Source organism: Chiroxiphia lanceolata, chromosome 6, assembly GCF_009829145.1.
Source record: "Chiroxiphia lanceolata isolate bChiLan1 chromosome 6, bChiLan1.pri, whole genome shotgun sequence".
Lineage (NCBI taxonomy): Eukaryota > Metazoa > Chordata > Aves > Passeriformes > Pipridae > Chiroxiphia > Chiroxiphia lanceolata.
In genome coordinates, this window is record NC_045642.1 from 46860043 (window position 1) to 46932131 (window position 72089).

At 38.2% G+C, this 72089-nt stretch overlaps 2 protein-coding genes and 1 long non-coding RNA gene across 5 annotated transcripts; 2 read left to right on the forward strand and 1 right to left on the reverse strand.

The window, feature by feature from the left end:
• Window positions 1–11697: 11697 nt before the first annotated feature.
• GALC (galactosylceramidase) lies at window positions 11698–44889 on the reverse strand. Its single transcript, XM_032691110.1, is given in 18 exon segments — window positions 11698–14358; window positions 16122–16194; window positions 17794–17957; window positions 20654–20807; window positions 20810–20833; window positions 21397–21541; window positions 21885–21974; window positions 23176–23265; window positions 23706–23833; window positions 25035–25159; window positions 27255–27410; window positions 29617–29747; window positions 36230–36268; window positions 38478–38617; window positions 40022–40135; window positions 41754–41817; window positions 43695–43763; window positions 44667–44889. Coding segments are annotated over 18 exon segments (2022 nt in total). The 5' UTR covers window positions 44835–44889; the 3' UTR covers window positions 11698–14210.
• Window positions 44890–44938: 49 nt separating this feature from the next.
• On the forward strand, window positions 44939–47990 carry LOC116788344. The gene is made up of 2 exons (XR_004357603.1): window positions 44939–45162; window positions 45358–47990. It is a non-coding gene; the product is annotated as an uncharacterized LOC116788344 (long non-coding RNA).
• A 368-nt stretch (window positions 47991–48358) lies between these two features.
• GPR65 (G protein-coupled receptor 65) lies at window positions 48359–56524 on the forward strand. Of its 3 annotated transcripts, none has more exons than XM_032691106.1 (3): window positions 48379–48458; window positions 50112–50195; window positions 52738–56524. In XM_032691106.1, the coding sequence occupies exon 3, from the start codon at window positions 53167–53169 to the stop codon at window positions 54238–54240; it is 1074 nt and encodes a 357-aa protein (XP_032546997.1). In that variant the 5' UTR covers window positions 48379–48458; window positions 50112–50195; window positions 52738–53166; the 3' UTR covers window positions 54241–56524. The 3 variants fall into 3 exon arrangements, with proteins under 3 accessions (XP_032546998.1, XP_032546997.1, XP_032546999.1); XM_032691108.1 differs by having other exon boundaries at window positions 48400–48458; window positions 50117–50195; XM_032691107.1 differs by lacking the exon at window positions 50112–50195 and having other exon boundaries at window positions 48359–48458.
• Window positions 56525–72089: the final 15565 nt, after the last annotated feature.

Genomic DNA, 72089 nt, shown 5'->3' on the forward strand with positions numbered 1-72089 from the left:
TCTTCTTTCCTCTCTCTGAAAATCCTGATCTGCTCTGGAATGGTAATTTATGCTTTTAAAATCAGCATTAGAAAAAGCTGCCCATGTCTACCATGAAATACGTATAGGAAGCACTGAAGTCAAGCTTGCAGTCACCTGTTTTGATGCTTTTGGTTGAATCTTAAGACACATGCCAGATGCACCAAGTGGATTCAAGAAAGGACCACACTGAAAAAGTCTCCTCTTTTTAAGTTCTTATGTTCCTCAAGCAACAAATCCAGGAAAGTTATTAGTCCTGTTGTCTCACTTTTGCACATTTTTTTGTGAACATAGTGGATCTTTTTGGCTTCTTAATCTGAATTCTCCTACAGTTAAAATCCTGATCCTCACGCAAACAATAGGAGCTCAAAGAAAGAGGTCACTGAGGCCATGGTTTCACTGCAAATGATAACAATTATAATCATGATGAAAAATGTTACTGCCTTGATATCCTTTCCTCTCCCATTCCAACCACAGGCACAGGTGACAGGTACCCTGTATCATGCTCAAGAGGATGCTGCAGCAATGAGATGGCTTTGAAAGTTGCCTGTTGGTGGGTCTTCCAGAAGCTGCTGCAGAAGCAGTTGTGAAAACATCAAAAGGAATGCATTGCCATCCCTCTGCCACCCCATCAGGTACATGTTAAACACCATCATTAGTTTGTGAGAAGCTGACTCTGGTTTCCTCAGCCTCCTCATTTTTCCAGATACCTGACTGCCTTGAAAGAAGTTAGGAAGATGACAGCACCATGTGTCATTGTTATCTCCAAGTGGAATTTTTCCTCAGAATTTTCCAAGATTGAGTTCTTCCCCTACCAAAGACATCTTTTGTCACAGAATAGAAATTCCATTTCTCCATGACGGTTATAAAAAGATGAATAAATAAAATATGAAAAAGAAGCCTTATCATGAAATCCATTGAAATGAAGCTAAATATTTAGCCATATTTAACACAACAGACAAATGCCTCTTGGATTGCAGAATCACAGTTCTCTTCCTAAAGAAGTCCCAGCATGCAGAGCTCGGATTAAACCTTTTTTGTGTACATAACAACTGATCTTTCACGTCTCAGTTTTTGCATTGCCTTCACCAAACTATGGTCCAGGTTTTAGTATTCCGGTTCTCCAGAGCAAATTGCAATACACGATGCTGACTTTCTATAATGCAAGCTATTATTTCTGGGGAGGAAGGGAATTTTAAAAGGCAAGAGCTGTAATTCTTGTATTGGTTCTCTGATCTATAATAACATTTTTTCATTTTTTATAGAAATTTTATCAATAGATTTCAAGACTGGCATAATGTCACTGGCACACCATCTTACAGACAGGGAGTCTCAGATACAAGAAACTCACATCGGTGGCTTGACATAATTCTGACTTTAGGACTGGTGCAAAACTGGGTAATTCTTCAGTAACTCAAACATCTCAATTTCAGGTACACAAGGGTTTTTATAATTCAGTATTAGAACCCTACCAACAGGCTGACAATATAGGTGGTTTGGCCTATCACCCTACAGGAATATCAACAGTACTAAAAATTACTCACAGCTTAAGATGATATCGTTCCATCCCCTTGGTCTGAAGGTGAAATCCTACCTCCCAAACTTCCTTAATCAGCTGAGATACCTTTCCATCTCTTCACCAAGAGAGTTATAAGGACAGATTGCACGAGGACAGAAATCCAACCAGAAACCTCCACAGAACTACCTGCAGAAGGGCTAACTACCCTCAGCTCAAGCTGAAGGTCACCAAGTTCCCTGTCGTCACTCCCTCTGGGAGTTAGGTCCATTCCTTCACTTAGAACATCCTATAACTAGCAGAGGGTTGCTCCTCAGCCAGCTATTCCCTTGGTCCAGGGCCTGGCACAAGCCCTACCGCCTGATGCAGTGTTTTTCACATTACAGCTCTCAGCAGACTCTGCTCTGCCGAGCGTTATGTACGGCTCTCTGAGGCATCAGATTATAGCTCCTCTGTTACTAGAAGTCCTCCCTATTAACTTTACTGCTCTGTGCTATGTATTACAGCACGAGGCAGCCCAGGCACCCAGCAGCATTGCAGCACTGGGGCCAAACAGCTGGTTTGTCATTACTGATGGGGAAGCCAGAAACAGGAGTTCTCACCAGCGGCTGGCAAGCACAGATTTACAACAGCAATTCATCTGGCTCTTCCTTCTCTCTCAGGAGCTAAAGGTTCTGTCCTAAGTAAATTCACTCACTAAATAATGCAGAAGGAATGTTTCAAAACAACTCAAAACATTGCTAAGAGGCTGCCAAGCTGCATGCCTGCACTGGCTACACCAAGCTCAGTCATCCTGGTGTTATCCTGCTGGCTGAGACAGAGCCCTGTAACTCACCCGCTCCAAAGACATTTGCAAATAACCACTGTCCTCTACAGGCCATATGGTATCTTGGAATCTCTCTTCCATTTTCCTGTATATGCTTCGCACCCAAGCACATTTTTGGGTAAGTAATTTGCCTTCAAAGCATTGTAGGTTAAAGGGAAGACCTGTCAAGGTTCAGTGACCACATTTTAGTCCCCTAGCACCTCATGGAAAGGTTTCTTTCTCACTTTTGCACAAGAAGTTAAAGTTATAGCAAGGAAAGGCAAAATGAAAACCTGAGATGTTCCTGAAGATCACTTCCTGTCAGAGCAAACTACAAGGAAAAGAGTCATGACCCAGAAGCACAGAGCACCTAAAGGCCTGTAAAACAACCAACGCTCAGAGGAATTTCATAAAGAAAATGGACAAAAATACCCAGACAGTATTAAGGTTATAAATCAATAAGGAAAATTTCTGTAGTTTTTCAAATACGTTACCTCTTGTTAGGCAGGCGCATGACACTCCCACAGAAAACATTATCTTCCTCCTCTGCAAAACCTCGCATGAAATACTGTTCCTAAGAGCCACCTAAGACAAATAAGCATCACGTTCCTTGCCTTGTACCTTCTCCCCACCACACAAATGATGTATCCATCCTCTGGAGAAGAAAACCTCATGGACACCTTATGTAAAAGCAAGACTAAAGAACAGTCCCCACTTAAGTTTCAAACATCCTCTAGGTATTGTTATAAACTCCATCAAAATCAGAGCATTTCTCACTTTGCTTTCCAGAAGGCAAGGCATAATGATACATTTTCATGACAGGATCTTGTATATTTGTTTTAAATTACACAAAATCCTTCTACTTCCCAGTCCCTACACATATCCAGGTAGGTCCTTTCTGGGGCAATGCCAAAGGTACAGAAAGAAAACCAGGCAACCCATAAGTAAGGATTTCCTTGAGCAAGGTGCTGCCAGAGAGGCTGATCTGAGACAGCCCATATTTACGTCCAACACAGTGGGGGTCTGTAAGGGACAGAGAAGGACAGCATCTCGGGAAACCTGGGGCTTAATCCAAGGTGAAAGCAAATAGCTGGCTATTAACCTAAAGTGCATAAAGCTTTTGAAAACCTGGCATGAGGGAGTGAATTGCTTTCCCGGTAAATGCTGCTCATTTACCTCTCCCATATTTCTGATTATGCTGTTCTGCAATACTTGATAATGGTCAAACCCATCCTCCCTTTTTGCTTTCACACTGTTGACCTCTTCGTTTTCATAAGTTCTATAATCACCCCAAAGTCAGCCAGTTCCTGTTTCTGACGTGCTCTTTGTGACCTCCCTTCACACATGTTTACAGGGCTGCTGCCTTTCCTTGTCTCCAGAGCCCTTTGAGCAAAGAACCGCCTTGTTCAAGGGTAAGCTGGATGACAATTCCTCTGTCAGTGCAAATATGCTGCTTCTTTCTCACACAGTGAGCCTGTCCCTTGCAGCTGCCCAAGCTATCAATTTTATACTTTAAAACTTAAGCAGAAAAGATGAGCCCCACACCTCAGAAATCCTCAAAGTGATGAGAAATAACAATCTTGCAGCTGTACACTGTAAAAAGCTCCTATACACTGTTCTCATTTGCTGTCATATCGAGTCTGGGGTTTTGTCTTGTGATCCCACCTGTGCACAGCCCTCCCATACTGAGTCTCTGTAGAGTACATACAGCTGCATGCTCCTAGGGAGACCTTCCAGTATTGGGGCTGTGGCATGTCAAATGCTTTTAGGATATAGGTTGTAGCAACATAATCATCAGTGAAGAGCAAATTCATTGTGCTCTAAAGATAATTGCTGCAGATCATTTCTCAGCTTGAACACACAAGTTAAAGATTAATGAGACACACACACAAAAGCTATGTCACTGGTAGCAATTGGACATTTGGGGCTTTTTCTTGTTTTAATAGCTTTGATCCAGACAAGCCACTGTAGGTAACAGATGCGTTACAAAGCATTTGGGTTTTTATAAATTAATCTGCTTAAAGGAGATGTAAAATTATTAAAAGAAGAATTAGTATTCCTTATAAGGGAAGCCTTGGCTTTTGTGCACAGAAGGCTATCCATAGTCTCAACCTTATCTTTCTTCTCAAGTAAAGCCTCCCTCATTGCTTGTTTTTTATGGCTCAGAGAAGCAGGACAGCTATTTTCTTAGCCATACTTCCACTGCCATCTAGTGCCTCTAGCACAGACTGCAGGGCCTCTTGCTTTACGAACTTGTCACAGAAGATAAAAAGTCCTAAGGTTCATGTCAAACCTCAATTTTTCATTCCGAAACCAATCTTTGAGATACCACTGCAGATTTTTTTTTTTTTCTGAGTACAGATCAGACTTGCTGTAATGAGGTGGGTCTTTTTGCAGCCTGAAGTACAAGCTGCCCCTCCTGACTGTCTGGACTGAGTGGTGATTTCAAATACCGTGTCAGTCACACTCAGTGAACTGGAATAGCATTGCTGTTTATCTGGTTTTGGTTAGGACTGAGAGACTTTTCACAGGGAATTAGGTCTCCAGAGGAAAAGAAGTAGCTATAGTTAAGCAATAATGTGGGCAGTGTTCATTAGCTTCAGGAAAACAACACTGAGGAAAGGTAACTGCAGATAAAACAAGTAGACTTGGCCTTGTTTTCCTCTCGTATCATTCTGGTTTTTTGCTAGGTACAACTGACATCATTTTTTTTCAGTAAAAAGAAAGGAGAGAGCCTGAAGATGAGGATTTCTAAGGGCCTATTATGGACTCAAGCTTTTACAGATGCATTGACACAAATCCTCCTCCCTTGTTACATCAAGCTAAATACGCAGGGACTGATACATCTCGAGGGAGACACTATGTATGCTTTCCTTCATTCCACTATGTGTTGCTATACCAAACAAGGCCATTTCCAACCTATCCCACTCATCTCTATTCTACCAGTTCCACTAGAAAGGCACTGTGAAGCTTAACATGTTGCCTTACCATTTCCAGAAGATTTCTTTGCGGGTAGTGGCAGCTGTTGGTGATGTGCCTATGTTTCAGTTCACCAACTCCATTGCTTTTGCCTGTTTTCTCTCTGCCGTGAGACTGTTGGACTGGGAAACCACAGGACACCAATGTACACAGAATCAAGGGTGTCCTTTCCAAAACTGTGCGAAAAGACCTACACTCATAATGTGACTACCATTAGAGGCAGAGCATCATCACTATCCCATGCAGAGGTGAAGAATAAAAAGGGAAGAACATTCAGTGGTGGATTTAAAAGGAAATGAAGTCACACCTCCCAGTCTCCCACCATCACTAAGGCAGAGCTGACGATCACCAAACAGATGCACATCTGCAGTGGTTTGCTCTCAGGTCACTGTCATTTTCCCACTCACACTTCCAACAGAATGTGACGCTGAGCTTTTAATCAGTGTTGTCCCTGCTAACACTTTTAGTCTTTGTAGGAGGGAAGTTAAAGCAGCAGCTCTATTTCAGGTCTACTAAGGAAGACTGCTCAGTGCTATGATATCCCTGTGTTGCATCTGTTTTTAGTGAGGAAAGTGAGGCATAGAGTGAGGTCCAGGACACCATGTTAGGATGCAACTCCAGAACTCCATCTACCACTCATTTGTACATCTGGTAAGTGTAGTGAATTTAATGCTATATTATCCAGGACCGCACACAGTGCCCCATAATCATTTAAAACCAGAACTGTACGTTTTGAAATTCAGTACAGGTTCATATGTAAATTCATTATATTCTGATTTCAGAGCACTGTCAGAGATAAACCTAAACAGAAACTCTCTAGATCACCAGAAACATGCAGCATGCAACACACAGTTCTCTCAACTGCAGTAGAGGGCACTGGTAATATCAACATGGTGCTGAGTTCCTTGCAGATTAAACAAGTGAGATGAGGTCCACAGTCTTTTGAATTAGTAGAAACAGGAAGAAAAAAGAAATTTCAGTTAGAAAATGCAAAGCTAAAACATCACAGAGCAGAAAATAATCACCACCATACTTAGAATCAGCATATTACTTTAGCAGAAACTAGCAACTTTTCCAGAGAAACTGCCTTCTGAAATGACCTAGTACAGACAAGTACCCCCAGCAGAAGTCTTCAAAGGCATCTGAGGATGCAGTATATGCTCATCAGGGAGGTTGCTAAACTCAGAATTGCTGTAATCAGGTTTCGATGTAATAAAAGCAACCCAGCACCCCTTCTGCATCAAGGTTCTTGGGTAAAAATAAAAGAAAGAAATACGGTTCAAAGGAAAAGAAAAAAAATCCTTCAGACTATTAACATTCCAATGCCTGGTTGTATAATAAAACAGATCAAAAACATGCCTTAATTCCAGGAAGTTGAGTTCTACAAAGAAGGTACAGAAGATTGGCATCTATCATTCCCAATTCACTGTGTCACACACAAGAAAAACACTCACCTTTAATCCTTAATACTACCAGTGAGGATGTCACCCAGGTGGCTTCCCTATATGGCACTGGGGAGTGTGTGGGAGATGAAGGTAGGAAAGAAAAAATACAGTTAAGGTGACTTGTGGCTTGGGGGCTAAAACATCAGAAGAAAGTTGAGATGCCTACAGGGCCCTGCTTATGCCTCCTTGCAGAGCCTGGTTTACATTAATTCTATTTATTAAAAAAAATCAAGTGAAGTGACAATATTCAGATACAGCACAAGAAAAAAAAATTAGCTGCATACAGAGTTAAAAAGATCAAACTGTACAAAAATAAAGATTGTTGCATTTTCACTTGGCTAAGTATTTGAGAATTGATATCTCTAGTATTTACCATTTAAAAGTGCAAACACAAAAGGAGAATGAAACCAGGTACATAAGAATATAGTACATATGGGGAGGCTGGAATTTTGTTGCAGAGATCCACCAGAACTAACATTTAGAAAAATTATTTACATCTTCCTCAACATGGCATTTGAAATGAGTCTCCCACATGGATTCAGTAACACCGTAACAGAAACTCTCATAGTCCTGGGAAGTGGGTGCTCATAGTGAAGGTATCTCTATTCATCGAATCAAAGCATTTTGCCTCTCAAAGGTGAATCACGGGTGTTTCATGAAAGACTCAATTCATTCCACAAGCAAATACTAGAGCTCAATAAATACGAAATACTTTCTGCAGTATCAATCTTGATTTTATCATGATTTGGGAAGAAAAGCTGGTCAATCTCCCTGCACCCCTTACATAGATCATAAACAAAAGCATGATGCGTTCGTTTTAAAATCAATAGCAGAACAGTCACCCATAAAAGAGAATTGGAAGATCTCTCACCCTTTCGTCTCACCAATCAACTAAGGTAGGTCCTAAAAATGTGCAACAGAAAAAAACTCTTATTTAGCAAAGAGATGGCTGAACAATCAACAGGGTACTCTCGCCTTTCTCCTTCTGGTACAGGCTTGCCCAGCTGCATTTTTTCTATAATGCTGGCAAAACTATTTATTTAAGATAAAGCATCAGCTGAGCAGCAAGAAAAAAAATGAAGTTCAATCATTAAACAGCAATCTTAGACTGAACAGGAAATAGTCAGCTTATGCCAGAGACATTGTGCATCCCAGTGAAGCTTTACAGATCCTTGCACCAAGACATCAGCGTGGCACCTCAGTTCAGCACAAACCTGGCTGACTTCTTGCCAGTGAACACTATCATTTATTGCTCCCACTACAAGAGCAATCACATTAGAAGGGAATATGGACATCCTTAACAGGATATGCTGTTTTGTCATTGCCATCTGCTCTTTCAAATGACTCTGTTAGCGGTGTATAATCAAGCTAAGAGGCTATAGAGTTCCTCCTGTGTGACCTCAGACTGGTTGATGTACATGAAGCTTTCCAAAACCTTGGAAGGGGGGTGGCAGTAACAGAGAAACATTTCCCTTTTCATACAGCTCTGCTGCTATGCTCAAAGGGAAGAAATCTTCTGCAATCAGGAGCAGGACTGATTCACACACATCACAGATATGCCTTTCAGCTGCATAACCTGTGTTCACGTTTTCCAACCTTTTCTAATCCTAGAGCTCTTGGGAAATACAGTGTCTATAATTAGCTAAAATACTTTTGCTTTTTAGCAACAATGATATCCTGAATTCTCTGTAGGTATTTAACTAAAATATTGTGTCCTGGGATAAAAAGTGTTTTCCCCTGGAGTTAGAAAAGTGGTTAACTCCGGGGAGTGGTGTTCCTGGTGTGCCAGGGCCAATCAGAAGCTACATTTCGCTACTGTAAAAATCAACATATGGCACAGGTTGGGAGAGAAGGAAGTTGAGGTAGTTGAAAAAGCTGTAGCCACGTTGTGAAGCCACGAGGACGGAGGGCCAGCAGCCCCTCCCCTCCAGCCTCTGGCTGGGGGGCCTGGAGCAGCACAGTAGCTGAGTGGAGACCCCCGGGGCTGGTGATCGAGGGGACTGCAAAAGAATTGGAGTCCCCTGGATCACACCTTCTTTCCCCTCTTCTGTGAGGGGGAAAGAAGATGGCTGTGTGCAGAGTTGAACAGAGACAGCGGTGGTTGAAAGCCAAAAAGATAGCCAGCAGCAGTGAGATGGAGTGGAACCAGGCTCAAAGACACAGAGAGATGTCCTGCAAGGAGGGAGCTGGCAACAGAACAGAGAAAACTCAATGAAGTACTGTTTTGGGGTAAGACTGAATTAAATCTCCCCAACAACCCTTAGAGACCCTCTTTTGGAAAGAGGGTGGACTTCCTTTGAAGGGAGTTCCGAAATGCAGCAGAATCGAGAGGGCGGAGTGAAAGTCTCTAAGGAAGGCCCCGAAGGCTTGGGCTTGAGGGACTGGATTTCACAAAGTAAGAATAAAAAATTCTGACTGCATACTCAATCTGCTACCTTAAAAATAAAGGACACTAACTAATACCACAGAAACTAATTTTGAAGGAACTGTGACCTGAAAAGTGAACAAAGGACTTCTTCTTTTCTTCCTGGACTCTTGTTGAAGAAGAAGAGAAAATTATCTAATGTAAATATATTATTTCATCGTAAAAAAGATAGGTTTGTTACCTATATATATGTATGTAAATAAAACCTTGTAAGTATTTCCCCTTCCCCAATGCTGAGTAGCTGTTGTTTGTCTGAAACTCTGTCACACTGAAGCAAATTGTGGTCGGGGCTTGAACTTGGAAAGTGGATTTTTGAGGGTCTCAAACTGCGACATATTGTTAACAGAAAACAGTAAGGAAGATGGCTGTATTTTGCAGCAGGAACTGAACAAAGGAACAAGCTAAACCTAGACCTGTTCTTGCTTTTCCCTGTACTATTTGGGAACATGTGTGCAGTTTGTTTGGAGGGGTTTTTTTTTTAGTGATTGTGTGTTTAGGCCTTTTTTAATAGTGATTTGGTGTTATGTCCTCTGTCTTAGACCATGAGGATCCCCAGATCATGTAACATTATGCACTAGGTTCAGTCTCCTCTTACAAAACCTACTGAGCCACCTCTAGTACTTTGAATCTATGAGCACAGAAAAAACAAAAAAATCACTGTTTTCCTGCCCTAAGTGAAGTTTAAACTTAGTCACTTGACACAAACAGAAAAGGGATTAAAAGAAAACAGTCAACACTCCAACTCCAAATACTTTAGGATACTTCATCCCTGCTTTCCAGAGATATGTCTAAGTTCAGCTAGGGTGTACAAAGTAAAAGTCAGGTTTAATGCACTAGTTGCAAAGTTACTAGGAGCCCCTGAAAAAACTTATGTTTGAGTTCTGTGTCTGTTTCTAACCTTATCCAAATAAAATTCCTTCGGGCCAATAACCACATGGAAGTATTCTGGCACACAGTGAAAGCTTGGCAACACTGCTGCAAACACATATTTCCTCTGCTCAATTACTAGTTGTTTGGTTCTTTTTAGAACACAAGTTCTAGAAACATCACCTTTATGATTTCAGTGACACTTGAGAATAAATGGAAGGAACATAACTCGTGGCAGGAGGAACTTGCTCATGCTAATTTTTTCATGCATTACCTATATGATCAGGATGATTTCTAAGGTTCCAGCCACACACAAAAAAGCAATACCTTTACCTACGATATATTCGTTAAGAAAATGGATAATCATTTGCATTTTCTGTTTCAGCAAACCCTGACATCATTTGGCCATATTTTGTCTCATCAAGTATCAAAGTATAATATTCTCAAAACTAAAAAGGTTACCTGATGATTCCACTACAAGCGTAACAAGTCTTCAAAATTAGGGTGTTTTTTTTACGATCTCCCTGCCTAACACTTCCAGCATATGCTAGACTCATATGACTGTAGTAGTTCACAAGGGGTTACAAAACAAACCAAACAAAAAACACCTCGAAAAACCAAACCATCAGAGTGAGAATAATAAGTCTAAGCACTGTCCTCTCTTTGGCCATACCACTGAAATCATCAAGGCAGCAACAATTATTGTGCTTATTTTCAAAACATGCACAACCCTCCAGCAAGCGATGAAAATGTATTAAGTGGAAAACAACCAACTTGCTGCTACGATGCAATAAAACGATTCAGTAAGGAAAGAGCAAGGCCACTATCAGTCCAAATCAATCTGAAAATAGAAATCTATTTTGATACAGTGATACAAGGAGGTGCTGCAAAAGGACCCATCACCAGTAGCCTAAAGTAAGAGAGTTTCCCGCAAAGGAGTCACAGTGTTTTGCAGGGTTGAGAATCCCAAGAACTGCTTGTGTGTAACCTCAAAGGTGGGGTGGTAGAGAAGGGACAGAACCGATCTTGATTGCAGTGTTTGCGCAGTGGTAGCACATATCTGGTTACTGGAAGGCAGTATTTCCAGGGTGATTCATATCTGCATTTCCAGTATGATGGCCTGGAAAACACAACTAGCTCTATGGAATTTCTCCCCTCTTTGTAAAGTTGAACACTTAAGTTAGCTGGAAAAAAAAAGTGGATTTGAAGATAGATCCAAAAGGATACTCAAAGTAAAGAAGCCTCCTTTAAACTTCAAAGTACATCTGTACAACACCGTCTGTTTCCATATGTAAAACTGACTTTCAGCTAAATCTCGTAAGACCTTAGTACTCAGCAGTTCTGCTCCACTGGTCCTCAAATACAATTTAATTCCCTTCACTAAACACAAAAAAAACCACCCAGAAAGATGAAAAATGTATATTAAGCACTACAAGAAAATCATTTATCAACAGCACAAGTCTAATGCATATGGATTTTAAGATATTTTTTAATGAGGACTGGTTGGCTATTCAGAGTGTCAGAAAAACTCTTCTAACACAATAAGCTAATGCCAAGCATATTTATCAGAATCCACAATGAAAAACTGTCACTTCTTCCTGAAAAAAAAAAGGACCACATTTACAGAAGCATTCTACACAAATAAGGGGGCTTAAGTGTTTTATTTGTCCATTTGGAATGATTAGTGTTATAATCAACAACATAAATCCACCTCTCAGTGAAAAACTTGACAGCTTGTTATTGCCAAACATATTACAATCTGCTGAAGGGTGAAGAATTACAGACATATGAAGATGAATAACATTATATCACCATTAAATCACATACTTTGTTCATCGCACTTTAATCCTTTAACATTGTAACTAAGATTAGGGAAAAAAATCACTTGTCCAGTGACAAAATACATTGTGTTTAATACACCAATATAACAGTACAGTTTAATACACTAGTGCGTTGAAAGGTAAAAAAAATGGACAGCTTCTTTGGAATAACTGCATCATTGCTGATCTCACTCTTGCACAAACACTGCTTGCAGATGCAGAAGCTACCAGGAAGTCTTCAGAAGTATCCTACTAGGAAAATCCATCACAGCTAAAATAAATTATTCTGAGATATTATACTCATATTACTTGAATATGAGGACCCAAAATTAAATTCCTTCACATTTGGAGTAACCAGTGACATCCCTTATGAAATCAAACAAGTAATGAACAGATCTGCATCCATACTTCAACCATCAAATGAAAATGATGTGGAAAACAGGCTTTCATTTTTTACCCCGTTAAGTAAACAGTTACTTCATATTTGGAAGCTTCTAAGAATTTTAAAGTTTAGTGGTCTGAAACCATTTTTCAAGGTTACTAGCAGTACAAAATTAAGCAGTATCAGTATAACAGCTAAAAGACAAAGCATTTTCAGTTATTAGAGATGGAACATTCTCTTCTCCAAAACCTAATTCGGAAAGTAAAATTTCATAAAAAATTTCCAGGAATGATTGTATTACATTAACTCTACATGAGATGACAACTTCAAAGACTGAAGTTAACACTTACTGGAATCAGCCTTCAAAGTAAAATGGATCAGAAGAATAATGTCTATAATGCAAGTATACTGCTAATCTTTTTCTCAAGATGTTGCCTGGTACAAATGGCCTCATACAGCTACTACTGCCCTATCAAGTCTGCAGACTACTCACTTGTCAGTTATTTATGATGTGAATGTGAAAAATAGATGGACACAGGAGGCATGTTTCATTATGGCAACAGACGTCTTCTGACCAACAGCAAACAAGAAAAATAAGAAGCCAATTGAAGTTGGAATGTGTGTGAGGAAAATCCCATTCAGTACCTCTTTATATTCTCAATGATTTGCTTTCTTATAACACAGTAACTTGGGGGGAAAAAAAAATAAAATGAAGCAACAGCAAAACAGAATCCCTCCTTTCTCAAGGATCTGAAGTTCCCTCTGAATTTCACCCCACGATACATAGGAAAAGTTGAAAAACAGACACTACTGTGTCAGTGCCACTGGCTGGCTTACTATACAATTCTGTCTCTGCCCACCTGCTGTCACTTACCTTATGAACAGACTGCAGGTTCTTAAGGGCAAAGACTATTTTTTTTTAATTTTCTTTTATACTAGGAAGTGATAGTATCCATATCTCCTCTGTGCCACAGTAATATGGTAAGCTAAATAACATGTTATGCTTTAATTATTTTATGTTCTAAGCTTTAGATCCATCAAAAGTGAGAGATGGTTGCCTAAGTTTCTAGAAAACAAAGGCCAGTTTACACACGTGACCTGACGCAAAATAAGTACTCTGCTTGCCAGCATCCATAATGCAAAGTTTTTATTCTTTGCACCATGCAAAAAACCCACAAGGTTATCATCAACAAACTGTAAGTTATGGTATCTTTTCATCTATTTCAACCCTTTCATTGGAAAGAGGAGGTAGATTAGAAGTAAGGCACATCCTGCACTGCCTGATCAGCCATAAGGCGTATTTACATTCCACTGAAAATAGGATCTATTTTAGGGCTGGCAATGCAAGTTGGAAGAAGTAATCAGGAAGAACTAATCAAATGCACTTGGAGTACCATAATGTCTAGTCACAGGACTGTAGCAAAGAAACAGACAAAACATCTTTTTTTTACTATTGAAAATCTAGGTACTTTATCCAAATGAAACTTGAAAATGATAGACCTACAAAAGTACAGGGCCACTGGCTCATAAGGCTTACTGGCACTTAATTCTTTCTTTCACAGTGAAAGGAACGGACATAATCATGGAAGTGTTAAATAATGCAGCTTAAGATGCACCTGTCTTCGGTTAACTTCTAAAGTTATCTTAAAAGTGAGCTGGTAAGTTAAGATGTTGTTATTAAAAGATATTTAAATCCATGAACTTGTTTTCATCATTACCTTGAACTAAAATTTACCCCAAAAAATCAAAGGGCAAAAATCCCATAGCAACTGGGGATAAAGTTACAGTCATGTTGACATCTACTCAAGTAAACCTTTAACAAATAATAAGGACAGAATACAGATTCTTTGCCAACAGATCAATCACAGCATAGCATTAAGTTCTCCTCCAAGTTTGAACTGGCTCTTATTCAAAGTAATATGAGAACTGGGTTCTCCAAACATGAAAGGCACCTCAGCTGGCTTCAACGTGAAAGTTGTCAAACTGTGCAAACTCAAACGAGCGAGTTCCAAGAGCAGCCCAGCCATTGCTTGGTTTAGAAACAGTGACATTCTCCCAGAGCGGATAACCATTTAACAGTCCTGAGGCAGAATTGCCCTGTCAAAAAAAGGAAAATGTTAGCTTTGTAAAATCTAGCATCTGTGTTGACATTGAGCCTACTCACATGGGAGACAAGACAAAGCAGAGAGATGTCAAGTCAACTTTCAACTACGTTTCACACATTTTTCATGCAGAGGTGCTTCTAAATATTGCACAGAATCCTCCAGTGTCTATCAGCTCTGTGAAACAGATCTAATGCCTTTACGGGGAATATATAAAAGGCTCATCTTCCCTAACTCACAGCTTTACTAACTCAGTGTAAAATCTGAAAGGTAAACTGGTTTTCCTCTTCCACTTTTACTAGGCTCCCTCAAACAGCTCTACTGTCTTAAGATATCTGGCCCCTACTTATGATATACATGGCACTAATTCTGCAGAATTAGGCAGAAAGTAAAGATAGATTAAGCTGAGAGGAAGAGGAGACAGCAGAACTTTCAAGTATCACTCAAGCTACTTCAAGCCATTGAAATTAAAAACAGTTTCAGGAAAAATTACAGTTTATCTTGCCAGTGTTCCACTAAACAGTATTTAGAAAAAAGTACTTCAGTTTAATTGTATTTCTTAATCTGAAAGACAATTATAGACACAGGTAAAAGCAAGGAATGCCTTGCAAGAAGGAGTTAATGTAAGAATTCTTTAAAGCGGGTTCTGCTCTTCTGTTATTACATCAAAAATATATTTGGTACAAAAAACTTGAACAGCCAGATGGAAGTTTGAAGCACCGTAATTTTAAAGTTACCGTGAATGTCTTGTGTTTTAAGTTATTTATGTTCAGTAAACTTTCAGGTTAACAAATGTCTTGGCCTGTTTTACAGATGGCAATCACTGTTATAAATGTAGGTTGTACCACAGCCAAAGTAAACTACATCCATTCCAGGAATGACTCAGGTACAAGTGTCCCTTTGTCTCCATATGTGATAGCACAAGAGAAAAAAAACCAGCTCCTAATACTCAATGACATTTTAGCATGAGGGACTCAGTGCATCATTTTAGAAGAGTTATCTTCAGTAGCAGATCTCCCCAGCTAGGATTCAAGCTTCCCCACATTCCAGACCCACTGCAGTTACAAACATTATATTAGACAATGGGATTAGGCATTCAGAAGAAGGAATTAAGGCCTTTTAGTTAATTGCACCAATGCCACACTCAGGTGAGTGCACAGGTATATTTAAAGTAGAGTTTGGGAGTACTTTCCTCACCAAGTGACTATGGTCAAAAGGGGGGGAGGGGGAGGGGAAGAAAAAAAATGTGGGCAGGCTTCTCATTAACCGTAGCCATTTATACAGCAACATTATGCCCATGCTTATTATTACAGTAGAGAAGGTTGGCAGCTCATCTGAGTTTCCTAGTCCTTTACTAGCTGCACATACAAGGTCTTAGCCTGCAAAGGGAACTGGTAAGAGACAGATTTGTAAACAGGCCAGTTTTGTAGTTTACGGACTGCCTTCAGAAAAAGGAAATCAGATCTTTTTGTTAGCTTAAACAAGAGATTTGCCTCTCTGACCCTCCTACCTCCATCTTCCAATTCATCTTTCCAGTTATTTTCTATACCCTCTACGGTTTCTCAAGATCCTTTTAAAAATACAGGCAGCAGAACTTGGTATGGCATTTTAATATTGGTTAAAATAACAGATATTATTTATGTTTTAGATAGGGTAAACTAATACAAGTAGACCATCAATAGTATAGCATTGTTTTGTCTAAACCATTTAGGACTGAAGTTTCATAACTGTTTTTCTGGCTTTTTGCCGGTGTCCTTACCTGAATGTTAGAGTAAGTGTGTGCCATGCATTATCCCGGACACCAGAAAGTCCTTTCATTAATATTTCTTCTCCAGCTGCAAAACATGCTTAAGTTAACAAACTGTTACTTCAGCCTTTTGCTGATACTGATAGATACCAAGCCAGCAAAACAAAATAATATCTATTTTTCAGAAGTGCTCAGGACTGACATTTTAACCAATTTCAATCACAGTATGGAAGGCTTAACATGCAAACCGGGCTCTACATTATCAGTGCATTCTCCTGCTTTGCCAGGACTGTTTTCCCACTAAAATCTCTAATGCTCTTTGCCATTTGGCATGAGATGAGGATTCGCTCTATTGAGAGTAGGAGTTCATGAAGTGTGACAGTAGCTATAGTATCTATAGACCTCCTTCTTTGTGTATTGTTTGGAACTATTTAAATCACAGGGTTGGAGTTGCCACATCATCATGTTGCTCAGTTCTACTCAAAATTAAGCTAAGCAAAAACTGGGTGTGCCTGACACCTGGATGAAGACCTGAAAAAAAAAATTAAGTGTTACAAGTCTTCAATTATTCAGTAGACAGTTTTAGCTGCAAGGTAATTTAACATTCAGGCTCCCTTCTACAAATCTATAAAGATGACCAAAAATCTCTGTACAGAAAAAAATTATCATATTGTGTAACAAGCATCTCAGCCTGAAATAATGAGGTGGTTAATCATTTCATCTAGGAAAAATGAGTTTTGACAGCCTGAGAAACTAATTGGGTAATGTTGTGATGTCTTATTAAAAATAAATACTGGAGTTGATTCTAAACACAAGTATATTTTACGTACAGCTGAAATTTAAGTTTTTATGGAGTTAGACATTGCAAGAAGCACCAGTGTGCTAAGGGAAGATATGTAAAACCTTCTTTATGCTACTTGTCCATGGTTAAAAGGAAAGGAACACACACACAAACACACAACAATATATCTTATCAGATATTATTGTATTTGTATTGTACTTTTGTAGATCTAGAAGCTGCATTTGACTCATCAGAAATTACTGCAAATTTTAACTCATGAAGTGAGAGGAAATGCATTTAAACAACATAAGCTGCCACTATTTGAAAGAAAAGAACTTTTAGCTACTGATGAAGTTTTATGACACACTCTTTTATGTGCCTGTCAAATGCTCTACAGATGGAATGTTAGCATCACAAGTAGAATATGCTCTCACTCCACTGAGCTAGACTAACAGCAGGATGCATAATTTGAGGAAAAAGTAGGCCACTCATCATCATCACCTAAGCCAGATGTATGTACAGTGACTTGCACTGCTCTTCAAGACAAGTCCCTGCATGTCACTCAGGATTTTTTTCAATGTGTAGTTTAAGAAGACAGACCAAATCTTTCTGTAATTAATACTGTATCAGAGTATGTATGAAAAGCAAAATAGTTTATATTTTCTAGTGTAAAATAGGTTTTGTCAGTGGAAAAAGAAAAAATCCAGAAAGCTAAGCCTAAGTAGCCAGCCAGTAGCCTCAAGATGCTTTCTCCACCTACAAAAAGGGGCCATTATTAGAGCACAATAGCTTAAATTCATAGTGATGACAACTGAACTACAGAATCTGAATGTTAGTTATTTTTATCAAGGTTGTCAAAACAACATGTTCATATGCCAGCATCCTCTTTAGCAAAGAGCTGCTTACCTATATCACGAGTCACTCTGTAAGTGCCATCTGCAAAAACCCAGAAGAAAACTCCCTTGGTACGTCGAACATATATCCCACCATTGTCAACTCTTCCTGCAATAAATACACCCCCATCATGTTGCTTTTCTATGTAGATGTCACAGGTGACTGTCATGTTTACCCTGTAAGAGAAGTTCAGTGTTTTTAGAAGGAAGGAATCAATTTTTTTAAGTAGGCAGTAGGTAGAAGAATATTCCTTATTCAGTAGAGCAACCTCCTTAAGGAAAGATTTAGCAATCTTAATGTGGGAGAAACACAGAACTTGTTTAGACTCATTCCCACATGTGAGTTCATAGATTTTCGTAAGTATGGCAATTCTCAGAAACCAACACCAAAACAAAGTGTATTGTCAGCAAGTTTCAATTAATTATTAAAATAAAATTTAAAAAAACCAACCCACACAAACAAAAATCTACCCAACAGTAGTTTTGCATGTCCACAGAAAAGCTGTCAGGTCTGCAAAATAAAAGCTGCTTCTAGACAAATCAAATCCAAGATTCAAGGTCATAGCACCAGATCTGCTAAAATTTGCCATTTCTCTAGGATTTTTAATACAGGACAGGTCTTAAATAATCCAGACTGCTTGCCCCAAAGCCAAAACAAATGTTTTTAAACAAAATGTTCAAATAGGTTGAAATTATTCGATTTTCCTGAGGTGATACTCCAGCTCAACAGTAAGACACTATATTATACACATAATGACAGCTGTGAAGGAGAATAAAGCAAAGTGATACCAGAACCATCAAATACCACCTAGTAAATTTACACTTCTTCCTCCCCAAAGTTGCATTACAAGCCTCTCAATCATAAAAATTAAAAGCATTCTTTACCTCTATTAATGTATATTCAAATTAAAAATCTATATCCCATATCTGAAAACGTTTGCAACATGGATACAGCTGCAAGGTCACATATTTAGGAGGTTTATAATTATCCATGATTATTTACAGAATGTGAAAAGACTCTGTGACACCAGCTCAGTTGATAACTGAATCAAAGAATATCTATTTTAGATATCTTTTCTCCTCACCTCTAACACACTAGTAATGTTATTAGAAGTATTAGATTCTTGGATATATATTCATTACACAAACCAGATTACTTTCTTGACTCCCTATGTATTAAACAAGAGAACACCCACATCCTCCTTAAGTCATTATTAAGAGACTGGAAGCAATGAATAATTAATTAAATAGTAATGTTTCAGAATATAGCTAGGTTCAATAAAACAATCAGAGCAAAACACTAACAAATTCAGAAGGGAAAAAAAGGCTTTCACATGCACAAGTTTAAAATGCAAACTAAAAACAACTAAATAATCCTGAAAGTGAATCATAATAAATTGCCACTAACGACTGAAGTCAAATATGATTCCACAGAGAAATTTAGTGCAAGATTGGTTCTGAATTTTAATGGCATACACTAATTATTGAAAACATCTGCCAGAGACAAGATTAGCTTTAAACTGAGGATGAAGCAAACAAATCTGAGGGCCTGAAATTGAAGACCAGCATTACAAAAAGTTACTGATCAGTAAAACTTGAAGAATCAGCTGAATATTCAGGACACAAGCATGGTTCTGAAAATAAAACAAAGATTAAGAAAGAACTGGATCAAAAATGAAATAATAGGAAGTGTTTAGGAATGTTAGTACAGTACTTTAAGAATACAGCCTGCGTAGAATCACTGAATATGATTTACTCAATGAGGAAAGTTGATTATAGGGGAATATGAGATTTTTTCTTAACAGAGGGCTGTAAGAGAAAATATCAGATAACTGAAGAACAAGCTCCAGTTACAGGATTATGACATTCTTCCAGGTTTCAGATCAAAGTGATTCAATCACTTCTCCAGGCCTGAAATTAGAAGTGTGAAGCAAGTCCTTAAAAAGCATTTGGGACATCAATGATCTAATCAAAGCGAAAAAAATGTGACAGAATGGCTACTTTAAAGACCATATCAAAAGAATTTAAGCTAGACTTCTTAGCAGAAGAAAAAGTTTTAAGCATGAAGTTTATCCTTACTATAAAAGCACAATTAGTTAACAGGCTCTTTCCCAGATGCTTCTTAATTCTAAATAAACATTATTCTAAAATATGCTGCTTGATTCCAAATTACCATTACAGTTCCTAGAAAGAATTGTAATTGTAACCATACTCTTATCAAAGCAGTAAACCTCAGTTACATTCACCCAGAAATATAACTGGTTGAAGTAGCAGTTGAATCACATCCACACAATTCTAGGAACTGCTCAGAAGATGGCAGTCTGCAACAAATACAACTGAATTATCAATCAAATAGTCTGGAAATTATGAGACTGATCAAATTATTAACAATTAATCCAGATAACTCAAAATTATGTAATTTAAAAGTAATCAATTTTTTTTGTCCCATTTAAAAATATTGAAACTCAGGGCATATTTTGAATTAGGATCTTGACTTGGTCTTTCTAGTACGTCAACTCAGATCCATTATTCTGAAAAAATACCTTGAAAAAAATATGCCCAGCAAGACAGAAGTTAAAAAAAAAAAATCCAAGACAGTGTAGCAGTGGGCCAAATAACCAAAAGATGCGGTGGACTTCCCATCCTTTAAGAGTCATTTAGACAGACACAGTTGATCTTTGGCCCTGAGCAGCACTCAATGACTTTTGGAGGTCCCTATGACATCATTCCTACATATGTACAGAGAATTTGAATACAAAAGCACAAGCCCTCTGTCCAAGAGAAATGAGGCTTGAGACAGATTTACTGATCCTAACTCACACTGGTAAGGAGGACATTTCCCCAGACGTCACTAGAAAATAGTATTTACATACCACTGAAAATTTCCTATGATACTGATGGTCTGGTCTGCATCAGAAACCCAAGTGATGGGCCGCTGAACCACCACCTGGCGGAGTGTGAACACATGATCTCCTGGGTCAGAAGCATTTACAAAGTATTCAAAGACACCTGTCTGATCTGCAAATTTGGGGCTTCACTGAAAGGTGGATTACCTGTTCAGAAAATAAAATACATATCAACTCTGAAACATTATTTTTCTTCTAAATACTCGTGTTTTCAGAAATTTCCCCTGAAAATTTTCTTCAGAATTTTGACCTGCTGTATGAAAGCATAGTCTCCAAAACTGAAGTTTTTAAGTAGACATCAGTTTTCGCCAACACACTAACAAAGTAAATTGCCTTCTTCCCTACCTCCCTTCCAAAAAAAAAGTTCACTACAATTATGAGCTATACCATTTGCATCAAGAATTTCAAAACTGCTACTGAACATCCAGTTAAAGACACAGTAAAACACACCTGATTTCAAGTGATGTGTACAGGTGTAAGTTGTTGGAGAAACAGATATAAATAAAAAATAAAATTAGAAAAAAAAAAAACACAAAAAAACCCACCAAAAAAACACAAACAATCCCCCCCCCAAAAAAAAAAAAACCACAACAAAACAGACCTCAGACTACTTCATGTAGAGGATTCAAATAGCATAACTTACTACCTTTCTACATTATGGTTATACCTATGTGTGAATAAAACTTTTGGATAACAGAATTCTGACTTACGTATATTAAAATCATCTTTGTAATTTGAAGGAAAGGGATGAGGTGGAGGCGGCTCTGGGTAAATGCATTTATGTCCTGTCTTGAGTGTGGTTAAAGTGTAGACTTCATCCACATCTAGATCTAAAGAAAATCTTCCCCTCCACACCTAGAATTGAAGAAAGCTCAAGCTGCAAAAATTAAACAACTAAATGACTAAATACTCAAGTTCTCGAATTAAAGAAGATCCTCTAAAGTCCTGCTTTAAGGCAAACGTCCTGTCTTCTTGCCTCAGCATTTAATATCTCCAGGCTATTTTGAAAACTCCTTTCCCCCAAATTCTTTATTACCTCCAAGAAAGCTTGTATATAACTGGTAAAATTGTAATCAAAAGGCCTTAATGAAATGTGCCCTAAATATGCATCTTAAGCATAAAAGTCAAGGAGTTTCAGCAAAGGGGGAAGACGCACCTGAAATTGAAGAGAGACTGTAATTATAACTGATCAACTCACCTTTACAGGGTGGAGTCGCTGAAAAAGACTCGAGTTTCCAGATTCAAAACCAAGTCTAGAATGCCACACTTGAAGGGTTTCCACCATAAACTACAACGAAACATAATATACAATTTAATACAACAGCAGCAAAATAAACAACCTTGAATATTCACCTTGAGAAGCATCAGTCCTCTATGGGTGTCTAATTTTTGTTATTTTAAAGCTGTTAAATGATCACATTAGAGGACGTGACTCTGCTCAGCTAGTCATTACATATGCCTTATATTTTTATCGATTATACATCAATAATGTCCTAACATGCAGCAATCTTGTTTTTAAAGACAGAAAGCATTGCAATCACACAACATAATCTTTAGCTTCTCTTTACCAACAATGGTACCCCTTTGATACAAGCTCTGTGCCTAGGAGTAACTAGACTGAAATAATCTGCTAATTTCACTTTAACTAAACTTTCACTTTAGTTTAGTTGCTGGTCCTTTGATATCCATTTTTGAGCAAAGTATTTTGCTTACAGACCTCCGAAATTCTGCAATACTATGACATATCAATAACATTAGCTACAAATTTTAATCATACCTAATCCCTAAAATTAGGGATATAAGCAAGCAACCTAGAGCTTGCTTTTCCTAAGCAAATCATTTTATTGCCAAAAGTATTGTCCAAGCTGTCTCCTCGTAAAGGAAACCAATGTCGTCAAAAATCAAATTCTGAATAAGTAAACACTGTCAACTTCTGAGAAGGAATCATCCAAATCAATTAACAAAGATTCACTCCAGTTTATAGTGAAAGTATTGTTCACATTTCAGAGTGAAATTTAGTTTAACAAGATTAAAAAAGGAGAATAAACAAACAACAACTGGGAGATTCTCAGAATTTTCACAGGATGCAACAACATAACCTACAGCATAAAATCAACCGGTTATTCCCCTGGAAAGGAGTTGATGGCCCTGCTGGTCAGATAAACTCCATCAGCATAGTCAGAGCACCCAGCATTGGAATAAATTCTAAAGAAAAATCCAACTGCATGTCTCTTCTGGTGAATTTCTTCTTCAATATACAGATGATAAGGAGGTAAGATGGAAGGTAACAATTCTACAATTTCAGTCATGACATTGCATCTCCTGGTAAAAGCAGAATTAGAATGCTTAAAACTTTGCCAGGTGTGTACAGTCTCTGGTATTGGAGGCTGTTAATTTCTTGCTAACCCGTGGTACTGTCTTGCATGTATTTGATTATGAATAGTAGTTCATTTTACAAGATTGTTCAAGTGTATTCAAGATCTACTTACAAATGACCCTTTGAGGTAGAAAGTTGCTCTCTGAGGTGTGACACTGAAATTAGGCAGTGGAGGCCTGATACATTGAGAGTGATTATGAGTCTGAAGAAAAAAATAAATTTAACAGAAGGAACATTCATTACTGGAATGCATCACAAGGCAACCCATATGAAAAACATGCAGCATAGAATTGAAATTAAAAAGCACTCATTTATTTCACTGTTAACATAATAACTACAATTACACTACTTAATAATTTTATTGTTAAAACTGATTTTAAAAAAGCACATGATTAAACTTCCTCCCAGAGTGTGTAATCAAATTAAAGCTAATTTGTGATAAAACGATAATGAAGACATATATATTGGTCTTCAGGAAGACTATTCAAAACTTCACATAGAAAAAAGGACCTCTAGTGGACTCACTAACAAAGCTACCAGTATCAAAGGACATTCACAGATACTGAACTACATAAATCAAGACAGGTCCTTCATAACAAAACATTATCTTTCCTAGTTCGTTGGAATTGCTGATGCACATACCATAGTTTCAATGATGATGGTAAGGTTCCCTAGACCATCTGTCAGAGCTACAAAACTGCCACCACCTTCTAAGTGTCCATCCACTTGCAAGTATGACCAGCCTGGCTGAGTAAATTGTGTTGTGTGTGCTGAGACAATATGAATAAAAATCAGAATACAGTAAGACTTAATAAAAAATAGTACCATTTTCAGTCTTAATTAAATTTCTCTCATACATGCTTACACAACAAAAACCTGATTTGGGGAAGAAAGTAATAGAACTTCCAAAATAAATTCTACCTATACAAGAAGAAAGATTAAAGAATTATATTAAGGCACAATTTAAAACACCAACTCTCTGGCAGAAAAAACAGTTAAAATGATAGAGGTTATTTAGACAGGAAGAACAAGCTATTACACCGCTATATAAGGTACTCACATACATGCAATTTGAAAATTCATCATAGTTTAGATTTTCACAAATCTTTTTTTTTTTCTTTAAATAAAGTAAACATTTGAGCCGGAGAAAGCATAGATGGGCATCTCCATAAGAGATAAATAAGGTTTTCAGCATAAAGGAGAAAATATGACCCAGATCCTGAAAATCCTGAGCAACATGGACAAAGGAACAACCGCTCAGCTGTTCCCAACTGTTCATGGGACAGTTCGGCCATTTTTGGTTTAATGCTTTTACATATATAGGTAACCAGTATAAGAACAAAAATTAAAGTATTTGTTTTGTACCTCACTCAGAGCACCGCAAATCCTACTTGCTCTAGTGAACAAACATTACATACAGACTGGACTACATACATACAGACTGGACTACAGAGTAGCCAGTGAATCCATGTGTCCATAGATAGACACTACGTGAACATACTTCCTTTTCCCCAAGCTTAAGGAAATGCTGATTTACACAAGCCAAGAATCTCAAGCATGGCAAGAATACAGAGGTTCATTGTTCCATTTTCTCAAACTGAGAAGTATCAAATGAAATTGATACTCCTCAAAGATTAAAAATAGAAGAGGGGAAGAAAACATGAAAGCACACTAACCCTTACAGGCACTTTGGATCAAAATATTGTAATAGTAATGGCTATAAAGGCAGTAGCTTATTTATTTCTGCTACATCTAAAGGTAAACTATTAAGATATTAGATCTTTTTGCTTTCTATTGAAAAGAGCATTTTTTTCTCCTTTTTTAAAGTATTCGCAAAACTTTTCCCAAATCTGCCTTAATTTGGTACAAAAAAAAAATAATACACATAAAAACACTAAAGAAATTAAAGCCTCGGAAAATACAGTGATGCTCGGTGTCAGATCATTGAAATTTTAACTGCAAAGTTTTTACCTGTAATCCAGATAGGAGCTTCAACTTTATAGTGGCCACTCCATGGCTCTTGTGCTGTCATTAGCCCACACCGACCAAAGGGCAACTCTTCATAATAACTAGCCACTAAGTTCCACGCGATTGTCCTGGAAGAAAAACAGCTGTTGGCTGTGCAGTTGGCTCCATTCATATGGATAGTATTATATTCAGTTAGTACCAGAATCCATTCCTCTTTTTTCTCCAGCATACAATGAAAATAATTTGGGGGATGGGGGTAGGGAGAATATCTTTCCAGTTAAAGGGAAAAAAAAAAACCACAGGAGAGAAGAATAAAGCAAATCAGCTTGCACTGTTGAGAGCTTCTTCCAAAACTTGTGATGCATTCCCTGGCTATATCATCATAAAAAATTGCATATTAAACAAAATGTGTATTGAGGGTTAAAGACTCCATTTGTTTGCACTTTTCTCCTGTTTTGAAGGCAAGAAATTTTGTTAGGAAAATTTATATCTTTTTGTTGGGGTGTTATTTGGTTGGAGTTTTTTTGATTAATTGTTTATTGTTGTGCATGGTGTTAAGTTTTTTTGGGAAGAGTTTTTTGGGGGAGCAGTTAAGTACCACTAAAAAAAAATTATCCTTTCTTTATCCATATAAATAAAAAACAGAAAACAACTTTAACCAGACATTCTCCATGAGCTGTTGCTATTTCAACAGGTTACTGTCAGGATACTGAGGTTAATCACTTCAGGTACTTTGATTTGGTCTTCACTGAAAATGTTTTGCAAGGATTGTAAACTTTAGACCTCTGGGTCATAAGTATGGAAATACAGCTTAATAGAGCAGTTATGTAGAAAGGAAAAGCTGGCAAGCTGTTCTGCTGATGTATATGGGTGACTGCAAAGGCCTCATCCTGAAGTCACTGCCATAGATTAATCACACTACACAAGCATATGAAGAGACCCTGGAATTCTACAAAAACATGCTCATAAAATAAATAACTCTTGATTTGTAAACTCAACATGCTCACATCAAACTTGTTCTGCTGATTTCAAACTTACAAAGAGATGTAGGAAACTCAAGTTCAAAGGAAACAAGCTCAGAGAAAGATAAGCTGCCTTTCATCAAGAAGATTCTGTTTTTAATATAAAAGCCAATATAATTTCACTGTTGGATATACAAACTTAAAACTATTCTAAAATAATTTATAAATACAATACATATGCCTGGTAGTCAGGCTGCAAAACAAATGGGACATATATAACTAGAAAGGGCTTGTAAAAACAGAAAAACATTGGGAAAAGACCGATCCCAAATTAAGACATTAAAGTATATGAAAGTTAAGAGGCAATCAGAATTACGAGGAATGTACATAGGAAATATTAATCTGTAAGAAAGCTTCAGTTTGCAGAAAAGCCAAAAAGTTTGTAAAAACCAGGTGACTCAAGAAACTTTCCTTTACAAGTATCTAAGTGATTTGTATTGGGTCCCACTTCAAACATTTCAGACAAAACCAATCCTCTTTATTGTTCCAAAATGAAGTTACATAAAAACTAAAAGCTTTGAACAATATTGATTACATCTTGATGCCGTATTTTCTTTAACCAGACTTTTTCTTTCAAATTAGTAGGTTTGGCACTAAAAACATCAAACTATATTTACTATTCTCTTCTAAAACTGGAAGATATGTGATTTCCCAGTAAAGAGAACAGCTTTCTTCCAGTTTTCAGTTTGGAACGAAAATGTGCAGAACAGTAAATTAATGACTACAGTGTGTTTTAGAATGGATTCTGAGGAAGAAATTGAATGGCAAAATTAGATAATTACATCCATACATATTACTTTTGACCAAAGACAAATAACTTGATAAAGACCTTAAGAAAAATACAGACAAATTAACATTATGGATATTTTTCTCCAAAGTTTTTCATGTGGATAGTTCTTCTTAAAAACATTCTCTTTTTAATAATTATTATCAGTCTCAAAGGCATCTGAAATTAGCTGCATAAACCATTGGATGTTGTGGAACAGTAACTCAAGAATACACTAAAACCTGTGGAACTTCTACCCCAGAAAGAATTAAGGACAGCAGACTTCATATGTTACTGCATTTGAATGCAGGCTGACAGCAGAGTGAGTTTCAGTTTACCTGCTTTCTTACCATAGCAGATAGACATCTTATATAGTACTTTAAATAATTCTTACACACCAAATTGTGAAAGTGAGCAACAGTGCACAACACTTACGAGGTCATGTTTCCATTGACATAGTTTTGGTTCAGGATCCGAGCCCAGCATCCTGCACCTACTTCATCATTGAAAGTACTATAATCTTCTGAAGACCATAGTTTCTTCTCAGTTAATATGGCATTTTGCACTGTTTTTGTCCCAGGATAGTGAGCCCTACATAACATTTTAAAAAGAAAGAGTACTTAGCACAAAGAAAAAAGTCAATGTTTAGAAGTACATATAGCAGCAATGATTCATCTCCTTCAAACTGAAAATGAGAAACAAAACATCTTTGGAATATTACAAGTGGAATAGAAGAAAATGGACCAAGGTGGAGTCATAACATTCCAGAGCTTATTGTATTTGCATCAGTAAAAGATTATTTCTTCTGATATATGACAGCATAAAAGTAAACTTCAATTTAAAGATGCTGTACAATTTCTACAGCTTGTTAAAGCAAAGCTCTATCCTGAAACTGAGCTTGAAGATTTTCCTAACTAGTCTGCTAAACAGAGAAAAGACATGTTAACTCATAGGATCTTAAACAAAACCATAAATAATTGTAAAATCAACAATAAGATACAGTACTAGGCATTATTCTAAGAACTTAACTGTATGAATGTCTTCGGACCTAAAAATGAACTTAGCTAATTTTTTTAATAAACTCAGGTTTCAAAAAAGCATGCTAGTCGGACTACAGAAGTTACAGAGGTGCAAATTGAAAGTAGTTGAAACATATAATGAAAGCTAATTTTCTTTTTAAGATCTTCCTTAGTATGAGGAGAGATGCTTTCTCCTAATGGAGACTATTGATTACATTCAATCACAACACTGATTCACTGTGCAAGATTTGTCTGACTGAAGTAAAACCTTTTTAAATCACTTGCAAAGGTACCTAGCATATTCATTGAAGACACTAAGTACATACACTAAAATGAAATTATCAGCAGCGGAAAGGAAAGTATAAATACTTCCTTTACTATTAGCCTGAAACTTGACAAATTGATACATTCATGGCAGGGACACAAGAACACCACTTTTTCTAGGCTGACTGTTAAGGGTTTTTTTCCATTTTTTTCCCTCTACTGGACAATGGGCCAGTGTAGTTCTTCATACCTAGCTTCACTAATGGGAATGTAACCAACAGTAGAGACCTTAGCTCCATTCTTCTCTGCTCTACAAATTACTGTATATTTCCCCTTTGGCTTGGAAACATAAGTATTACCTCAGTACCAAGCAAAGGTTTTTGTAGTGGCATAAAGTGCAGAGCTTGCAAAAACAATGCAGAGGTTTTCACACTCCATATCCTGAAAAGGTGTTTAATATTATGTGTTAACAACCCTGCCAAATAAAAGCTGAAATACGTAAGAGATTATTTAATCTACCTGTTAAGACTGAATCAGAGTAGGGATGTAAAACTTAACACTTGTAAAGAGTTAAGCAATTACAGTTTACTTAGACAGTAAGTAATCCATACATGATCCACGATTCCACCTGCAAAAAACTGCCAGGATACTGTTCATGTTCAGAATGGGGGGAAGGATTGATTGCAGAGGTAAATGACACTGACTGCCTATCTGTATCTGGAGAAAAGGTCTTCATTTCTACACCTCCTATGGGTCAGATATATAAAGAAGGATGAAAAAAACCCACTTGAAGCAAGGAACTGCCACATTTGAAGTACTTGATTGGGTCAGGCACATTTATGGCACCTAGTAATTAAAATTTATAGCTATTGTAAATTGAAAAGTTAATGAGCAAGTCTTACACACATTTCCATTCAGCCATCAAGTCAGAAATCAGTGTCAAATTTAGTCTACTAGCACGATATTAGCATCATATGACAAAGTCCAGAACTAGTAAAACAAGTCAGCCGGTTGCATGCTTTCCAAAAACAACTTTCTCATCAAAACAAAATGGAAACTAAGAATCAAGACATTACCGTAACTCAAAGAAGAATCACAGCCCAAATCCACTTCTGGATCACAGCCATTTGAGTAACAGACCAGTGAAGTCAGTAATACAAGGCTGTATACAAAGCTGTAAAGCTAAAGCACTTTTTGCATACCAACTAAATTACCAAAAAACTCCCCAGAATAAACAGGGTTGTCCAAAACACCTTCAGTTCATCAAAAGTACATTCACAGCCAATAGGAATCTTCAATATAATAGAGGACTCACGACTCAACGAAAGAGTTGAGGCTGTTGCCAGGACAACAGCCGTGTGATTTGATGTGGGTTAGTAAGAAAGATTATACAATCAATCCTTTCCTTGCAGGTAAGAGTACAGAGAATTAAAGGTTTGACTGTGTTTGTTATAAACAAGATGAAGACAGACTATAAACAAACCACCAAGAAAGAAAAAGAGAGAACCCCCTACCCAATCACATCGACCACTCCATGGAGCTCAGAGTCAATCAGCAAGACAAAGGAAATGGGCTCCCACAGTCTATCGCTGGCTATGATCCTCACCTGCTCCAGACCACGCTTATCCAATGTGTACCTCAACAGCTTGGAAAAAAAAAAAAGGAGAGCAAAGAACAGAGAGAAGGGACAAATAAAAAAAATGTTTTTCAAATTGTTAACACCTTATATTGGGAAAGGCAGCATCTTCTTCAGCACTATTTGAACACAGCTAAAAAAAAAAATTATGTTTCAATTCTTGTTTTTGTAACCTGGACAACTGTTACAAGAAACAAAATGTACTAGACTGTCAAGTACAAAGTGCCTTCAAAGCACCTTCTTCCTCTACCATACCAAACCCTAAAGTACATGAAAACAGGAAAAATTAAAAACATTTGGTTGTTCTTTTCTTACAGACACAAAACTACAGATAAATACAAATTATATCACATTTCATGCAAGATACTCTATTGGCAGATCAGGCACTTAGATGTTACAATGCTGATTGTTAAGCTACATACGAGGCAAGGACAACTGAATTATAATGTATAAACCTTGCAAAAGCACAGTAAACATTCAATTAAGAACAGGAGTTGATTCCCCCTATTTTTCCTGCTAATCAGCTATATCAATTTAACAGTGAAATAACAGAATTTAGCTGAGCTCTTCCTAAACACAAACAGCGAAAGAAACAAGAAAAACCCCAGACATGTACACACCTTATTACTCAACTGTGTTGTATGTCAAGCTTTAAAATTGCAACTACTTCACACTTCCCTAGAGACATTTTAAGACCTTGAAAGTCAACGAAACAAATCTAAAATGCCACATAACACCAAGTCTAATGATGTACTAATGACGCAGAGGTCCTCTAAATAGCATTTGCTGTACTTGTAAATTCATGTAACATCAAATGCCCAACTATCTTCAAATAATTCTGTATATTTCTACCAGATACAATCTTCTCTTACAGGGCACACTATCTGCAGAAAGAAGTGCTGCAAGATTTTTTTCCACAGATCAGAATATGAGCTAGGTTATGTGCAGTCTGAGTAGCCTGAAACATCAAGATTTCCTCCCCCAAAGTTTTAATAACTTCAGCTAAACACAAGGTTACTACTAATAACATTACCAACAGTATACTTATGTGTAGTACTTTTCATTACATCTTGCTTTAGAATAAGGCAGTATTTGGTTTTCAGACTTATACATAAAAAGGCTAACCTATTAAGTAATTAGAGAAGGTTCCTGATGACTAGAGACAAACAGTTTTAATGTCCATCTTCAAGAAGAAGGATCTGGAAAACTACAGTGCCATCAATCTAGCCACAGTCTCCAGGAAGGTCACAGAGCAAGTCTTCCTGGAAGCCATGTCAAAGCACTAGAAGGGTAGGAGGACAACTGGGAACAGCAGCATGGATTTACCAAGGGCAAATCATGTCTGACAAAGATGTTTGCTTCCTACAACAAGACGATCACCTGTGTGGGCAAAGTGAAATCAGTGGATGTCATATACCTTGACTTCAGCAAAACCTTCCAACTAGGTAGATAGAAAAGTGCAGTCAGGGAGCAGATTACTGGCTTACATTAGGAACAATCCCGTTTGACGTCTTCAATAAAATTCTGGAAGTTTACATTTTGCTTTGCTTGCAAACACAGCTTTCACTTTTTCTGTTAAGCTGTCTAATTTCACTCACGAATTCTCACTTCCAGCCTTCTGATTCTCCCCACATCCCATTTACCTTAAAATTTACCTTAGATATCCATCAGACTACAAATTAAAGGAAACACAAAGAGAGGGAAAGGGTAGTTACTTTTTGTGGATGGATGCCAAAGCAATCACTTCAATTATGTTGATAATTTCTAAATAAGACAATATAGAAATTTAAACCCAGGTCTCCATTCCACACTAAAAAGAACTAAGAAAAAGTCACCGAGAGGTTATACCTGGAAAGAGATTACAGAAGAATATACAGAAAAGGATTTCTGAGGAAAGAATTTAAGGCTATTTAGGAAAACAGACTGAATAGCAGATTTTGCAAACAACTAGACATGGTTATCTAAGAGACATACAGACACAGCTGACTTCTAGCATCTTCATGAACCTTAGCATTTGAAGGACCGATGCCTAAATACTATTATCTTTTACTAGGTCAGCAAGAACTCTGATAGCTGGTATCTTAAAATCAGCACTGTCTGAGAAACATGGTGTTCTCGTTTTGTACTACCCTTAGTTTCTTGACAGATAACACCACCGCACAGGAAAACCTAACTGTTCCTTTTCTGTGATCAGCAGTGGCAGGGGGAGTTGGGGAAAAAATCTCTGTGACATTCAAGAAAAACCTCTTACAAAAAGAACTTTCATCTTAAAGAACAACTAAAACACATCTGTGGTTCTAAAGGCACAAGCAAAAACAGGTACTCCTAGCCTTGATTCTGTCAAGCTCTTAAAGACATAAGAACCATACACACTCAGTGCATTCATTCTGCAGGTTGTACTGGCATGGAAATCATTAGTAAAACATTTCCTAATGGACTATAACTTGCTGAGGTGCAAGTCTTGCCTAACCTGGGAAAGTTCTAAATTTTTAAAACAAAGGAGTTACTCAATGCTGACACTATAATTTGTATTTCTCTGGCAGCAACTTCCAGGTGATCTGTGTTTACAAGCTCAACACATATGAAAGTAGTTCCTTTATAAAATCCCTGCTTAACTGACTATAACCCTTGAATCATGCATTAATTTAAACAAAGATGAGCATATCACACTTCCTTACATATAGAGGATAACTGGTACACTAGTGACCACAAAAATGGTTTTATCACAGTAAGGTTAACAACATAGATAAGTTAACAAATGTAACACAAGTGAGCAATTTACGCAGATATAGCTCATTTCCACTTGGGACATGCTGTAATTTTTAAAAAAATATTTATAGTTTTGGGAAAACAGAGATTACAAAGAAAGTAGGAGCAGCAGAATAAGTATCAAGCCAGTTGACAGAAGCAAGGTAGTAAGAAACTGTATTATGGAACCAGAGTGAAGGCAAACAATCGAGTTGGTATTTGCCAAAACTGCAACAGTGGGCATTCCTAGCTGCCAAAATTGAGATAGGTTGTATTAGTTTACAAAGTTTGGATGTTTGTTTTTACTTCTATTTTACTGTCTGTGTGTGCACTTTTAATACTATCTGTTATCAGATACAAGCAACAAAACAGAAAATTCTAGATTTAAGATATGACCAGAAAAATCACAAGCATGTACCAGGGAATACCACAAGCACAGCAAGTCCCAGGGTGATAAGTTCCACTGTGAAAGTTCAAGTTTACCTGAAATTAAAACCAATTGAAGACCAAGAATTCAGCCTGAAGTTTTTCTGGCTTTGAAGATGCACATGCAGGTTAGTTAGAAGTTTCCTGTCATTCACTATTGCTAAGAAGCCTAAAACACAGCTCCTAAATGGATACTTGAAAGAAATAATGGAAGCTTACACATGCACTAAACTGAAAAGAGAAGAAGACAAGAAAGAATAATCCATCACCACTGTACATGATGATGAAAAAAATGGGAACGGCTAGGAAGTATGCAGTAAGAATATATGACTCTTGAAAATGGAGATGAAAACTTACTTAAAGAGAGGAAGCAATAATCCATGTTTAAAATGCCTCCCTTCTCCCACACTTACCCGACTACCTCAATAGCATCATTAAGATAGGGATCAACTATCATCTCCTTTGAAATGTTCCAATCTCCATCCGCAGCGATGATGCCAACGTTCCTTAGACCCAGTCTGTCCAAAGAATGTCGAAGCACCTTAGTAACAGACAACACCACTTAAAGTACAGCCTTCATCAGTAAGGCAACATGAAAATTTAAGACTGAAAACAATTTAAGAACTGTAGGAGTCATCAGCATTTATCTTCAGACCAAGATGGATAAGAAAAGTTCTCACTTCTCAAATGACAACTAAGACGAAGTTAATGGTAAGTATTTTTAAAGCTGAAGGGTTATTTATGATATTCAGACAGTCATTACACAAAAAGGGGTTTCTTATCACTTGGATTACTTTTGACACCCATATATACTCCACTTGGACACTCTCAACATACTGACTCCATGCATGTATGCAATTTATTACACGTAAGTAATGGATTTATCATAAAGTCAGTCATATTAAGTTGATCTAAAAATAACGACTGGCTGGATGCGGCAGTGGACATACCTCCACAAGTGAAAGAAGTGAAAGTTAACCTGATCCCCAAAAAAGTATATTGAGAGAATGGGGACTGAAGTTTTAAAACAGAAAAGACCTTGTAACCATGCAGTTCTCTATAGGAACAGAAATCTTTGCCTAAGACCTGTCCTGTTCAAGTGAAGAGCACCTAAACACTCTTCTCACAGCCCATTTTATTGAAGAAAAAAAAGAAAATTTTTCCAACCACTCAAAGATCAATAAGTATGAATCCTTAAATAATTTCTCATAATAGCCCTCTAGCAATAGAAGAAGAAGAATAGGGAGAATCTCCATTTTTCATATAGTCAAATAAGGACAGAAATCAAAGTCCAAGTGTTGATGACAATAAAAGCCTAGATCTAAAGGACATAAAACTTACTAAGGAGAAGAGAAGTAGCAATGAAGTTCTGTTCAGCTGTTTGAAGCCTTTGAAACACAAAGTTTACCAGAAGAAAAATTCATAATGCTAGAAAGTCACCACAATTTAAAGCTTTCTAGATAGCTAGACACTGGGAAATATTGCCTAACCATAGAAATAATTCAGAAGAACAAAATGACTGGAACAGTTGCAGAAATTCCAAGCTGAAAGATAAGTACCAAGGACATAGAACTGCAGACACTCAAAATGCATTCCACAATGACATATGCAGAATGGCTCCCCCACACAAAGTACTCATGTTTATGTACAGATACTCCTTAAATTCTAGCATTAAAATGGCAGTATTTAAAAATATAATTGGAGGAACAGGATCTTCTTGAACAAGAATTTATAAGCATTAGAATCCTCATTTCTTTTTTCTTTTTTTTTCTACTTAATAAGAAACATAACTAATGCCTTAGTGGATGAACTAACTAAAATAACCTCTTACAATTAAGATAAATACATAACAGATAAGCTCTTAGTTAACAGACATTACAGAAAACGTTTGATGTGCAGCAGCACACTTCAGTAAATTGACCTTTTTCAAAATGACAAATTGCAAACACAATTATCATGCTGATTAGAGAATAGGTGACATGTGACACTAAAAGAATGAATGGTAAAACAGGTGTTAAAAAAACCCCAACTTTTATCAGTTAACATAAAGTGAAGAACAGGCCAAAATTTTTCAGTAAATATTTGGGTGATTTTAAGAATAAATGTTAAACTAAATATTAAGCTCTACAAGCCAAAAGCTCAATTCAACAGCAATTCCAAATGAATGCTGCACCTAGACTTGACAGCTTGTTCTCCACATTCCTTCTCCCCACACTAGGAAGTCAAGACAGTGGAAAAAGCCTCCAGGTGACATGACACAGAGTTGAGATTGTTCAGCCTGGAAAAGAGAAGACTTCAGGGCAACCTAACTGCAGCCTCCAGTACCTGAAGGGAGCCTACAGGAAAGATGGAGAGGGACTTTTCTACAAGAGCCTGTAGTGATAGAACAAGGGGGAATGGCTTCAAACTGAAAGAGGGTAGGTTTAGATCAGTATAAGGAATAAATTCTTTACTGTAAGTGTGGTTAGGCACTGGAACAGGTTTCCCAGAGAAATGGTGGATGCCCCATCCCTGGAAGCGTTCAAGGCCAGGCTGGATGGGGTTTTGAGCAACATGGTCTAGTGCAAGGTGTCCCTCCCCATGGCAGGGGCATCAGAACCAGATGATCTTAAAGGTCCTTTCCAAATCAAGCCATTCTGTAAGTCTTATCTGCTTTTAAGAAGAGGTAACTCTATTGCTTCTTAGCCTCGAAGCACCATCAAGGAAAGGAAGAAACCAGAAGCTTGTACTTAAGATTTCACTGCAAGATAATGTAACAAACAGAAGAGAGTTTTCAAAGCATGGCAGGGGGTAGCAGGGGCATTCAGCAGTGAGAAATATTAGAGCCTCGAGGCTGGTTATGTGAAATATTGTGTTCCTCCAACCTTTTAGAACAAAAGGTACTGAATTTTGCACAGCTAAAAACACAGAGCATCTACTATGTTTTCCATAAAATAAGAACCTGGAGGTTTATAGCAATATTTAAGGTACTATAACCTCAGAACTTTGCTACAGAATTTTAAGTAATTCTAGATCTTGGACTTCTAGCTATATCCAAGCCAGTATGAAGATGATACAAATTTGTATGATTTCAGACACATTGACTGAAGTGTCCATTAAAATGTGAAAGTCCTAAACACTTAGCATACGCTGACTTGCTTTACAGCCTAGAGATCTGATCATTTTAGCATTCCATGCGTGCAACTACAAGAAACAGAGTTCAGTAAGTGAAGTAGTTGCAGAATTAGGGTCTCTACTGGGCAAATTCAGAAAAGCTAATTGTTTGCATATGATAAGACAAGCATTTCACTTTACAAAAATAAGAAAAAAATACATACCTTAATGTATTTGCTACTAAATGCCCTTTCATTCCATATCTATAAAGGAAAAGTAAAAATCCATTTAGAAAAATCAGGATATGTTAATGCATAATGGAAGATTTTATTTATATATATGTGAGATTATACAATCCATTAATCAACTCCATGTTTTCGGTGTGCTAGAGGAAAGTGCTCTGGTTGGTTTTGTTATCAGATTTTCAGGGGAAAACTCTGTATGGAAGTTCATAATAGCTGGGTTTTTATCTTTCTGTAAGGTCTCCTGATTGCCTTCTTGCTGAAGAGTGCTAGAGCTGCTTGAGCTCTACAATGGCAGTAGTGTTACACATGACTGTTACCACTTGGTCTACAGTTTTTTGGGAATCATAGAGAAACACACTGTGGCTTCAAAGTGTGACCTAATGAATGGGCCCTGTTGCAGTACAATGACATAGGAGAGTAAGAATAACTCACATATTGAAAAATTCAATGAAGATTACAGTTCTTTCTAATTTACACAGGACTACATCCAAACTCAAACACAAAAGATATCTAGCATAGTTTAAGTAAACAGACACAAAATGAGCTCATTTCTAAATTTTCCAACTTTTATGGAAAGAGTGTTTAAGCTAAACACAGCTCAAAATTCAAAAGCAGCAATACATTCCTGCCTTTGAATTTTGGAAAGGAAAGGAATCCTTTCTAGCAAATCACCTAGCCTATAAAATGTATAAGCAGAAACCTTGTTTCTTATGTTGTTTTTTTTTAACCACAACATGAACACCGACTCACATTCACCAATAAAGGTGAAAGTATCCCCCATAGGATTAGATTACACGACCATGTACAAGCAGACAGTTTCCTGCAGATGAGATAAGCCCTACTGATTTTGGTATTTCCAGATCTTTCAATAAATGCTAACATGTGACTTTTGAAATGAGCCAGTAAAAAAGTTAATTACTGAAAGGCTCATGTCATCATAAACAGCAATACAGAACAAGTGCTATAAACAAAGAGAATGGTAAAGGCTAACAATGAAGAATCATAACAGCATTAAAATTGTTCTGACAGTTTCTGAGCCTTCACAGACCTCACTGATTTCATGTATTTCAGGTTATACCCACAAAGAAATTGAACAATATGCAATGTCACCACACTTCCTATAGAAGCAGAAACTCCATTTTCTTAGAAGGAAAGAATTCTGAAGGCCAAGTACCATGAAGTAACAAAACAGAAGTCGAGCATTACTCAAATATATGAAGCGCAGAACTTACCTTCTAGTCCAAGAGCATAGGACAGAGAAAAAAGTAACAGTAGTTTGTTCTCCCTGTCTCCACAACTGAATTGCTGAAGCCTCACTGTGTTACCCACAGTGCAAGACTGACCCAGCTGAAATAAGTGAGGAACATCAAAGGGGATGCACTCCAGAGGACATATACATGAGGTACATCTTCCCACGTTACAGCAGAAAGGTCAGATCTCTTTTGAGGGATGGGAACAGTTTTAGAAGCTTTGTTCTGGACTGCCAAAGTGATTTTCAGCTTTTCTGCTGTTAAACTATCTCAGATAAAAACACTTTAAAGTCCAAAATAAGTGTTCAAAAAGTACAGGACTGATTTTAGAGGAATCTTAGCCACACACTTTCTTGGTCAAATAATGACTTGAAAAATGTTTTTCCAGATTGTCTGCTTCTCCTTCTCATTTCCAAATTATGACATTTTTTCTCAAACATTCATTTACTATCTTCCATATATTGCACTGTAGCACAATATAGCAGTTACAATGTACTGTAAGATATGCATCTTTAACTACAATAAATAATGCAGGTAAAAATGGAAGAAGTTGTAGAGGATTGCTCTTCTGCAAAATATCAACCATATTGTATGCTAAGAAGTCATGTTAGTTGACTTTCACAAACTGTCTTAACTAATGCTTTTCATTAGCTGGTAACTGCTAAAACCCAAGCAGAAAAAGCAAGGGACAAAAGGAAAAGATTTCAGAACATTCAGATTCTCTGGTAACTTTGTTCTACAATTGGGAAGGCAGGAGCCATTTGACACGGGTTCTGCTTTAACAGCCATCACTGCAGAAAGACTGTAAACTAACATAACTTCTGCCTTTCCCTAGCAACAGAACAAGATAAAACTGTAATTTAAAAAAAAAAAAATTCTCTTTCCATCCTCCTCCTCCAATAATCAACAAATAGAGAGACAAGACCAAGACCTTAGGAATGAAGATAGATAAAATATACAGATTTTGCATTACTGACCCCAATATAATCAATGTCCAAATCGTGATACTGTTTTGCTCCTAATATCCAAGAAACAATATAGTAAGCAGTGACATCTGGATAGTCATAGGGCCAGTTTTCACCCTTCCCTATCCATCTTGGAAATGTCCAAGGTAATCCTGGAAAGAGAAAAAAACCAAATTAATAAGGTGAGTGGTTGGTCTACATTACTCAGAAAGTTTCAATAGCAAGGTGTAATTTACCTAAAATGAAGAAGCAGACACGCACTTCAAATTCACTTAGTTCCAGTGAAGAATTGGAACATAACTTATTTAATGAATAAAACATAACTTATTTAACTGGAGAGTATGCTCTAATAGCTGTTTGGGTTTTTTTTGAGCTAGAAAGCCTTCATTACTAAAGAACAACTAGACTGACTACATAAAATCCTTCAATTGTATGGTATTAGCTCTAATAGGTTTAAAAATCCAAAGATTTTAGGATAAAAATTTACAAAGTTAAAGACAAGGAATCAATACTGAACATAAAAAGCTGTTAATCTCCTGAATATGAATTTCAGAAGTGATGATTGGATCATAACAGAGGAAGGAAGATTAGGATCATGAAAAAGAATTTTGAAGTCTCAGCTGTTTAGTAGATCTTGTAGTAAGGAAGAAAAACAAATTAACCTAACCAGATGCTGCTAAGTTTTCAGCTGACTTGTACAAGATACCATAGACTAATTTAAAGGCAAACCCTCCTTCCTTTGTTGAGAGCTTGATCTGAGGGAAGAGGGTTGTTATCAATAGTCATAATTAGTCATAGATAGTAAGCTTAACAGAACCTGACTGACAAATCCTGCACCAAGTCATGCTCTGTGGCTGGATATGGTAAAGCCTGACCCCTGGAAGACCGGGGGCATTAGACACCTTTTAACTGACACATTTCTTACCTGTTCTTACATTGTTTTGTGTGAAATACATTTTGTATTTCGAAAATACAATCTAGGGTTCCACACCTGTGTTGTCACAGCACATACACAACTCACGATCAAAACAGGAAGACAAGAAGCTCCTCTTACAACTCAACTACATACGTAACACAAAGCAACAGACCAGAACCACTAGAGTGGGGAGGGAGTGATCAGTTTGTAATAAGAACATATAATTGAATGAAGTGTGTGTAAGATTTACAGATTTATATTTCCAGTAGCTTTATTTTATCCCTTCCAATTTTTCTACTCTATTATTCAGAAATTCATCTCTCACGATAAATCATTCATGTTCATTGCTGTGATACACTCTAAGCATTAATGTTACTTGATACGAGCAAATTATTAGACATTTTTGCCCTATGCTTCTTGTTACAGTAGTGCAACATAAGGATATTGTGCTACTGTAACAAAGTAAAACATGGTAAGTAAGCGAAGCATCAAGGCAAGCTTAATAAATTAGAGATTCTACTTTGCTGCAACATCAAAATATCTGCCCATTAAAATTAATACGTTAATTAAGTGTGAGAGATAGGTAATTTAGTCAGAGGAATAAAAAAGCATTTAAATCTTAAAGCTTGAAGCAATTTACCAATCAGTTTAATGTCAGGGTTCCTCTTTTTAGCTTCTTTCATCAGCCACCATTCATAGCCCCGGAAGTAGTTCTCATCATTTTCATAGTGCATATGGGAGGGTTCAGTACCATCTAGGAAGGAAAGAGACAGGTAGCTCACAATTATCCTCTGTGTCATAAGCTGTTACACACAGCAAAGTTTGCTGTATTGCTCACTGCCATAGTATGCAAGTACATATCTCTGACATGGTTCACAAGTTCCTTGGTATGTATTTCAGAGCAAAATGAAGAGTGGGAGGGAAAATGCAAGACTTGCCACCCTCTGTTCTTAGCATATTAACTTAGCATAAATTCAATATTTTTGATTTTTAAGGGACTCTGCCTGCTTTTAACATCAGACGGGATTAAAAAAAATTAAACAAGCAGCTTATTTCTAAACCAAAAAAACAAACAAAAGAAGGTTATACTTTGTTTATTTTGTGCAAGGTAAGTCCAGGGAGAAAAAAGAAAGGAACTACAATGAGATGTTTCAATCACAGGAAATAGAGAGTTTTTATTTTTACAGTAAAAGATGCAGTTTATAATTTCTATGGTGTTCAGTGACTGCAGGAAGAGTTTTTGGAATTGAATACTATATACTGATTTTCCTCAGGCAAAGGTAAACAAACTAGAAAGGTACAAAAGAATCAGTGTTGCAAGGGAAGCCATTATACACAAAAGTCAAGTTATAACTTGCGTACACAACTGCACCAATTATTTATGCTAAAATATATGCAGAGACCTCTTTCAATGAGACTTTTTTTCTAATGAAGCCTGCTTAAACAGGACATTTCATTACAGAAAATAGGATTGATATTTTTACCTTAGTAACACAGAATAATTAGATTCCAAATTTCGACTTCTGCCAGAAGATGACTCCTTTCTCCTCTCACCAGCAACTCATTAACAAATACTGAGCTTTTAAATCCAGTATAGTACTTCTCATCATGTTAATTTTTGTAAAAGAAAGTAAACCAAAGAACAAAAAACAGTATCTAATTTTACAGACACAGGTATTACAAATAAATGTACATATAATGTCACAAAACCAAATTCTTTACTTTCTGTTTATCAACTGTGTGTGGTTTAAGTCTGTTCTTGATGTGGCCAGACTTACTTCGGGGAAAGATAAAATAAAGGCAAAGAAAAGAAAGATAAGAACCGTCATCACTGCTTCTCAGCTTCTGATTACAAGCAGTTACTAAACAGTTTCTCCTATATGTGAATGTAGTCAGCTAGGCAAATTTCACCAAGACATTTTCATTTGCAATTCCGCTCAGGTAAAAAAAAAAGAAAAAAAACCAGTAGCGACTGTCAGCCAATGCCACTCCAGTGAAATGTAGCAGCTCATTAAACCAAAAAAATGTCATTGCTTCTGACCAGCTGTCTTTGCATTTTCATGCTTCTCAGTATTGCAAAACTGGTGTTTGAGAAATGCACTGCAATGCAGAAAGCTACTAGAGGGGGAGGAAAAAAAAAGAACTCACTTGCTCTAGAATGCAACACATTAACCATATGATAGTGAGAACTGTCTCCACAAGGTTAGTATAAATCTCTCTTTACAAGTTAGCAGATACATTTTTTTTTTTTGCAACTTCAGTACAACTACAGACTGCATTTCCATGCCTCAGCTAAACTGATGTGTGCAGGACATGTTACTTACAGCAACACTGAAACAAGAAGTTAAACGTTGCTCACGCAAAATCCATACCTGTTGACTGCCCATCACCTCCAATCTCTACTTTGAGAATGTGTAAAGAAGCACCAAAATTAGGCTAGAAAAAAAGAGACAAAACCAAAGAGAATGCTGCTGTTAAGAAGAATGTGTTAAGTAAGGATACAATTTTGAGTATGCTAAAAATGTAACACTTTTTTTTTTTAAACATCCATTATAAAAGCAATGAGAGATACACAGAGTTCTGCTTCAAAAGAAAATCGAGCAATGTAAACAGTACACTGGTCTTTAACAGGTTTCATTGACTCTTGCACTGTTAACAATACACCCCCAAAACTGTGCAGATTTTAAATTGGTTTTGCTCAAGCACATACTGAACCACTCTTAAAGTAGGACGCGGGCTACATGAGGAACACAACAGTATTTCAATGTTATTAGAAGTCAAATTTGTTTCCTTTTAAAATCAAATTATTGAAGTCAATGTCTCTGTAAATAATTTATTCTTTGGTGTAAAGGATTATCCTGCTTATGTGACAGAACATACATACAGGTCAGAAATAATCTGCTAACCAGATGCAGAAAGGCAAGCGAGGGAAAAAACCCACCACAATGGGAAACCCACCTAATCCACTATCCCCCTCCCTGGTATCTGACTGGTGGAGACAAATATAAAATTCAAACTCATATAGGTGACCCTACTCCTAGTATGCTACTCCTAGAAGTTACAATTAATCATTATTTTAATAACCACTGGCCTCCTCCATGGAATTACCCAAATATAATTCTGGTATCTAAAAGAATGTTGTAAGACATCACAATGCATTTTGATTAAAAAAATAAGTTGCATAGACAGTAGCTTGTTTGGCTTACAAGTTTTGGATTTTTTTATTTGCTTTGAAATAAAAAATATGTTTTTCCAATTTACCGTTTCTCTTCCCGACATTTCTGATTTTAAACTTCTAATACTTTTGTTCTCCCATCCCCATCACAAAAGTTGACTGACATTAAAAGGCAAGGAGAATAAGGAAAGATATACTCCCTCCACAGTATAACAGCTTAAGAGGCTTTGGTGAAAGAACATGTCAAAAATTCTTTGACAATCATCATCTCTCAACTAGATTTTCTTTTATCACGTGCCTATTGATTCCTTCAGAAAACTTCTATTAGTAACACGCAGCTTCAGTCTCCAAAAAACATAGGGTCTGATTGCTCAGTCACACATTATGCCTTACTCTACACTTTAATTCTTTAAACTACACAGTAAATTATTCCCCTCCAGCCATCTGGATTGCATTACTTGAAAGTGACATGACATCCTCTTCCAGCAGAGTAACTTACAGTGCCAAAAGCAAAACAAGCTATTAATGTCCAGTGCAATAATCTTGCCTTATAATAAGTTGGGCAACTGCACAGGTTATACTTGCTAACTAAGGCAGCTTACAAACCAATGACATTTACACACCTTCTAGAGTAACTGCAGTTATACTTGAGACTAGTTTGGAATAGATAAGCTACTAAAATCATGCAGGCTGCATAGTCATTTTCATGTTACGTTAATCTATCTGTACTCCAAAAAATCAAAACTGCCTCAAAGACCCACTTACTGTCATCACTACAAACAGTTAAAATCCTCATTTTAGCCATAAAAATGATTTCTCACGGATGATTTCCCATGGATGATCAATGTATGTTTAATACATTTTTGAAAATGTATTTTTAAAACATATTTTGAAAACATGAAAGGAATTTTAATAGTAATTTGAACAAACGGACTCTTGAACAAAATCCTGGTTGTCAAAAACAACAGCTAAAATTTAAGGTTCTGGTAACAATCAACATTAAAGTAGATTCTTTATAAGATAGGATATTGTCTCATTTCAGGTAGCATTAAATATACTATAGTTGGAGTTCCAACATTACACAATCACAAATTCTGCTTGAAATTAAACATTACTGTAGCAGTGAAACCAACTTTACCCTGAACAGGTAATCTAAAATCTGGGAGCGGTAAGGTTCTTGGTAGTTCACCAGGAGTCTAGATGTGGCCTAAAATGGAAAGAAAACATGAAAATATGAAAACCCAACTCAAATGCTTAAGTATGTCCCAGTTTTTCAGTCTAGGACTTTCACATGGCTAACAAACCTACAAAAATAATTACAGCACCAGGAACTCAGCTAAGCCCCTACACAAACGCGTTTCTAACCCTTCAACTGTGCATTTCTGGTTTCGCAGATTGCAATTGCCTTGTACTCTGGTTACCTGCAATTCACTGCAAAGAGAGTCCAGAGAACAGAGAAACAGAGACCGCACAGGCTTATGGCACGAAAACGCAGCTCCCTCCCGGTATCATTTCTCCCTGCTTCGGTTCACCGTATACCAAAGGCAACAGGAGGCACAGAGGCAGGAGGGCAAGGAAAGCATCCCAGCAGGTCCATGAGTGAGTAAAAACTCCAGGGATTTCACGGCTCTGCTGACTGGACCACAGGAGAGACGACGACCGGCCGTTGGCTCTTCCAGCATTTTAAGACGCAGAGACGAGGAGCTACGAAGACCCTCTACAGAAAAGCCCATCCTGGCTTAGCTCTCCTCTACTGGCACCCGGGACATGGCTGCCCCTCGGCACCCCAAAAAGCCCCTGCCAACCCTAAAAAAACTGGAGGGCTGGGGCGAAGCGGAGCCCGAGTCCAGCTCTCCTTGCAGGCAGGACCACCGCCCGCACCGCTCCCCTCAACCCTTCAGACCTCCTCCTCCGAGCCCCATCACGTCGCGTGTGTGTCCCCACATCCCCCAGACCTCACGGCTCCCCCCCAGAACCACCCCCTCCCCGGCCCAGGCCCCGCCGAAGCCACCACACATTCCCATGGGACGGAACGTCCAGCCCCTGTCCCCTGTGGCCCCGAGGAGGGCACTAGCGCTGCCAGCACCGCAGCCCCGGGGGCGCCGCTCACCCCGCCGCCGCTCACAGCCCCGATCCCGTCGAATTGCCTGCCCAGCCCGTCCGCATCGTCCAGCACGTAGGTGGCCGTCAGCAGCGGAGCGGCACCGACCCTGGGGGGTCCCAGGCCACAGCTGCAGCTGAGCAGGATCGCACCCCACAGCAGAACCACGCACCCCATCCCAGTCCCAATTCCGACCCAGCTCCGCTCCCGCCCCGTTCCTGCAGCGCCTCGGCACTGCCCGGCAACGCGCGTCACGTGACCACACCGCCTGGCACCACCGGGGGGCGGGGCGTCAGCTCCCGCGCCGCCATCTTGCTCCAGGGAAAAGCGGAGGGAGGGGAAGACGCTTCAGCTTTTACGGGCAACCCCTCCCCAGCTGAAGTCAACAGTCGCCATTTTGACAAAGGGCAAGGCTGGCGAGGCGCGCACCGCCATGCTGGAACTGGCTTTGAGCGGCGAGTGAAGCTATCGCGGAGCCATCTTGGGCGTGGGAAAGCCGATGGCTGTGAGGCGAGGAGGGGTTTATGTGGGAGCACACCGGGAATTGCGTTCAGTCCGGAGTGACCGGGCGCGGGTGGGGGCAGAGCCCAGCTGACCCTGTTTTACGGAGCCTCTGACCCTCATTTTCGGGGCTTCTGACAGTGCTAGTTACTTGTCCTGGGTGAGGAATGGCCTTTTCCAGTGCCTCTCTCATTCCCAGGCCCTCGCCAGCGCCTCGGAGCCAGTTTCCTGGTTCTGCCCTGCTCTCAGGCTGCCACCAAATCCTTTGAAGAGTTGGCACAAGTCGGCGCTTTGAAGGAACACATTCCAGCGCGCTGTGAGAAGGACCTTTGATCGCCGTGGGGGAAGCGGCAGGGAGCGGCCCTGGGCCCGTGCCAGCCCCGCAGAGGCGCGGCCCGGCTGCCCTTCCCGGGGAATCCCGGTTCCCCTCAGCTGCGTCAACACGACCCCAGAGAGCGATCCTGAAAGTGGAGTTTAACATATGAGGGGTTGAAGGAGCCTTTCTGTTTTACGCGTTCAGGGGTGCGCTGTGGGGCAGCCGCGACAAAGCGTGAGCAGCTGAGGTGGTGCCACACGCCCAAAGTGTCCGTGGGGATAGCCACAGTGGTCCCTCAGGCTCCAGCATACAAGCATTCGGCTCAGAGGAAAGTATTCAGGAGCTAGACAATCAGCTTGATTGTCCTATAAAATTCATAATGGGGAGCTCTCAGTGTGCTGACAGTGTGTTAGAGGAGATGCTTCATGTGCCCAAAGGAGGAATGAGGCACCAGAAGATGCCGTTGCTGATGTCCTGCGGACGTTGTGTAAAAGCTGTGGAAAAGCCCAGGTTTTGCACGTTTCTAGCCATAAAGAATGCTGTTACTCGAGCCTCTGCGGCTCTTGTCATTTAGGGATCTAATGTCTCAGTGATGACATTACCTGGCTGACGTTTCCTGTTTATTTCTTTTTAAATAACAATACCAAGCACTCACAATACATTTTGTACTTTGCAGCATTATCAAGCATTAACTAATGAACCTGCTCACACCCAAATGAGCTATATGATATCATTACTACATGTAGAAGGACAGAGTAACTCCTCAGGGCTACAGTGAGTCAGTGGCAGAGGTAGAATTGTGCTCATGGTCCTACTTAACATTCATTCCAGCAGACAGTACAGCTTTGCACACCTGGAAGGTTTGCAAAACCATCATAAATTATTAGTTTGTTAATTTTGATAGTTTCTTAAATAAATGCATCCATTTATTCCACACAGAAAGCTTCAGCTATGAAATTCAGTCTCTTAATCATTCATAGGACCTTAAAAGTGTCAGTTTTCAAAACTCATATTTGCATCCTGTGATGAGGTGAGTGCCTCCCCTTTTCTGAGAAAAACATTCTCAGAATATGTTTTGATGGAAATAAAAGGATGTTTTGGTGTGACTCTGTGAACTTTATTCTGCATTAAGAATCTTGACCTTGCTATGAACCTTCTTTACGTATTTCTCATGGCCCAAGGACATATGATCTAGACCCTTTGTAAGTCCAAATATATCCAGTAAAATTATTGAGGGCTTATTCATTGCTTCTTTTCTAGATAAGGTAGTTTTCCACTTTTAATGCTTTTCTATTTCAGTTTTTTTATTGATACTACATTAATCTCAGCCAACGCTAACAACACCTGTGGTTCCAAGATAGCCAGATATCTGAGATACCATGTAAGTCCAGATCTCAAAAAAACCCTGGAAAACTGTGCTGCTTACATCAGACATTAAATTGTTGCATATGGACACAGTCAAGAGTTGATTTTTACATATAGCTTTACTTCCAGAACATATAAAAGGCATTGTATCCTCTCTTGCTTCCTTTGACCTTTCAATTCCACTATCAGTTGTTACAGCAAAGAACTGTAGAAATGTTTCAACTATGTTTCTCTATTTCTAGATATTTCTTTATCAAAGTGTAGGAATCCTCAACAAAACAGCAGAACCAGCACACTGGACACCATTCTTAGTAGGTACCATGTCACCAAAAGGCAGGCGGAAAGTGATAAACTTTGTCTAATGACTTTTCTCTCAATGAAAATGAAGGTGTGACTGAAATTTATTTTAGAAATTGATCTAACCAAGTGGCCTCCCTTTCACCAAACTGGAGGAGGCTATGATAAGAGTTTGAGAATGTCCACAAGTATGGAATGATTTAACAATTTAGCCTTCATGTAACAAACGCATCAGTAAAAAAATTGTGGATGAGAAAGAAGGAAACAAATCTCTCCATCCAGTGGTTAAATGTTATAGAGCTGTCTGATATTGTTCTCAAGGAAGTCTATATGTCTCTATTTTAGGGATTTTAAATTTGTTCATCTGTTTCATTTCTCCTTAGCATCTGAATCATCACAGGACAGTTTTTTGTGTTGCCCCACATTTAAAGTGAAATTGTACCCAGTTTCTTAAAGAATCGTATCATTCCAAACAGAATTTAAGAAAAAATACACACAGTAAATTATTCTGACCACAGAGGGGAAAGAGAACTGTGCTTATGTAACAACTTTCCACCCATTTGAATGGAATTACCCGCTAAAAGAATCACTCCTGTGAAAGCTGTATCCAACCTCAGATTCAGTTTGTATAAAAATACATAAATATGCAACCTGTCACAGTGTATAAAATTCTGTTATCCTTTGCTAACTAGAACTATTCTCAAACTTCCCATAAATTCTGAAAATATTTAATTCTTTTTCCACAAAGTCATGGAGTCATTGTGATGTATTTTTAGCTCTTCTTAAGTGCATTCTTATTTGATTCTGTGATAAATTTGTAGGGAAAGGAAAGTGAGGTCCTTCAGTCAAAAAAAGGATGCTATATTTTGAACATATACAAGTAAACACAAATAAAACATGGTATTTTATTTCTGTGGATTGGTTTCTCTGCAGAACGTAATGTCTCCTAGCTAACGGGTTTAAAATGTACTCTGCTCATGTAATTAGGCAATATTTTCAATTAAACTTTTTTAAACTCTCTAAAAGTATTCCTAGATGTAGCAAGGTTGGTACCATCCTTTTTGCATATTTATTTGTAATTATGTAATCTTTTTTTCCCCGTGGATAAGCTTAGATTAACAAGGAATTGGGGAAGAAAAAAAAAAGGAGGCCAAAAAAAATTAAGAAATGTGTGAAATGTGTGACTCATTTTCTAAGAGCAGCTTCCTGTCTTGTATCTGATAAAGCAGAAGCAGACACTTTTTTTTCTCAGAAGCAGACACGGGTTACACTACCAATGGTACAACAGGGACACTGCTACACAGGGACACGTGGCTGCCAAGGTAAGTGTTCAAAATCCAAGAAGTCAGACACACAACTTGTATTCTGGAACAGGTTTCAAGCTATCTCTCCCTTAACGTGAGGTTGGTATCATACAATAAAAAGAAGGGACACAAAAGGAGCTGGGAAAGATTTCTCTGGGGGAAGGATTATTTGAATCTCAGCACAACTGAAACATGAGACTAAGGGGCAAATCACAACTAAAGATTGATTTAGGGAAGACATGCCAGCTTGAGTTTTGTTTGTTGTAATGATATTGCCATGATCAAAATACCTGGTGCTTATGAGAGGGCATTTTCAATATTCTGAGCTGTCCTGTCACTGCAAAAAGTGCCTCAGGCCTCACAGGGGGTTCCAGTAGATCTTCTGTTATTGTTCTTTAGTATTTTATGGCACTAACAAAATACTCAGTGATATATATATAGATATAGATATATAGACATATATATGAACAATGCTTAAAATTAGCAGAAAAATAAGCTCTGGTAAAAGTAGCTTCTTAGAATACCAAATACCATGTACATGAAAATATTTTGTAAATCTTTCTTTATGCATAGAGGAAAACATGATGCACATAATGATATAGCAAAATAATACTTACCTCCATGTTCTATATCCCGAAAGACATGGCTTTTTTTCTTTCTATTTGCTCACATTAATAGAATGTTTATGCTCAATAAAGCAGTCCATAAAGTATATTTCCAAGTTAAAAAGGCTGAGCTCTTTAAGACCTGTTGGAGTCTCTACAGAATCTTATCAGACCCATGGGTGAAATTTAGTGTTGCTTGAGGAAAAATGCTGTTCATTTTAAGCAAAAAAAGTCCACGTTACTGAAAGGTGTATCTCAGTTCTCCTGAACTGTGAAGTTTCTCAAGGAAAGCAACTTGGCAATAGAACTTATTTTTGAGAACACAAAGCAATCTACTTTGTTGAAATTGCTTTAAGAGAAAAAAGAAATCCAGAAAGTTGTCTGTCTTTCCATCTTATGGTTGATGTACGGTATCACCAGTACAGCGTCTACCACAGTAGGTCACACAGCACTGTTCCTTTCTTCCCTTAGAAAGTTGTTTACAGATAAAGAGTATTTATGTATTTATGTATCTATGCTTATGAAAATTTAACTTTAACTTTATTACTTTCAAAATATCATCAGTGGACAGACTACATAAAGCTCTCTTTGAGCCTGAAGAAAATATTGTAGGAAAGCATTGATACAAATACAATATATAATTACTACCTCTCTCTAGAAACTTTCACAAGGTTCCTTTACAGGCTTGTTTGCATACGTTACTTGAAGCATAACATTTGCCTGTCCATTTCTCTAAATTTTAGTTCTTGTTGACTCTTCAGAATTCTTGTACAGCAGGTTTTCTGTAGCAAAATGACAGAGACAGGAATTATGATAATAATTGAATAATGTGTCTAAAAGAAAAAATTACTGTTAAGAATATTTTTTTTTCATTTGAAATGCAATTCATACCAAAACAAGTCTATAAAATAAGTCAGAAGTCTATGAAATTAGTCACAGTGGGTTTGGACCATGAAAGGCAAACCATTAAACTACATCATTAAACAGAAATTCCTTTATGGTTTGTTTTGTTTTGTTTGTTTTAAATAAAAATCAGTGGGGTAAATTATCAAACATTGTTTTTTAGAATAGCTGTAAGTCAATGCCATCCTCCTTGGCAAAACCAGCAGGTACGCTCAGTAGCTGACAGAAAACCTGGGAAGGCATTCAGGTAAGCAAAATCATCTTGCATTACAAAGTCCTAATTATCAGAAAAAAAAACTGAGCTACAAAGTATGATATGGACTACGTCCTCTGAAATAAGACCCCAAGCAATTTGACTGGAATTTCTTGTAATCAGGGAAAAACATGCTTCTGCTTTATATTTCTGTGCAAGGAACTGCAGCGTGCATTGCGGTATGCTTCGTTTGCTGGCTCTTTGACACACTTAAGTATAGGTCATCAATACATGCCAGAATGACACACTTCTCATTATCCTGATTGAAATCATGTCTTCATATAAGTACCATCAATGTGTCATCACAGCTGGGACATGGATTACCTGAATGTTAAACAGTCTCCAGGGCTGCGTTCACAGAAGCTAATGAACATACTGTTTTAAAATAAAAGAAAAAGATGGGGTACAGTGACATGTGAATATGAAGGACAGAAAAAACTTTCCAAGATGGCAAATTTCATGTGGTCTCAATTCATTTTTTTTGCATTTCATCTTCAGTGGCCCAGCCTGCCATTGATCAATTATACCTTCAGATATTAGCTCCTTAAGGCAGATGGCAGAAGAGCAAAGCAAAGTCTTGTCCCAAATAACATGTGGTTTATTCAGACAAGTGCAATATAAGGACAAGTGTTTTACCCGATGATCAGTGAGATCAACAGAGCAAAACTCTCAGAAACAATGAGCTAAAATGAGAAAGCTGAAGCAAAAAAGGTGGGTGGTATGAGGAAATTGTTGGTCTGTGAGTAGATATGAAAGAGAGAAGCTGTTGTGAGCAACATGAGGACAAGTTAGGAGCTTGTAAGGATGACGATTCTGTAATATAACAACTAACAAAAGAGAAAGAGTTTATGGGGGAGGGAGAAGGAATTCCAGTTTCTCAGTCACGAGACTAGTAAACACTGCCTCATACACTACATTACACACATGCTTTTGAAAGGACATGTTTCCCTGTTAGACATGAAGAGACCTGTCATAGGAAAAGAGATGCTTAAATGTGATTAGAAGAAGAGGTAGTTATTTTATCTTTTACTCATCTAGTCTGTTTGGTTTTGGTATGAAGTGGGTCAGCAAAAGCCTGCAATCCAATTTTTAGAGCTAGATTTTTAATTTGTGATACTTGTCTATACTGGTAAGCTTACAATGCCCTATTTACCGTGTGGTTTTATTAAACCACACTGAAATGTAGAGATGTTATGTTTGCCATAAATACAGACACTGCATTTTTTTTAGTTAGTTCCCATGTAGATAAAGTTCTTCAATGGACCAAATTGGCAAGTCATTCTCAAGAATTTTCTTTGTCTTTCAAGCTTGGGAATTAATTTAGCTTTAACTGTAAAAGGTTAGCCAACTTGATCAAATAAAGCAGTGGCTGGTAAAAATAAATATTTGCTTTCTGACTAGTTTTGTCATTGGTCCTTTTTTTTCTTTTTGGCATGAAAGGGTTTTTTTTTTATAGACAAGAGATCCATATAATAACCTCTCAGCAGAGGCAATAAACCTGCTTGGGTTTCTCTGATAAACCCACAAAGTTCCCCAAACACACGCATCAAACCCATAAAAGGCTGAATTTTTCTTACCACATGGGAAGGTTTCTGCACACAAGTTGTTTTCAGTTTGAGTTCTTTCCCATGTGGGGACAGTTGCAAAATTGCTGTCTTGCAACCTACTCCTTCTTCAGCCTCTTCACCTCCCCTGCTGGTAGTCCAGGCTCAAAGCACAGATGAGTTATCACAGATGGTCTCTGAAGCAGTTTGTATATTTGGCAGTAGAACTGGACCACAACAAATATTCTCCATTCTTACGTTTCCTGAACATAACAATTAGGTCTTTAGAGAAGAGAACTACTGAGTGTCAGAGCTGTGATACAGCCAGTGAGTACCAGCTGTCTCACAGCTATGGTTGTACACCATTTCTTACTTAAAGGTCAGCTCTTCAACTTGCTTCTACATCTCACACGCACAACTCCTCCCATCCCACTGCTTTAGTCAGGGCTGCCATTTTGCTGGTATATTCATGTTGAAGCTATTGATACCCACAGCTCTGGTAATGCCTAAGATAAGCTTAATTGCTAATGGTTTTATAGCTCATGCATGGCAACTGCAATTTTTAGAGGAAAGAAGTGTAAATGAACAATTGTACTCAGAGTCTCCACCTGACATGAGTCAAAGGGACACCCAGCAGATTCTCCTGTGCATGCAGGAACCCAACAGCCTGCCAGGTTTCCCATGAGGGTTTCTGGGATATGCAGTAAATTTTGTTGGAATAGCACAGTTGATGGCAAGTTCTTGCAGGATTGCATACAAAGGAAGAGAGAGAAAGCAGGGATGTGTGAAGGTACAGTGAGAGAGTGATTCACAATAGGAAGATATACCAGTCATGCATTTTCCTCTTCTGAGCAGATCCCAACAGTAATTGAATCCCTGTGTTTCTATCCTTGTTCCTCCATTGACTTAGAGGGGAGGAGCTTATTTGGTTATTTATGTTCCCAAAATCATGCTTACCAGAATAACAGAAAGTGCCTTTCTATTATTTCTAGGTCACTTTCTGATCTCCTTCAGCTTTCCCACAAGACAGACCTGGGATTACGGGACACCACCCCACCACCGGAAGTGTCTTAACTACTCATCCTGCTTCTGCTGTAGAAGTTTGCATCTAACTGACCTCGACACCTTAGATTTTGGGTTCCTCGTCCTATGCAGTCCTAACTCCAGGAGTGTTTAAAACCTTTGATCTCCTACAAACACAGTTTCTTTCTTCTAAAAAAAAAAAAAAAGACACACACCAAGAAGCCCATAAAAAACAAACAAAAACGTTATAGTTGACATTTTTCTTCTTTAGTAACAGAAGGCGAGAATCTTGTCAACAAGGTTCTGAAGAAGTAACAGATGACCACCCATCAGACTACAGAGGGGTCTTTATTGCACCCAGGCTGGAATTAGTCCAAAGATACTATTCGGGGCTAACAATGAACAACAGCACTGCTGAGTGCCATGATGATCACACTCTGGATAAATATTTGTTTCCATTTGTGTACAGCGTTGTGATGATGATCAGTGTCCCCATCAACTGCATATCCCTCTATGCATCTTGCATTCAGGTGAGGAAAAATAATGAGTCAGCAGTCTACATCTTTAGCCTATCCCTAGCTGATCTTTTGTACTCTTTGATTCTACCTCTGTGGATTAATTATGCCTGGAATGGAGATGACTGGAGACTCTCTGCCTCACTTTGTCAGGTTTCTGCCTTCCTTATGTATATGAATTTCTACACCAGCACCGCATTCCTTGCTTGCATCTCTGTTGACAGGTACCTGGCATTAGTTCACCCCTTGAAGCTCCAGCACTTGCGCACAAGAAGATTTTCACTGATTGTCAGCGTAACTGTTTGGCTTCTGGAAAGCATCTTGAATTCAGTCATATTGGTGTACAAAGAAGTATTCAGTGATCCTTGCAATTTCACTAATCATACATTATGCTACGATACATACCCCCTGGAAGGGTGGCAGGCACGGATAAATTTATTTCGGATATGCTCGGGGTACTTGGTCCCTTTGATAATCATTGTGTTTTGCTACCATAAAATCTACCAAGTAGTGAAGTGTAACCAAGCCACACTAGATGAAGAAAAGAAAAAAGTGAGGAAACTTATTCTGAATATCACAGTTAGTTTCATTGTTTGCTTCACTCCATATCACATTATATTGCTTATTCGCAGCATCAGAGAACCTTCCATCACTGACCCACACCTTTTGCTGCTGATGTATAAGGTTTACAGAATCACACAGGCCTTAACAAGTTTGAATTGCATTGCAGACCCCATTCTTTACTGCTTTATGAGTGAAACTGCACAAACACACATTCTGAATGTGCTGAGGTGCTGCTTGTGCCTACGAAAGCGTGAGGAAGACCGAGTGAAAGACCATGCTCTGTGCAGTTCTGCTACAAAAAGCAGTGCCCTGATCACCTACAGAACTTCCTGTGAAATGGAGATGTCAGAAAAGCCTGAGCGAGCACATTCAAAGCAAAATTGGATGACCTAAAGGGAAAAGAAAGAAAAATTCTTCTCCAGTCTGTACCTAGGAAATACCCCAAAAGTTAGAGGTGCCAATCTAAAAAAAACCAGTAGCTGGAGCCAATAGGAACTTACTATAGGGTCAATGAAATCCATGGAGCATGAACACGTACGTATCTTTAAATCAGGTATGGTACATAAATCAAGGACAATAAACATGCACAGTCAAGAAGGATGACCATGACATGACAGAATTACAGGATTCCCCACAGAACTGCTTTCTGATGCAGCTTGCTAGCTAGCCCACAAGATTCATGTACTCAGCTGGAGGAAGGCTGAAGTCCTCCTTGTCCTGATTGACAAAGGAGCAGACAGAGGGAGTGTTGTAAATTTCTCTCTAAATTCATGGTGTAATTTAGGCTGCTGTGATGGTTCCTGTGTTTCAGTGAAGAGTCAAATTGTTCTTCAGCATACACCTGAGATCAGCCATTTCTTAAAATTTTTACCTCATGTGCAGGGGTACTTACCTGCTCTTAAGCTTCAGCTTTTGTTTCCTTTGGAATATATATGTTCTAATGAATAACCATATTTTATGCAATTTCATTACAATATCAATATTGGGTTTCAGATAGTGGAAGATTCATTACTTCAAGGGTTTATAAAGAACCCATTCTAGCCACTAGTGTTTTAACTCAAAAGAAACTTTTCCTGATATATGAAGGGAGGAAGAGAAAGGTTGAAAAGTGAGGTTTCACATCTCCACGACATAAATGGCCAGCCTTTCGACTTGCTTATTACGACTGAAATCTGGACTGTGGTTACATTTTCAGAGTCAATAGAGCAAGGTTTATATCCTTTTACTTAACTGCACCTGGAAGCCTCAGCTAGAGATTCCAGGGCTCTCAGTTTGCTGATTTTAAAAAAAGTGAACAAACCAACCAGTAAAACTGACAAACCAGCAAAGAACATGAATGTACCAGCAAACAATAAGAATGGAAGCAGAAGAACCCACATTTTGAAAGAGTTGTTTTAGTCCAAATCAAAAGAGCAGCTGTTAATTCAGGGACCTGTTCCTGCATGGGCCCCAGAAACAGCTACCTAGTTCCCTGGTAGCAGCAGGCACTCGAGCCTCTGGAAAGAGTTAAACACAATGGGGAGTTTCTTTTTTTTTTCTCTTCTCACTACCTTTTACTTTTGTTCAATTGCCAGGAAGAATATTTGGTAATGGTAGTTTTTCAGTTTCATAGGAAAGAATTTTTCTTTCCATCAAAAAAAAATTCTTCTCTAGCAAATCTGTGTGGTGGAAAGATTCTGATCATCACTTTTCAGCACACCTCTAGGTCTGACATATATGGAGGGTGTGCATACAGTGGTCAGAAGCAGTAAGAAATTTCTTATGAGAACATCGCTCTGTGTGTAAATTAAAATTTTCTCCATTACAAAGAGCACTTGCATAGTTTTCATGAGTTGCTGTTTGTGTCTATTTATACTTTCAATTCATTTCATGTTCTGAAATGGGAACTTAGAGGCTGTGAAAGCTGAGCTTGTTCAGCCTGGAGAAAAGAAGACATTGGGGGACCTAATGGCAGCCTTGCAATCCTGCAAAGAGGGTATTGAGAAGATGGACCAAGCTCTTCACAAGAGCTCATAGAAGGAGGGACAAGAAATCATGTGCATAACCTGAAGCAAGAAGGGTAAGAGTTGATTTAAGGAAGAACTTTTGAACTATGAGGGCTGACAAACAGTGGAGCAGGTTGCACCAAGGTGTTCTGTGTGCTCCATCCTGAGAAGTTTCTAGGACCCACCTGAACAAAGCTTTGAGCAACTTGGTCTGGCCTTGTAGCTGACCTTCCCTTGAGCAGAAGGTTGGACTAAAGAATTCCTGAGGTCTCTTCCAACCACAATTGTCCTGTGATCCTATGAACTGTGTATGTCACTGTTCTGGCTGTTGCCTTCCTCTCTAGAAAAATATGTTGCCTTCTCTTTTTTGTTTCCATTTGCTGGATTTTGTTTTGACGTGTTTTTTCTTTTTCTCCTGTAGTTCCTTCTTATATATTATGAGGGAAAAATTATGCAAGGAGCAGTGCAAGTTACTTCACCACAGATTTGTCCTTATGCTGACCTATGCATTTTGCAACAGAATGTGAAATTTCACTGTAGCACTGAAATAAAAGCAGAACCAAACCTCACTGTAACTTCATGGAAAGAAGAACTCAGTGATTCACTTTTAGATCTGTCACATGCTGGAAAATTTGGAAAGTTAATTCTATTTGCGCTTTAAAGAATTTAAGAATTAATTTACAGAATAAAGAATAATGAAAACTAAAGCTAAGCAACAAAACTGAGTGCAATTTAACTTGTGTGTCAGGGAGTAGGGAGAGCTGGCTGCTCTGCATGGGGCAGTGGGCCAGGAGCTGAGGGCACAGCCAGGCAGAGTTGGCAGCATCATCACTGACAAGCCACACAGTCCTATGGCACCCCAGCGAGGCACACGGAGCAGATCTGGTGACGGTAACCAGTATTGGACAACTGTTCATGATCACCAGACAAATCTGTAGTGATGAGGCAGATCTGAGGTCAAGCTGGGAAGCCAAGTCAGGAAGGCAAGGTTAGGATCAGCGAGGTACAAGGCTGGGCATGGCATCACCATGTCAGCACTGGCCTGTGCACAGGCAGTCAATCCTCACGGTGGTAGGAGAAGAGACCACAGACTCTATTGGTAAACTTAGGGTCCTGACCCCATGCAAAAAAACTTAATTTCCACAAAATTTGATCCTGAGATTTTATATTTTTTTAATATTCCACCAAAGCTCCTGAAAGCCATAGCTTGGACCAGCCTATATTGGTATGTGTGGATGTTTTTCATAGCATCATTTCCTATAGTACCTCCCTGCATTGCTGAAGATTCACTTCAGGATAAAGGAAAATAATGACAGTGGCTGGCCCATAGACTGGGCTTCACGAAAAACTCATATAAGTCCAGGGTCCTATCCCTTTATGATAATAAGATGTAAGTACCTAATTCCTTCGATTGCTCCAAAATGCTCAACGTGTGTGTTCAAATCACAACCCTCTGGAGAAATGAGGAAACTTCTAGATGTAGAGACTACGGTGTCCTGTACTTCAATCATTTGTGTATTTACTTCATTATTCTTACATAGCTAAAAATTTACACTTCTTTTCATTCTTTCTCCAAATTTCATTTACCCAGTTGGACCAAACTTACTATCTGAAAGTGAACACCTATGTTCTGTTTAAAACTGCAGTGTTACAGGAAGCATAGGACATAGTAAATGTCATCCAGGCTCCAATCCATGCTATGTATTATTGTTATTGAATACTCTACTTAGAATTCCTGATGGCTCTATAGGCAAATCCACAGGAACTCTTCCCAAAGCAAGGACAGTCCTTACAGAAAAGAGTTTATGAAATTCAAATGTCTATTTAATGGAAAGAAGAAAGGCATGCATTCAAATTCCATTTTCACCACAGACAATGCCTAAAAACATTAGTGTATGGTCTCAGTAAGTCACTGTAGTTCCTATCTCACTTCAAATCTGTATGATAAGAATATGGATAATTAAAAGGGCTGTGATGGTAATCTGATTAATATCCACAGGGTATGAAATGTCAGTGCCAAATGATACTACTATCAGCTTGATAACAGCAGAGGTGAATTTGTCTATCAATAATTCACTTAAAGCAGAATCCATCTGCCAAACGTCCAGCAAATATATAGCTCATCTTCCTAAGCTGGGGGATTTTCAGTGAACTGCGGTGACCTAGCTGGTGGAATTTCAGACTTCATTTAATCTGGTTTTTTTAGAATCTTAAAATCATTAAGGTTGGAAAAGACCTTTAAGATCATCTAGTCCAACCATCAGCCACAATTTCATCACTCCAGATCATTACTCTTTTTTGACATAGCTGAACATAAGCTTCACTTTGTTAATGTCATTGCAGTCAGTCCTGACTCACATGATTGTAGGCTAACAGACACCTGCCTACCCTTTTCTTTTTTTGGTTTATTTTTGAGCCTCTAACACATCTAACTTCAGAATAACTGAAAAAAGTGAAAGGAAGTGTAAATTTGAGTTATAAGATTAATATATTCCACTTCCTGTTTCCATTCACAGAGAATGACGCTACTGAAAGCACTCTGGTAAGTCTGGTGACAGTCTTCAGCAGTGTCACTCTTGGGCCACTTTCCATATTAATTACCAATTTCATCAGTGTCACTATCAGTCAAGTTCTCTAAGGTGGTAAGGGACCAAACTATTTGTTTTCTCACACCTCCACACAGCACAGAGGGAGAACATGGGTGGGAGTATAAGGGGGTTTGGAACTGGCACAACCTCAGAGGCAGAAAATCTGCTTGCACAGAGCAAGGCTGCAGGGAAGGAAAGCGAAGAAGGGCTTTGAGCTCAGCGGGAGCTGGGACAGCCTGTGCACCCATAGGCCAGTGCTGACAGTTGCCAGTGTTTTCCTTCTGCATGAGACAGTAGCTCCTGGTGGTCACTGAGCCTTGCAAGATGTCAGCTTGCCCCTGCCCAAGGCCACCAACTCCTTTGCACCTACAGGGTCCCCAGTGCTGCTGATCCAAGGTAGTGTCTGATAAGTGATCCTCTGATAAGGGGAAAGAGAGTGAAACATATTGTGCATATCATAAAGGTTTTTCTTTTTGACTGTGTTACTGTCGAATTGCTAGCCTAAGCTGACTCAGGGAAGTTTTGGCTGTTCAGCTGTAATTAAAAGTAACAAAGATAATTCACATGAATTCCATTCTGGACTGTGACTTTGGGGAAAAAAACCAAAAAACCAACCAAAAAAAAAAAAAAAAACCACAACAACAAAAGCCAAACAGAAAACACTAAGGAATAAACTGTATCAAATTATATGTAAAAAGCCTGATCCAAGTGAATTACAAAGACATGGCGCAAGATAGAGTCAGATTCTCATCTATGCCAACCCAGAGGCAGTCAGCAGTGTATCACCTACAGCCTCTATTCAGCTTGTGTACAGTAGAATGTGTATCCCAGAGCATCTCTCACTGAACATCAAAGTGTACACATCATATCACTAATGTAGAATGGGAATGCTAAAACAGTGGGAGGTGCAAAAAAAAGTAGGAAAATAGGTCAATCCCTTTTTTGTTCTGTTTTCCAAATTAACTTTGAATATTTTGGTGGTGGGAGTAGAGACTTACAGTTTCTTTAAATGGAGTGTAAGAGAAATTGAAACAAAAAAATGTCTCACAGGAGCAGAGGTAGCTCTCAGGAGCTGTTACTTTAGTATTTTGAGAAATTATAATGCTATAGCAACTGCTTGGTTAAAAATTCAATACGGGGACTAATTTTCTTTTCTGTTGTTTTGTTTTCTTGGTAAAGTGAAGATCTGTTGCAGGATGAACAATGGAGGTGCTGACAGACTGTGAAAGCACACCCAGATACTGTACTAGTGTCCAATCATGTGTAACCTTTATGGGCTGCTGGTGGATGAGAGGCTGGACATGAGCTGGCCATGTGTGCTCACAGCCCAGAAAGCCAGTTGTGTCCTGGGCTGCATCAAAAGCAGCGTGGGCAGCAGGTCAAGGGAGGGGATTCTACCCCTCTACTCTGCTCTGGTGAGACCCCACCTGGAGTGCTGCATCCAGCTCTGGGATCCCCAGCATAGGAAGGACATGGACCTATTGGAGTCAGTGCAGAGGAAGGACACCAAGTTGATTAGAGGGATGGAGAACCTCTCCTATGAGGAAAGGCTGAGAGAGTTGGTTTTGTTCAGCCTGAAAAAGAGAAGGCTTCAGAGTGACCTAGTTCCATCATCCAGTACCTGAAGAGAGCCTACAGGAAAGATGGAGAGGGACTTCCTACAAGGGCATGTGGTGACAGGACAAGGGACAAAGACTTCAAATGGAAAGAGAGTAGGTTTAGATTAGATATAGGGAAGAAATTCTTTATTGTGAGGATGGTGATGCACTGGAACAGGTTGCCCAAAGAAGCAGCGGATGCCCCATCTCTGAAAGTGTTCAAGGCCAGTTTGGATGGAGCTCTGAGCCTAATGGAAGATGTCCCTGCCCATGGCAGGGAGGTTGGAACTGGATGATCTCTAAGGGCCCTTCCAACCCAAGCCATTCAGCGATTCTATGATGATTCTTCAGATCATCTAGTTGTGGCTCATTGCCTTTCAGATGACATAGTGAAGTTTATTTAACATAAACAACAACTTTCACAAGCTTTTCTCGAGAGCTGGTCCTAATATCCCCAAATTTGTGGTATATTCCATCTTAGCTGTAGGTATATTTTGATTTCTTGTAGAATCTTGGCCTTACCTTTAATTTCTCCCAGTTTAAAGTCTTCTTCCCTTTTAACAAGAGGGACAACATGGCTGGCTATTTTTCTAACCCCACATGAAAAACTACACCCAGGAATAATTTTGTTTCAAATTTCTAGCATTTTAGCAGAGAGTTTATTTGCTTCTCAATTCCAGTCATATCTTAGGGATATATTCAGCCATTGGAAAGATTGTCACCTCAGTTTCCTTCATCTCATAGCTGGTATTTTAGCAGATGTCATGACAAGTTCTAAATCCAGAAAGCTACAGTCTAAAAGAGAGATCTATACATTGTCTTCTGTTTCACATACTTAATTATATGTGTGAGTAAACACTGTGAGCAAATGTAGTTGATCCTGTCAATGCAGTGTGGGCAGAATTCCTTAGGCTCACATCCCTAAATAAAACGAACTGCTGAGACTGAGGAGGCATGACTGGGGAAGTTGCAGAGATTAGCGGCTCCACTCCAGTGGGTGCAGAGGAAGAGGGAAAGGTTGTAAAAGGCAGCTACAATGAAAATACATCCTCCCCTTGTATTTCCTTGAACAGTTGCTTCTAGATGTGAGATAGAAAACTCAGCCAAAGTGGTACAGCATTCACAACTGGTCACCCTCCTGGTTCCATAGCTCCTACAGTCTCTTCCATTTCAGCTTTCCACAGTCCATCCAGACACACAACAGATGGTTACTGGGTAGGAGAGTGGGCATCCAGTGGCTTCAGGACATAGCTAATCCCCACTGTTTTCCTCTCTTTCCCTCTAACTTGTTCCCTGTAACTCCTTTCCCCACTGCTCCTAATAGTATCCTAATTTGAGGCACCAACTCTCACATGTGATAATTCCTGTGTCTACCACAGTGGGCTTTTAACCTTAGGAGACCCCAGGACTCTTAAACAGGAGGGAAGGTAAAAAGCCCTAATTTTTAGAGGGCAAAAGGAACTATAACTGTGCCAACTGTCTGTGAAGCAATTCCTGAGATTCATTGTATTCTCAGAATGAGAGAATAAACACATGGCTTCACCATCTTCTTTGCTTATCCTCGTGCAGTGCAACCCAATAGATAAACCACAGTAAACCAAAGTTTCTGCTTGTCCTTGGAATACATTGCAGCAGAAAAAAAGAAATCCAGAAAAGGTCAAACTATGACTATGACTGCTGATGTATTCTTGGTAACCCCATGCAGGCAGAAGTGAGCTCTCCTTCCTGGCATACAGAAAACGAGCACGTGGCAGCTCAGTGAGTGTACATGAACATAGTACAGGTTCTGTGGAGCACCACCAACCTAAGAAAAAGCTTCATACTGAGGTGGTGCACAGGGAAACAATGCTGCATTCACATTTGTTACAGAGTTAGTGCTGGAAATGTATGAAATACAAGATGTAATTTCTTGGACACCTGTTTTGATGTGATCAGTGACAGTCTTCCTTCTACATCTGATGGCTGTTTGTTCAAAACGCAGTGTCTCAGCCCTGTTCACATATCTTTGGGACCTCATAGCAGAAGGAATAAGATATTACAGTGTATTGTGAATGCATTGCCAGTGACTCCACATTCAGCATCACATTGAATTTTGCAGCCATGATAATCCCCCATGCTCTGTCTGAGTAGCACATTTCATCATTAAATCTAGTAATCTTACTTAGAGGATGATTTATTTATGTGGAAAGCAGGAAATAAATGTAGGCAGTAGCATTTAGCAGTTTAAAATTAGCCCTGTTTGGAAAGGAAAAAAATAAATCCTGAAGTTTTTTTGGATCCCTATGATATCTCTAGTAGACTCAAAATTTGGTTTTAAATAAGCCTGGCATGCACAGTTTCAAAAAGATTTAGAAATATTCATCAGCAGTAAGCACCACAACTCTATGTCTACCAAGGCAGGTCAAGGAAAATAACTTTATTTGAGAAAAAAAAAAACAACTGATACTTCCTGTTTCACTATTATTTTTACTCACAATTTCTTCAGAATTCTTTTATGTGGTTATTTGAAAGTCACAGCTCTTGTATCTCGAGGTTCTTGTGTATTTTCCCTTACATTTACAATGTAAATTTTAAAAGACTAAATGTAGGATAGGAAAAAAAAGAATCTAAAATATAGTATATTTAACTTTAATTATTTTCAAAATAAAATCTTAACAGTTATTTACTATGCATTTTTTAAACCTTAATAGTCAGTTTATTTCTTCACTGTAACAGAAAGCAACTTACATAGGGTGTCAGGGTAGAAATAATAGAAAGCGGAAGCTTGAAGAATTATTTGATAGCCATGAAGAAGTCTGCAGTTCCAAATGCCTGTTCAGCCACTCAGATCAAGCCAAAGGAACCTGCAAAATGGATTTAGCTGGAAGCCTTTTCAAAAACTTGCTAAAATGGTACATGTTGGTTTATCTTTTCTTTGTTGTGCATTCAATTCATTACAGACATAGTTCAAGTGAAACGACTTCTGGATACTTCTTTGGGTTTTAGCCAATTATGCAGTTTGTTTATTTTTAGCAGTTCATTCAGAGAAACCAGGATCAAGAACTTGGAGACCTTTTGAAACACTATCCATGCAGGAGGCATAACACACCCAATGCAGACAGTAAATCAGGCTCTTCACTCAAGATACCTGTAAATACACTCAGAAGACATTAAAGCAAGCACCTTAATGATTGCAGTGAGAGGTGGTAGGAATCCCTGTATTTGGATACATGTTATTTTATGGAAAATGCCTGTGTTCCTGTCACATTTTTCCTTAAATGCTTGATATTTTTTTCCCTGCAAAATGTTTATAGCATTTGCACTCAAATCCAGTGGAATATTACAAATATTCAGTTGTATTTACAGACTTGTGTGAAATGAGTGAGCTGAAAGACTATCCTCACTAGGTGGCGATTTTGATCTGTTTAGCCAGGCTTTATAGAAAAGCTAAAAAGACCCCTAGCAGGTATCTATACTGCTAAAAAAGCCTGATGAGCTACTCCTCCCCAAACTTATCCAACTCACAGTTTTCTTCTCGCGTATTAGCCTAACTCTGTTCTTGGGATGGGCACCTATTCCAGGGTATCACTAGTTCTCAGTCAGAGCTGCTGTAATGTTACCCTGTGCTTGCCAAAATACATTTGATATATTACACCTGCAGAGGTATGGCACATTTCATCAAGAGCTCAAACTCGTCCTGCAATCAGTCAGCTCCTCTCCTCTGACATTTATAGCTAATGAGTTTGCAAGGCTACAGATTTCTTACTATTAGTCCCCAAATACAGCAGAATATGCTTTGTACTGCTGAATAACTCCCCCAAAGAGATGTGTGCTTTACCTTTCTATTTCATTGCAGACATTCACTTCTGTGAATTACTGTCATTTTCATCTGCATGTTTTCTCAATGATCAGACATTTCAGTTGTTGCACTGTAGTCTTGTTCTTCGACATCACTAGAAGTCAAAATATTCATTAATTAGCTAGCATTTTGGACAATTTTGGTCTCCATGTCAAAGTGATTTATGTGTTCCAGGAAGCAATATGAAATTAATTAAATTCTCAGCATTTATTAATTTTCCTTTCATGTGCTCAGATTTTATTCTAAGCTATATTATCCATACGAAAAAATGATAGTTCAATAATGTGATACTCTGAGATAATTCCAAATGTCTGCAAATAAAACAAGGAATTAAAGCTAATAAACCCTGCATTGAACTATATGTACTTCTTTTTTTGACACTGAAGTAGAAATAATGTCCTGTAGTACACCATCAACTCTCATTTTGCTGGTTCAATCATATGTATTTAAATATTAACTTTAGCAAAGGAAAAAAAGTTCAATGTTATATTGCACGGGTCCATCCAAGAGGAAGCCTCAGGCTTCTCTTCCTCCTTTTCCTTCTGCCTCCATTTCACTAGTCCTCGACATTCATTCCCTTCTTTTTTCATTTTCCAAAGTTCATTCCTCTATATTGTTTCACCTTGCTCTCTTATATGTCCTGAAGAATATTTATAAAAAAATCCCTGTTCATCTCCTCACATCTTTATTGCCAAAATAAGGAATGCTGAGCCACAGCAGAGTACATGGAAGTATCATGTTTTGTGGGGAAGAGAAAAAAAAATGCTCACTAGGTACCAGTATTTTGGCTGGGTCAAAAGGACACATTTACTATAATGGCAGCCAAAAGCAGGATTTAGGAATATTTTCTCAGAGCTTTAAGAACTTCAGGGCCAACTATCATGAAGTCTCATATACATGTGATGACAAAATAAACTGATGTCATGTAACCTAGATTCCTTTTTACTGCAACCTTCTGTGCTTTTCCTCCTTTTTTGTTTTTCCTGTTACTTGGTTTATTTTTCTTCTCTGAAGAACTCCTTCATATGCAACTGAAGTAACTTAGAAAATGTAGGTTTAAAATTAAAAGTTGTTTATTGCAATAAACATCACGTCTTTACTTTTACTTTAGAATACTATAACCATGATCTAAATTCACATTGACTTTCAAGAAATTACTACAGCCAGATAAATTAGCTTTTCTCAGAAAAGTACAAGTGTAGTCATAATACTGATTTGATTGAGTTGTTTCTGAGAAACCTGTGATCCTTTCATGTTTGGGATGTCCCAAAGTCCCGGAGCCAAATTCACCTCTACTTATCTTCAGAAAGTCAGTGGGTTCAACTCTGTATTCTGGCAGTTCCAGTTAGTAGCAGTTTGGTTACAAGGATTCCAGTTTGGTCCATCTACCTTTCCCCAAAACGTGGCAGGAGCACTTTGCACTTCTGGGCAGCTTGGTTCTTGCCTTTGTAAGCACACTAGCCATTATCAGCAGTGCCACTGTAGACATCCCACCACACTGTGCATGCCCAGAACATGCATACCAAGAAAAGATGCCCTTTTATCAGCCTTCAAATCAAAATCATAATGCCAACTCTTGCTCCAGGTGGACATTCAGAGGACTACATATTTTTATGATGTGGAGGCCCTGAGGCCATGATGGGCTGCAGAGGCATGTCCTTTGCACACAGGTCTTTCCTCTATTTCCTTGCATGTACCTAAGCCTCATACCTGGATGTCTTTGTGATAATATAAAATTTAAAATGATGGGCCAGTCTGAATTCACCAGTCGCTTGAAGCCCCCAACCTTCAGATAAAAGAGAAGTATTGTGGAGAATATCTTATAGCATAAATGTGCATATGGACAAAAAAAAAAATCATTTAAACTGTCTAAAGTTCCTTGAGATGGGTTGTCTATATATACATAAATTCCTATTTTTGAGGCTTTCTTTTTTTTTTTTTTGAGTGATATAACTGTTGGTGTTTCTTACATGTTTCCTTTTTTGGAGATAGGCAAAATAAAAACAATATTTATTAAAAAATTAGGTAACTAGAACACATTTATGAATTCATATTAGTTTAGGACAAATAATTTTGAAGAAAATTTTTGTAAAAATAGTACTGCTTTCTTTTGGCATTTTTCTAAAACAAGCATAACATTATTTGGAAGAGTGTTCTCTCTAGAATTTGCCCAATATATTTGAGATGTTACCATTTTCAAACTCAAAACCAAAATGAAGCATTCCCATTTGAGACAAAACATTAAAGCCAATTTTTTGCTTCTCTATTTAACTAGAAGAAAAATTATTCAATTCATTTTTGTTGTCTGTCAGGAAACCCACCTAATGCTCTCAATCTGCTTTTATATTTCAATTAAAATGAAGAAACTTGGGCATAAGGAGAAGATATTTTCAGTGGAGTGAGGCAGCTTTACATCTGTTAGGAAGCTAGCCTTTGGACAGTGAAGCCTCCTGTTGCTGCTGTGAGGAGCTCTGGCTCTTTCCGTCAGCTCATGTCAGACTTTTATTTCAGGAAAGCTTCCAACTTGCAAATGCAAGGTGTCACTCAGCACTCTGCTTGGTGCACACGCACTGGAAAATTGGCATATGCATCTTCAGAGGGCCAGCAGGACAAATCCTTAACTTTTTAGCACCATACTGTTCTCCCACACACTGCTTTAGCTCTTGGTAGCTCACTGCTAGTTCGTTTTGCTCTCATTTATGAAGGATAATGAGAAGAATCTTGCTGAGCTCTTACATCATATTAATAATTATATGTGAATAAACACAGAATAACTGTAGGGTGATGTGTTGGGCAGGAATAACAACTACCTATTTAAAACAGGATGCTTTTTCCTCTTGCAATGAAAGGCAGGGAAATTGCCAGAGAATGAGTTTGTGTTAGTTAAAATAAAAATCAATAAATTTCTTTGTCCTACACCATCTACTGGAGTTTTTTTGGGGGACTGAGAGTCTTCCACTAGTCTTGTTGACTCAGCAAAGACTGATACATAGTTCACAAGCTATTTTTAGGAATGCCCTAATTGCAGTGAGAGTTAAGGTAAAAGACACTTAATAAAAAATAGGATACCAAATGAAATATTTTAGAAGTTCAGCCATGAATCATGCTGTGGGGATATCAGTGTAAGTTAGTTATGCATGAGCTAAATTCCCTGGTAAAAGAAATCATTAATTCATTAAAAACCTAATTAAGGAGTCAATAATGCTTTTCTAACATGTAAGTATGAAATCTACATCTAGAATCTTAAAAACAAAAGTAAATATCCACATATCCATATGACTCCACTTCTACTGCAGAATTTTTCCCTGCTGTCTTTTCATTAGTCTCATTTCAAAAGTCCTGTGTGAAGAAATTTCTATCAAGTTGGATAATGTGTAATCAGCTTTCATTGTTGAGAAATTTTCTCCATATTCTCAGATGTGAGGAGCAGTGAGAAAATATTAAATGTACTTATTTGCTTTGATATGTTTTTATAGATATGTAAGCATTGCAATGAGGTGCTCAAATAATTATATGAGCTATACACATTTGAAAATTCTCTGAGCTATTGACCATAGCTTGATACAAGATAGATACACAAAAAGCCTTTCCAGCTCCTTCAGGAGCCAGCCTGTCATTGCTTTCTTATCCTCAGCTTGCCAAGGAAGAACAGGTACAAGGACAGACAGGCTGCTGTGGGATGGACATGTGGACAGCACTGGACACACAGCTGAAAACCTTCCCAGGGTGAGTAGTGAGGACATTCAGAGGAAGCTTTGGAAAGAGTTAGTAGCTGCCATTTCTGAAGGTGCTTCATCTGTGACATCAGCCACTAACCTCTTTCACTTCCACACTGTGATTTCAGATACCGAGCCATGACTGAAGTTGTCACTGGATGACAGAAGAGAAGGCAGGTAGTGAAGATGAAAGAAGTGTTGGCTCTAGCTCTAAATCCTACTGCTAGTAATGACTATATAGCCTACAGTTTTTGTCAAAGCATCATCAGAAACAGAAAGAGTTTTCCAGAAATGGTTTGTATGCACATAATCTGTTACTGGTCTTATCTAAAGCTTTCTTGAATTAAAGTTATCAAAGTCTTCTGAGGATAAAAAACTTGGAACTCAGTATTTCCCCTAGCCAGTACAATAAACAAGAGAAAGAGGAGACAATAATCCAGTAATAATCCCTAGTTCAGAACCTCACACATTTGGGTGTCCAAAGACTATTTTAATGTATCTGTTTCTTGTGGAGTTTTGTGCTTTCTGCAAAGTGTGCCATTGCTTTGAAAATAAACACACTGTTCTGTTTTATTTTTTTGTCATTCCTACACATTTTCCCATTATCAAACAAAGTAAAGAAATTAAAGAATTAAAATAAGGAAATGGAGGCTTTTTGAGTACTTCTATTTATACTTCCCTTTCAAGAATCTTGAAAAATGTCTTTCATCCTTCCCTTTTGCAATCTAGGAATAGTAATTGGGTGCAGAGCTGGAGGATGCATGCTCTCACCTCAATCAGTATTGACTCTGGTCTGTAATTGTCAACAATGCCAACAGTGCTTATCAGCAGCAAAAATAGAAGTAATCAATAATGTGTCAGGAGGACCAGTGGTATATTCAGATGCTGGGAATATAAATCCTTTTCAAGAAAACATGATTTCAGCTTCAGACTCTGTAACTACAAGAATCTTTGAAGTGTTGGAACCTGGCTTAGTTTTTAATCTCAGAACATATTTCAGTAATGCTCTTAATAACTCCCACCAACACAAGTATTATTATTACTTTTATTATCATAATTTCCCACTAACACAATCTTTTTTCAAGTATAAGAGGCTGTGTAATTTACCAAAGGAAAAACACATCCCAACAATTTTCATTCTATGGCATTCAAGACAGAACAAGAAAATACATGCTGCGAAGTTTTATCAACAAAGGAGGTATCTGTTTCCTTATGGAAACATAATCATATGAAACGGATACTAAAGGAACAGAGAGACCTGATCCTGTGTAGATTGTCTGTTTATGGCTGCTGGGCCAGAGTCACTATGCCTGGGTGCTAAGATTGCTGGAAAATGGCTTTGCAGAGAATCACTGCAGCCAAGAAAATTCCCTTTCCTGAATTATGGTAAACCATGACAAGATGGATCCTGTATCACATGGTCACCCCTAACTAACCAGCATTATGTTATCTTAAACACAGGGCACCAGCACAGTCTCTATTTTCTAATGAATATAGAAGTATAGATTTTAATGGCCATTATTTTCCAAATACCCATTTTTCTTCTATATTCATTATTATCAAACTGCTGCTGCCAATAGCATTTGCATTACCAGTGACTCTACCAGACAGTGAAAAAAGGCTATGGCTGAGCTGGTCAGTCACCACATCTGGATATAACCTTCCCAAAGCAGAGATATAAATAAGATCACAGCTGAATACAGTGCAGGAAGTAGTCCAATTATATAGGTGTTATATATATATGTCATGCTCGTATCAAGTATTAGAAAACTGATGCCAAGCAGACAATACAGAACTCTAAAAATAACTTCTTTGTCCTGAGACAATTGTATTTCTTCCTTGCTGTCAGCCATTTGTATAAAAGTATTAAGTTTTATATGAGGTGCTAAACCACAAAGATTCTTATAAAGAGGATATTAAAGAAGTAATCATCTCAGTACAGAATGGGAGAACCCCATTGTCTTCAACATGCCTTTCATTTTTCTATCTACGGCACTGGAGAATTCACATAAAAGCTGCAGCTATTAGAAATTATGTGTACATAGTGACCTTTAACTATAGTGTGCACCAATTCAATAAATTAATTCAGCTAAGTGTAAAAATAAAATTGTGTTTCCCTTGGGTATTGCAACAGTGCTTGCCTTGCAGGGATTCATCTATCTGTAATAACATTGTTCAAAGCTTCATATAAATATACTATCTTAAAACAAAAAAAAACACAGCACATTCTTATTCTAAAAAGACCCTAACTCCCTTGGTGATGCCTTTATCTTGTGAAAAAAATACCAGGGTGCTTCATCAAGTCATAAATTATTGGATGAGAGGAAATCAATATTTTATTAGAAGTACAAGGGTTACTATGATGAACCTTGCAGACATGTGCCTTTCTGTTTACAGGTAAATCATTAGATTTCCTAAAATAGACAAGGCTGTTAGACAGCTGATTTCTTCAGCTCAGGGCAATGGGAATTGTAATATAGGCATAAAGGAAGAAGGTACAGAATGGGAAATGTAGCTATAAAAATCCTCCTGAAGGAGAGGACAGAAGGCACAAAATGAGACTATACAAACAATGTGCACCTGCCTTCTGCTTTTAGAGTGTCTCTTGAATCTCATACTACTTTTGGCAGTGTGCAAAGTTATTAAAAAGCCTATTTTACAATGCTGTTTTTCATTACAAGCCAATTCTGAGTGGTTCTGAGCATCTGAGACTCCAGCTGAAGTCCAGTAGCTTAGATTCTCAGAGCTCCTCAAAATCTTGTTAAGTCATTAATTATAGCTTATCCAGAAGCTTTGAAGAGGAGGATCTGAGACAACATGGTGCTAATGGGAACAGAGGCTGCAGAGATCCCGACAGACACTTGAGACTTGACAGAAGCTGTCACTTGCTACCTGCACTGAGGGGAGCAATTTGAGCTATTTCTGTGCACGTTATTGAGAGATGTCGAGCATGCATGACACCGTGCCAAACATGCCTCTTAAATCACAGTTTACCCTTGGGCCCCAACACAGGCTTCCTTTGGGCACAGGTATCTTTTTGGCATATTTCAAATATATTTCTCTCTTCCCTCAAGCTGTCTCTTTACAGATAGATATTGTGGTGAAGAAATAACCTCACAGTGCTCCAGAGGCTGTCAAAATGACCATTCATATACTTGTACTGCCAAACCTCACTATTGATTAAAATATACTAATAGTTACCACCTGCAGATCAAAGGAAAGCAAAACATGTCGTTTTCATTTGAAAGACTCAATTGAGTGGGCTTAATGAAAACTTACACTGTTATCCAGAACAGAATTTTGCCTGAAACCACCTGCAGAGAGTACATCGGGAATATTCCCTTCTCAAATACATACTTAGTGTAATTTGTGAATTGAACAGAAACCAAGTTAGAAAAGAGATTAATGACAGCTGTGATGAGGTATATTGCTTATTTCTCTGTCTCAGCTTGTAATTTTTTTTTTTTATGGAGCAACTTCCTTCCCAAAATCAATATCAGTGTACAAAAGGCATAATCTAGCTCCTATCAGACTATGAGGAAAGAGTCCTAGTGAGTTTGGTGAGATCTAGGCTACATCCTATTTCATAAAATGAGTAGCACATGTGGTATTAGAAATGGCAAGTTCAAATTTTAAATAGAAAATAGTATTTAGTAAGTGTGATTTGCTTTTTCAAAGCAGTGTCATTGCTAAATGTTTCTTTTGGTTAGGCTGGTTTTTTTTGGAGTATCACAACTATTAATATATTCTTTAAAAACACTGTATTGCGATCAAACTACAATCTCTAACATTCCCAAGAACTGCCTTCTTCATTCATACTCTGGCATTCCTGTACTAATCACCGTTTCAGTAGATTATATGGTCCAGTACATTCTGCTGTCAATGTGCTTGTCACCACACTGTCACTGACTGGTAATTGTGGGAATCTGGGAAGCTCTATCGGTCAGTCCAGAATAAACCTGGAAACCATCCACAGTCATACCTGAATGTGTTATGTGGTTTGTCACTCTAGCATACCATTCTGGAAGTAAAATATTCCGCTTGGCTATTCCTGTACAGCTGCACTGCCAGTGATTGCGCTGGGATAAGTAGCACTGTGAGCATGCCTGCCTTCTCAGCTGAATTATTTTGATATTTGCTGGTGATGGCTACAAGTGCACATTGCAGGCTGTTCCTGCTGGCAAGAAATTAGCCTTAGTGCTCTGTCACGGTGTAAGCCAGCATGTGCGACATGAACCACACCCAGATCCATCTGCTTGGATCCATCTTTTTCCATCTGCTATCATGCTCTATATTTTCCATAGGACATTGCCTCAGAATTATGAATCATCCTCTCTAGGCTCTCAATATCCTACTGTAACAGATGGTATAACATATATTCCATAATAACCATTCTGGATATAGCTACCCTTTGTTATATTAATGAGCTAACAAGAAAAGAGCCAACTAGCTGGCATTACTAAATTACTGACCTTTCAGGTAAAAAAGGCTAAAGTCTGAGTCTGCATTAGTAACAC

Excerpts from the sequence above, each read along its gene's own strand:
- GPR65 (XM_032691107.1), top strand. The coding sequence starts at position 53,167 with ATGAACAACAGCACTGCTGAGTGCCATGATGATCACACTCTGGATAAA.